Raw genomic sequence first — 66334 nt, 5'->3', positions numbered from 1 at the left:
CCCCCTAGTCATTAATACCCCCAAAGCCCAACCACTACCATTTAATACTTGAAAATATTTTGATCGTTCAACTTCATTGCACCCTCCCCTGTTCTTCCTCCTCTGAGCAACCCTAAGTGACGCACGACTGAAGCACGATCCCTGAAGAATTTAGCTTTTCTTTGCAATTCTAAAGGTTAGTTCTCACTTCTTTAATGATTTGTGGGAATTCTGGTTGAAATATGTTAGGTTTTACATAATGTATACGTGTTTGCGAATTGTGTTTTGCTTTTGTGGAGAATTTGAAATTGTTGTAGGATTGAGGTCTGAATTATGCTCAATTTACATATGATCCTGTTAGATTGCTAAATTTTAAATTTTTTTATATATTAATGGTGTAATTGTGTGCATGTAACAGTAACTTATGGTGTAATTTGCAATTGTGCGCATGTAACAGTGTAACACTTATGAATTATGCTCAGTGATTACTTAAATTTCAGTCTTTTCACATATTTAAATTGGTGTTGAGTGTGTAATTCATGATAAGTTTCTAAATAAAGTGATTTTATACTGAATTTGCAGAATGACTAAGCATGATAGGGTTGTGTTTCGATTTAAGTACAAGATGCATAGAATTGATATTGAGGTTGACCCTAATGAGTGTAACTAAATGGATTTAGTCATAGAATTAGAGGATAGGTTATAAAAAAAAGGAGTCGTTATACTTAACCCTATTTTTGCATATGCTTATAGAGGTAAGCACTGGCCAATAAATGATGATGGTGGTATCCTAAGGTTTTTTAGGACATTTCCCCAAGCTAATGTGTATGAGATTTTAGTTGGGACTGTTGTGAATTCAACTTCCCTCAATGATCTAGTGTCTGAATTTAGGAGGAACAAACTAGCTGCTGAAAGAGCTATGCAAGCAATTGGACATGTACCTGCACCTATCCATGACCCACCTGCTGTCATTGAACCTCAACCTGATAATCAACCAATTGAACATGAACTACCTGTCAATGAACCTCAACCTCACAATCAACCAATTCTTGATGATGCTGCACTTGTTCTTAAACCTCCAGTTGAAAGTGATCATGAAGCCAACCCTCTTGAAGCTACTCCTTCTACTAGGAGCAAATTGAAACCTAGGAGGAGATTGGTGCTTAAATACCAATCAGAACCTCAACCAACAAGTCCTGCCTCTCCTGTTATCCCTTCATTGGAAGACTCGGACCCTAGGATTATATATTATGATCCAGATGCTACTTTCACTGAAATAGAAGACCTGTATGAACAGAATAGTGCTAAGCAGACTGAAAAAGAGTATAGAAGGGGTAGAAAGGAGTTTGAAAAGTACATGGACAAGGAAAAGGGCAAGGATAAGTCTGTAGATATTGCTGAGGGAGAAGAAGTAGGTGGTTCTGCTGGTGGTACAACAAAGGGAAAGGGTGTAGGCAAGGGCAAGGGCAAGGGCAAGGGCAAGGGAAAGGGTAAGGGTAAAGCAAAGTTGTTAGTGTTTGATGGTGAGAAGTTACCCCCATCTCCCATTTCCCCACACATTGTCTTTAAGACACTACCTGTTAGGAGAAGCCCTAGGTTTTCCCCTGTTAAAACTATTACCAAGCAACCCACCATTGTACTGTCTACTAGTCCAAACACAAGAGGTCCAAATCCTACCACTAATCCCAAACTTTTTACTAGAAAAATGCCTAAGAGTACAGCTGTTAGGAAAGGGCTACGGGTTAAGGGTAAGGCTAGAGAGTTGCATAAGCCAAATGAGAGTGGGGAAGGTAGTCAACCAACTGCTAGAAGCTAAGGAAAGTCATTTTTTATGGTGATGGTGATGGTGATGGTGGGGATGATCCTAGTGATTCTAGTGATTCAAGTGAGGATGCTGATGGTGGAGGCTTTGGGGATGAGCTTGATGATTCAGATGGTGAGGTGATCCCAGATGGTGATGTGCCAGCAGATGAGAGGGAAGACATAGGACAACTTCCCCACATTGAAGACAACTGGGAGTAGGGGTTCTGGTCTGGATTCATAGATGATGATGATGATGATGATGATAACTACTTTAAACAGCTTTATGGTAATGGTGAAATGTATGAGGATGTGAAATTTGGGAAGATTGTTCTTAGACGTTGGATGTTGTTCATAGACAAGGCACACTTAAGAGAGACTTTGAAAGATTATGCAGTCCAAGAAGGTTTTGCTCTACATGTTGTAGCTGCAGATAACACTAGATACACAGTGACATGCTATGCTGCATGTTGTGAGTGGAGATTGCATGCCAGTAGGTGAATTGATGGAAAAACTTGGGCTATCAAGAAAATATGGCCAGATGTACACAACTGTAGGGGCTTAGAAACATATAATCCTATATGTACTGTGAAATGGGCTGCTCCAAAAGTAATGGAAAATATTAGGGCTGCCCCTGATATTCCAAAAAAAGCATTGAATGAATTGTTGTTTCAGAGGTATGGGATATACAGAAACAAGCTTCTTTATATAGGCTGAAAAGGTATGTGATTCAAGAGCTGTTTGGTGGACATGATGAGTCCTACTCATTGATGCCAAGGTATGCTGACATGATTTGCCAAATTAATCCTGAGTCAAAGGCATTTGTAGCATGGCAGCTAAGTGAGAGCATTCCTAGAGTGAATTTGTTTACAAGTGTGTTTATCAATTTTGCTGGGCAATGGAAGGGTTTTCTGGCTGGTTGCAGACCCTTGATTGGAGTTGATGAGGCTCATCTAAAGGGAAATTATGGTGAAATCCTTTTGTCTGCAGTTGGATTAGATGGTAACAATGAAATTTACCCAATAGCATTTGCCATTGTGAGTGTTGAAGACAAGGAAAATTGGTCTTACTTCTTCTGGCATCTCTACAACATAGTAAAGCAATCCAACAGGCAACATTGGACAATTATATCTGACAGACAAAAGGTAAACAAGTTGTTCAACACTTTTATTTTACATATAATTCTGTGTACACTTGTAATATATTACTTGCACTAACATTACTTGCATTAATAGGGGGTTGATCTAGCCCTAAAAGATATGTGGCCTGATGCCAAGAGGAGATACTGCTGCAGACACTTGAGCAGGAACTACAAGAAAGAATTGCCGGGCCCTTTGATGTACACTTTATTCTGGAGGGCATGCAATGCCTCAAACAAGTTCACCTTCAAGAAAGCAATGGAAAGATTGTAGAAGGAAGGAGGAGAGGATGTTATGGTGTGGTTTGCAAACTTAGGTGATCAATCAAAATGGAGCAAACACAAATTTGATCCTAATGTATGCAAAGACTCAAACACCTCTAACTTTGTGGAGAGTTTTAACTCCACTTTGGGAGTTGACAGGTGCAGACCTGTTTTGACACTTCTTGAAGGTACAATTTTTTTTTTTTTCCAGTTAATACACAACTCTTATGGTTAGGATTACTTATGAATCTTATATGGTTGATTGGCAGGAATTAGAAGAGTGTGTATGGTTAGGATTGCTTCAAGGCATGAAAGAGCACAAAGCTGGGAGGATGATGACTTATGCCCCAAAATTACAAAGTTGGTCAGGGACATTAGCAAAGCAACCTCCACCTGCAGAGCCTTCCAGTCAAGTCCAGGTGAATATGAGATACATGAGGGGAGGTTTCAGTTCCCTCTAAGCCTAAACCACCAACTCGACCCACTAATCCAACCAACCAGCCCACCCGACCCACCAACCCACCCAACCCGCCAACCCAACCCGTCTAATCCATTTAACGGCTACTTTGTGTAATTGTGCCTTTGTTCAAAAATTCAAAGTTAACTAGTTTTTGAAATCCTAAACTAACGGCTAGCTACTAACAGTAACTTTGCTGGCTAGTTTTTTTTTATTTTTTTATTTATTTAATTGTAAGACCATCCCCTCAATTTTTCCTATAAATACCAATTCCATTTCACTCAAATTTCCACACAACTCAAGCTTTCTTTCTCTCTTACTTAAAATATTTAATTGTTCTCAAAATCTCAAGTGTTATTTAGTGTTATATAGAGTTTATTTTTGTTAAAAAAAATCTCCTTAATATTATTATTAGTATTCTTAAAAATAATTTCTTAAAAAAAAAAGGTCTTAAAAATTCTTCTCTATATTATAGTTAGTAATCATTAAAAAAAAAATGGGTTCAAGAGGAGGAATGAGAAGGAATCAAAGTGGTGGTCGAAGTGGTGGCCAAAGGAGTGGTGGTGCAAACTTTTCGTATGAAATTAATACGGAAAATTTAAACCAATTTGTCAATGAATATGGAGATCGAGATTATGGTTTAGGAGATGGGCAAAATATTCAAACGTCTCCACCACAACATTTCTCCCACCAATTATCAAGTTCAACTATGCCACCTCCATCGCAACCAACATCTCAACCTTCATCTCAAGGTAATTTCTAATTTAATTTTTATTGTTATGAATACTCAAAAAAAAAAAAAAAAAAAAAAAAAAAACTATTATTAATGATTATAAAGTTAATTTAGTTTCCAATTTTCTATAATTTATAATCACCATGAAAAATGCGTTTAAATTATTATAATTAAAATATTTTAAATTTAAAAGTGCATTTTTATAAATAGCGTTAAAAATTAATTTCAATAATTTGATTTAAGAAAGTTGGTGGCGGTGAAAGTAAAGGTCGAGCACAAACTTCTTGGGTGTGGAAACATTTTGAACGAGTTGAAGTTACACCCCCGGGAAGGCAACCCGGTCAACCAAAGAGGTTCACGTGCACATGCCTAGTTTGCAAGGCGCTAGGTGCAAATGTCAAGTCATATAATTGGAAAACGGGAGATATAACCGGAACCTTGACTTGGCATTTGCAAAATAAACACGACTTCGAGGGGGGGTGGAATGCCCATCCAAACGCAATTGGGTGGATACATAAACCATCTACCAGGCGGAGGTACACCTTTCATTTATAATAAAGATAGAATGATTGATGAAATGAGTACTTTAGCTATTGCTAACGAATACCCTTTTAGTTATGGTGAAAATGCAAATGTTGAGCATTTTAATAAAGTTGCATTACAACCTGCATTTACTCGTGTCCCCCGAAATACCCTAAGACGTTATACACAAACTTCTTATTATAAGTATAGAAGTGGTTTGATTGAATTATTTCGTACTTTTGATTGTCGTGTTAGTTTTACTAGTGATACATGGAATTCTAGTATGGGCGAACCTTTTCTTTGCATTACTGCTCATTGGGTGGATGATGATTGGTTTAATCAAAAACTTTTTCTATGTTTTCAAGATATGGAAGAAAGGCATACCGGTTTTAACATCAAAGTTCGTATTTTTGGATTGTTTAAAAGAATTTCACTTGAATAATAAATTTTTTCTTTGTCTCTTGATAATGCAACTGCAAACACCAAGTGTATTGACTATTTGAAAAATGACTCCGAGTTGCATTTGTTGTTGGGTGGTAGTCTCTTGCATGTTAGATGTTGTGCTCATATTTTGAATTTGTCTGTTCAAGAGGGTCTCGCTGAGTTGCAACCATTGCTAAACCCAATTAGAACAGTTATAAAATGGATTAGGATAACTCAGTCGGTTAGAAGAAAGTACATAACTTTGTGTAAAGAAAGAGGTTTTAAGAAAAGACAATGGTCTATTGATACCCCTACCCGTTGGAATTCTACTTTCAATTTGTTGAATGATGCTATAAATATCGTGATATTTTGACCCAACTTTACAATGAGACTCGTGTTGATCCTACTGAGTTATTAACCGTAAGTTAATGGACTAATGCTTCTTTTGTTCGTGATGTTTTAAATGCTTTTGATAGTGCAACTCATATTTTCTCTTATATCTATGAGCCTAACATTCATTTAGTCGTAATTGAGTGTGTTAAAGTTGTTCACACCATCGAAGAGCATATGAAGATTGATGAACTTCGTCCCGTTCTTGATAGCATGAAACGTAAGTGGCATACTTATTTTAGTGAATTTTTAATTATTTGCGGAATTGCTTCTATTCTTGACCCCGGTGACAAAGCTGAAGGTTTGGAAAATCTTTTAGAATTTTATTATATAAGTTTAGTTATCGATTATAATGTTAGTGAATATATTAACAAATGCAAATCTATTTTGGGAGACCTTTATGATCATTATGCATCTATTTATAGTATTGATTTAGCAACACCAAAGTACTTCCAATTCTAGATTTGGTTTTCTTGATAAAGTTATGAAAAAAAAACACAAAGCATCTACATCAGTCTCATCATCATCTTCTTCAACACTTGCTATTAATGATTAATTGTCATATTAACATGAGACCAACAACAGCTTTCAAATTATAAAATGGTGGCAAGAACATCAAAAAAGTTTTCCTATATTAGCGAGAATTTCAAAAGATATACTTGCAGTTCCCACTTCATCTGTTGCTTCTGAGTCTACTTTTAGTGCAGGTAGAAGAGTTTTAGATGATAAAAGATCTCGCTTAACTCCGGAAAGCATTCAAATTTGTGTTTGTAAGAAAGATTGGGATCAAGCTGAAAGAAGAACTCAAGGTTTAAAGCAAGACGAAGACGATGAAGATGATCCTGTGATGATATTGGAGCCGTCAACGGATGATGCAGCTTCCAGGGATGATGATGCAACAAACATGGGTGGCTAGAAAAGTGTTAATCAGGTACGCTAAGAACTACGTGGGCTTTGATTCTTTTAGGATACGTAGGCAACTTATTTTTCGAAAATTAGAATTTAATTGCAAAATTAAATTTTAATTTTCTAAAGATAGGTCCAAGCCCCCCCCCCCCCAAATTCCAAAATAAGTACAATATAAGAACTACTACGTTGGCTTTGATTCCTTATTTTGTGATATAAGGAAACGTAGGCATCTTAATTAAGAGCAAGCCATCAAATTGTTAATTTTGTAAAAATTAAAACACCACACAATCCATTTAGCCATTTAGCCCACCCGACCTTAACACACGAACCCACCCGACCCTAACACACTAACCCAGCTCAACCTAAACCCACCCTAACCCAGCTCGACCCACCCTTTGACCCACCCTAACCCACAAACCCACCTCAACCCACCCTAACCCACTTCGACCCACCCTAACCCACAAACCCACCTCGACCCACCCACGACCCGTCTAACCCACGAACCCAGCTCGACCCACCCACGACCCGTCTAACCCACGAACCTAACCCTGGTGTGTCCAACTTCTTCGACCCTACCCACGACCCGGCCCACCCTACCTAATGTGTGTCGTGTCTTGTGTCATGAAACCCCAACCTGCGACCCACCTAACCCTAACCCAGCTTGCACAACTCGCACGGTGGACACCTCTAGCGCCTAGGTTAATAACTAGTGCTGCCGCAAAAAAAGCCGCGCGCATCTCAATCAGTCGCGCTAGGCTGCCGCGCGCAACTTATTCAGTTGCACACGACACTCAGCGCAACCTCCAGAGTTGCGCTGCGGAAGATTCAGAATCATACGAAAAATATAAAATCGAATCTTACCATAATGCCGCGCGCAAGAAGAATAGTTGCGCTACCCATAGCAGCGCAACCAATTCACTTGCGCTGGAATGCCGCGTGCAATTTATTCAGTTGCGCGCGACCCCTGCTGCGGCAGAATGCTCATAACCCTAAACCTCATCATTCCCTATGAATAAGAGCTTAAACCGAGGCTTAAAGGGACAGAAAATAACCTAAAATTCTGGCAGAATACTTGTGAACTTGTGCAACCTAGCTCCTCTTGTCCTAAACACTTACCCCTTTCATATTTTGTTACTACGGTGGAGGTTCCCCAACAAGAAGGAGTCCATAAGTGTTCTAAACAGAGATCTAGCAAAGAGAAGTGGAAAATTCCCGAGCACTTAGTTAAATCACATTTATTTTCTTGTTTAAAAGAACCCTAATCAATCAATTAGTGTTGTTTGATCACCTTTAAAATAATTAATTAATCAATTCCACATAGTATCTTGCGTTAAATAAAGATTAGAATTGAATTAAATAATTGTTGGTTGATCACTTAAGCCAAGGCGAATATTGTTTATTTTCTTGTCCTTTTCACGAATTTGATTAAATAAAGAATAACGAAATCACGATGTAATTCCTACGTGAATTAGTATGTGTATATAAGATCAACTATAGTTTTATGTATCGCGTTGCATATATTGTTTGGTGATGAAATTGTGAAAAGGGAAGAGCTACTAGAGGCCGCACTAGGGCTAGGATAGCGATTCCCCTCTAAAGGGAACGTTATCTTGGTACCCTCGCTCCCGAACTCATTTCTGGTTTATAGACCAATTTGGGTGTGGGTAAACTTATGATTTGTGCTAATTATTCCATGAACTCCACATGGAAGAAAGGCATGAACGAGGTTTATGAGTTTTCCTAAAACTCATTGGCGACTCCCTACTTGTTTCTTACAAAAAAGAGTGTACGATAGAATCAATTCTAATTCAAGGTCCCCCAAATAGTCAGGAATTCAAATCCTAATACACCCTAACAAGTGTAAAATCCTTGGCTTTTAAAGGGCCATGGGCACTTAAGGAAAAGACCCCTTACGATGGGAACACCCTCCTTACAATTTGGAGCCAAAATGATATTTGAATTTTAGCGCCAAAAGTATTTTGAAATTCAATTATTAATTTGGATAAGATTTATCATCCATTTATCCTATTTAAAAACCGGACTATTTATATATTTCGGATATTTTATTTAAGGCAAAAATTATATTTTATTAATTAATTAAGTTAGTCGAAAATTCCCATTTATTTAGCTAGGAAATTCAGATTTTTCATGTATGGAACATCTGATTTTTTCTTAGTTATTTATTGGTGGATAATTGGCATTTAATTATTTATATATTTATTTATTTATTCTATATTATTTATACAATTATTATATTCCTTAAAATCCGACCAAATCTTCCTAAATATGTTCAGAGGAGTCCGAAAATTCAAGCTATGGTAAGCTCAATATTTTCGACCTTATTGAATTATTTTGTGGGAATTAATTTGGTAAAATTATATTTTTAATTATTTCCCAAAATCTCATATTTTCCTTAATTCTAATTCTCCATCTTTTTAATATCCAATTATTATATTTTCTTGTCATTCATTCTTCTTAATTATTCCCCAAGTAATTCCAATTCCTTATTATTTTTCATGACATACATACCTTCCATATTTAATTATACACAATCACATTAATATCAAAAGTTTCCTTAATTCTTTTACTCACTTCTCCAAGTAATCCCTTAAACCTTAATTGCCATAATTCTTCCCACATTCTCTTTCCATAATTCTTGCATGAGCTAGCCTATAAATACCCCTTCATAGCTTTCACATTCTTCACACCAATTCTCTTCTTTTCTTCTCCTCAATTTTACACAAATCATCCCGTTTATCTTTGAAGCCAATTTTGGGCACTTTTGGTCAGTTTTTGGGGTTTCACATGAAATTGTTCCTCTCAAAAAGTCCTTGAGTTTAGGCTCAAGAATAACCTAATTCCGAGTTATATCGAAGGAGTTACAACCTCAGCAAGTTCTGCCCATTCTTTCCAACGCAAATCCAATTCTTCTCTTTTCCTTGATTTCTTATCTTTTCTTCTTCTCTTCTCTTATTCAGTTATTATTATTATTGTTATTATTATTATTATGGAGGATTTATAAATAATTATTATGAGTAGTTTTAATTATATAAAATCATATCTTAATGATGTTTATGAGAAAATAATTTAAAAGGTTCATGTACATATAGTTGGAGGTTCGTTTCCAATTATTTGTTAACCTTATATTGATTAAGGTTCTATTTATTTGTAGGGTGTGTTAAAGATTCTTGTGGTTCCTTTTGTGTGATTTTGCTAAGTAAGGATCAAGGTGTGTTAGGTGGCTAGATACCTTTGAAAGTGATTGGTTTGAATAACATATTTTATATGATTTGATTGGTGATTGAATTAAATTGATTTGAATAATGATTTTGAAATAAATTATGTTTGAAGGTATTGATTTTAATAAAAGTATTATGAATGATTGATTTTTAAATCATGTTTTGAATGGTTTGAATTACTTATCATGTTTAAATAAAGGATTTGATTTTAAAAGGTTTGTTGAATTAAATAAAAGGTTTTTCAAGGAAGAGTTATTGATTTTGAAAATTTATTAATATGAGATTTTATTCTCAAGTATTTATTAAAAGGTTTGATTTTGAAAGTATGTGGAATTAATTATAAAGGAGTTTGAATTATATTGGAAAGGTTGGATATTAAAAGGATTTATTGAACCATTGAATTCTTATTATTAATGCTTTATAAGCATGTTGGTAATCCCACTACGCGGATTTGGTTTATTGATAAGGCCCTTGGACTTTGTATGACCGGGTCTTTCCTCAAGAATAGCCTTGTAATATAAGGAGACTAGCTTGGGGGTGTGCACACTTGGGTGAGGAATTAGATTAAAGGAAATTGGTTCTTAATACAGGAATTGGGTTTTCAAAGGAAGTGGTTTTATTAACTATTATTTATTGGAATTGGTTTTATAAATCATATTTATTGAATTATTGGAATTTGTTTAAGAATATTGAGAATTGGTTTTGAATCATGAGTTTGGAATTATTGGATTAATTATTGGAATTGATTTTTAAGAGCATGTTTGCGAATAAATTGAATTTACATTATCTTGCATTTATCGTACTTAGCATAATTTGCTAATCCGTATTTCTTTTTTATTTTGGTTCGCCCTGTTTACCGTAATAGTAAGCAGTGCTGACTAGTTTCAGGTGGAATCATGAATGAGCGTATGGGAGCCCCGGGATTTGCTTCACCTAGTTTAGGAATGTTGGTTTTGTCTTTATTTTGAGTACTCATAATAATGTTACTATTTTTATAAGTATTAATAAAAGAAAGTTGAGTATCCTCTGCAAGCTTTGTTATTGAGTTAAGTATTTTGAATAGCCTTGCGTGATAACGCGGCGGTAATACGCCCAAGTCTATCTCTACGGTGTAATTATACTTATTATTCTACTATAATTATACGTATTATACTGGTAATTCTGTAGAGGGAGATTTTGGGGTGTTACAATGCAGACCGCAAATTAGCAAATATAATGTGCAAAGTTAAATTCAAGTAGAACAAAAAATACCATTGTAACCACATAAAAAACACTACTATATATTTGCTCCTTGAAATGATTAGTATAACTTACTTAACTGTTTGGCCTATGTTGTGGAAATGGAACAAGCACCTTCTCCATCGTTGTAAGATGTCCCAAGTTTTCAAGTGTCTGGAACAAGACTTCTCCTTACACTTAAAAAAAGGAATGCAAGGTCAAAATATTTACAATCACTTAAAAAAAAAGTAAATAATAAGTATAAGAGGGGTCACTTGATTGACTTTCATACTAATTGCAAGTGGTTTAGTGGTTAGAGGAGTTAATAATAAACTGCCATCCACTGTCTATAACGTTGTTTCAACAATATATAATTCTGATGTGCAGTCTTCAGTTGTAGAACTTTCTCTAATTACCACAATACATCTCTAATTATAGGCATATGCACTACATTTCCTAAATAGTCCCTTACAATATCCCTATAATTCTTAAGAAAATCAGGCCTAATGGTTCCTTTCAGCCAAGGAACAATTATTTCCCCAAGCAGATCTTTCCTCTACCAACTTAAAGCCCATTTCACTAAAGCCCTTTGATGATCGGGCAATTTGACATCAATGACCAGTCGTCAACAAACAATCTCGCTCAAACAAAACTACTCCAAATGAGTAGACATCGAACTTCTCAGTTAGTTGCCTTGTTGAAACATATTCCAGATTAAGGTTTTCGAAAGTGCCCTATACTTATGTATCAACATGATGAAGATGATCAAGAAAGATCTTAAAGTCTCCAAAATCTACAATCTTGGCATTAAGGTTACCATTGAGTAATATATTAACAGATTTGATATCTCGATGAATGACCTTGTGTCAATAATGCCAGTATGAAGGTAATGAATACTTCTTGCAGCTCCAATTCAGATTTTTCACTAGGATTATAATGAGTCACCATTTTTCTACAGCTATTGTTCAGTGCTGGACATGGGTAGAGCTATGTTCAAGGTGATTGGATAATTGACGACCCGATTAGGTTTTATAAGAAAGTTGTTACAAACATGTAAAAAATAACTTTTTACTAGATTAAATTAAATTATTTAGTATAGAATATGATATCAAAATTAGCACACATATTTATATGTGTATATGTTTGTAATATATAATATATAATATATAATATATGATTTTTTTTTAAAAGATTTTTAAAAATGCCAGTATGAAGGTAATGGATGCTCCAATGCAGATTTCAAGCCTCTATGTCTAAATAAGCTAGGTTTCCCTTCCCCGTAAAGATGACTACTTAAGGAACCATTGTCCATGCATGAACTTATAGACGATGATGAGTTAGTTTTGCTCGGCACAATAATCAACCAAAGGGACCAAATGTTGGTGTCTAAATTATGAACATTGTTCAATTTAAGTAACAAAGTCATCTTGGTCTTGATATTGACCTGAATTGCCTCGTTTAATGGCAACACTTGTGCCATTATCTAACCTATACATGTAGTTAAAACGGTTAAATTATTTTATTTGCAGGTTGATTACAAAATGGGGTATAGGGATATTTTGTTTTCTTAGGTTTTGATAGCTTCTCTAGGCTATTATTTTTCATATAGAGCTATTGGGAATGATAACATTTTGATTGATTGTGGTTCATTATCGAATACTACGGTTGCGGATCGTGTATTCTTAGCCGATATGTATTTTTCCCAATATTTAACAACCTCTCTAGGTATTCTCCTAAATGGTTCTTATGACAAAAATTTATTGTTATATAAGACATCAATAATTTTTAAGGGAAAATCATAATACAATCTTCTAATTAGCCAAACTGGATGATATTTCATTTGCCTATATTTTTACCCTTTTGACCATAAGAGTGTTGATTTAAGAACAACCAAATTTTCGGTTTCTATCAAAGGAATTTATGTCCTTAGTGACTTCAATCCTCCACCATTTGGTGTTATGAAAGAGTATTCCTGTAATGTGACATCAAGTAGCCTCTTGATTATTTTGGAACTTTCACATAGTTTTGCGACGTATTTGAATGCGTTAGAAGTAGACTTGGTTCCTGATACTTTGATTCATGATGAGGACTCAATTCAGCATACAACTCTTAGACTTTGGGCAATTGAAATAATGTTTCGGGTAAATATGGTGGGTTCATTAGTCAACTACAATAGTGATTCTTTATGGAGAACGTGGATTCCAGATGATAATTTATTAGAAAACAAGAATTTTACTAGGGTTGTCCATAAGGAGCACTAAGATTGTTCACTATGTTGATGGTTTTGGTTTGGCAACACCAATTGATGCACCTCCGGCAGTGTACAGTAGTTTAGAGGAATCAAAACCCAATATGATGATCCTAATGTAAATGTATATGTATCATGGAGTTTTATCATTCACCAAGGGTTTCAGTATTTTCTTCGGTTTCATTTTTGTGACATTGTCACGCCATCTTACCCCAAGGAAAATGGAAAGCATTTGTGGTATCCTAGAAGAACTTCACCAGTGCTCAGACCAAGTAGTGGCTCGACTGCAAAGGCAGAAGTGCCAATGCAGCCAAGAAAAGAGGAGTCAAGCTGCATGACTCCCAAAGCGCAGACAACTCCACGTTATCTCAGAAGTAGAGCTCGTATAGTTTCCTAATATCAGGGTTGCCCGAGCCATGGCAATGAACCCTATCGTCAGTAGTGCCGCGTCGTATGCGCTCAGAGATGTGGTGGACAGGTAAGAAGAATAGAGTGTGACCGTTCCACTTGGGAACCTCACCAAGGCTAGTGGAAGTACCCTCGTCTGTGTCAATGGCTTGTCCTCTTGATAAGCCCCACAAGAGCGTGAGACGAAACCACGACGTCGAACTAATTATGTTTAATACATAATAGCAATAAATTAAAGGTTCCATAGTATCTAAAGTTCGCCTAGTTGCATGATACTATGTTCATAAAAAAAATAGAGCATGTTTTTTATTCAAACAATAACTAGATTTTTTAGAAATCAAACAATTTCTTACAATACTATGACAAATATTGTGACAAACTAAGCACAAAGATCAAGCAAAAACATTTAGAACAAGCTACATTGTACTCACAAACCTAGAGTGTTCAACGATGGCAAAATGCTCATTCTTCACCCAATCGAGCCAAACAAGTTTCAAAATACTTACAAAGCAATATAAAAACATAAACAAGCAAATTCATAGCAAGAAATTCGACAAACATGGAGAATTAAGCAAGAACATGCTCGGATTTTCCGAAAATATGCAAATAAACAATGGCAAAATTCTTCAAAAATAAGGCGAATTTAATTAAAACTTACATAGATTGGAATACTAGAGATGAAGAGCTTCATTTTGCAGAAAGTTTGAGCTAATTTGGTCGAGAAATGGCCAAGAACGAACGATTGAAGATTAAAAGAAAACCGGGCAAGAAAATGTAACTCGGCGAAATGAGGAAGAAGAAAGGACTTAAATCCGAAAAAATGTGACTTTATCGAATCGCGATAAAGCTATCGCGATGCGATACGCCACGCTATATCACGTGGAGGCACGCGTTGGCTATCCTTTCTTTAGAGATGCAATTCCTGGGCCCCTTAAGCATCTTATGTGGATCTTGTTCAACATTTGGGTTACTTGGTACGTCATTTAGCCCCTACAAGCAATCGACGTGATTAGTAGTCAACAGATTAGTGATCGGCCTGACGACGATCATATCACTTGACTTAAGCACCTAAACATTGGCTCATTACAAGCATCGAGGCAATGGTTCACAAGCAAGCATAAGCGCCAAAGTACCGGCTCATTACATCTAAAAATGTGCCGGGGTATTGGAACATCAAAACTACACCAAAGCATTAGCATAGCAAACTGAAGATCACAAGGCATCGAGGTCTTCGACAACTTTCACTAGGGTGTGAAAATTTACAATCAAATGATCGAGTCACAACACAGACAAGATTTTGAAGATAGCTATAAGAGCGGTCTTCGACGATGTCTTGAATCATAGAGGAGATTGTCTACAACGGCGAGAAACTACCGCAGCCTAAACTCTAGCCACCCTATTCTCTCATTTTATATCCCTTACCATTTAGAGCTACGTTCGGCCTGATTCCTAACGGATACGTAGGCAACCTCACATTGAGGTGCGGCCACATTCATATTCATATCCATGCATGATCGAGTCAAGAATATCCAATGCTTATCCCTATGACCCTATCCATCTAGAGCTAGACTTGGGGGCTTGAACCCACATCACTTAGCTTACCCAGCCTAACGAGAGTCATCATCTTTGACTCTTCTCACATCTATTTCCATCACCACAACCTTTGCAGCCAAGCTTAGTATCACTTTCACACACTTCACTCACACATACATAGCCATATCATCCTTCTCTTTAAGAACCCTTTATCATGAAATCTTGTTTCAACACTGTGCATGTCATCATCTTTCAAGACAATATTCATTAGAAGAAACATTGTATACTTGCCTAGCGTCCTAACCTGAGCAATATTCATTGTTTCACGCATCGCATAATGTGCTGAGCAACATTTATATATCAAAGATCTGTAATCATGCAAAGCATATCGTGCTTAGCTCCTTGACCTAAGTAACATTCATTATGCAATACACATTGATCACTTCATCTATATACCTGCTTAGCTTCCAGACCTAAGCGACATTCGAGATCATTTCTGTACACCATATATGATGCTTAGCTCCATGACCTAAGTTAATTCATCTATCGTGTCACATGATGTAATTGTCCTTAGCCTCCTGGCCTAAGAACATGTATCATGCATACATTATCTTCAAGACGAGCAGTTCAATCTGACAAGAAGAAAATCCATGCGATTCATTTCTCTTTGCTCAACGAGGAAGTTTTAAACTTCTTTTCCTTTTTCGTATTTTTCTTTTGGGGAAGTTTAAAAACTTTTTCAAAATTTTCTCATCAAGGGAAGTTCGAAAATAAAACTTTTTTTTCATGTCTTTCTTTTTCGGGAGAAAGTCGGTACCCTCCTCTCATGACAAAAATGACGGAAAATTTTTGCTTTTGCATCTTCGTTTGCTTGTGTTTGCTCATACACTCAAATCATACATATACACACATACACAATCACAAGTCATACACATGTCATGTCAAGTCGTGTCAAGTCAAACTTGGTCAAGTCAGTTGGTCAAGTCAATCATAGTCTACACGAGTCCCTTGGCAAATTTTATTTTGCAGGTCTCAATTACAGCCCACGTTCGGGGATAAGCGGACCATCTACAGCCCACGTCCGGGGACAAGCGGATCATCTACAGCCCACGTTCGGGGACAAGAGAACCAATTACATCCCACGTTCGGGGACAAGCGAACCTTTTACAGCCTACGTTCCGGGACAAGCAAACCAACTACAGCCCACGTTCGGGGACAATCGAACCATCATCATTTTAGTGATCAACTCCCAAGCGAAGACGATTCACGGCGCAAGGTTCTCGATACACAGAGACTTGCAATTTCATCATCAGACAAGTTTTTCCTCAAGCATGGAAAATTGTCATCTATCGACTTTCCTCAAGCATGGAAAGTATTTCAATCGGTGGGTTTCTTCAAGCATAGAAAACTGCCAACATCATCTGTCAACTTTCCTCATGCATGGAAAGTATTATCCGGTGGATTCCTTCAAGCATAGGAAGCTACCAAACTCATTTGTCACCGATACACTGGTGTCAGATATGCATTCGATCCCTTTACTCTTTTATCTGCGGAACTAACATTCTTCTGCAGGTATTGGCGTATACAGAGTGATTTAGGATTGCAGAATGTCTTAAATCATTCTCCGTCCCTATCAACTACTTTAACTATCGTTTTCGAAACTGACGTTTCTACAAACTCAGTCAAAGTGGGGGCTTCTGTAGACACCTAAAAATGTCTTCCAAAATCCAAACCCGATGATGAACAACCTTTCACCGCCATTATTGGTCGGGTTGAGTATGTAATATTTAGAGTGCTTAAATCCATGTTCATTTTCCTAACCCATTTCACCAAACCATAAATTATTTTCCTCATTTCGTGCCTTTAAACCCAAAATAATTCATTTCGTGTTCATTAAAATCATTCATTTCGTGTCCTTTTTATAAAAACGTTTAGACCTGTTTATTTTGGTCCATAATCTGGGTCAAATGATTAAATATTTGGATGGGGCTTTAAAAGAGCTTTCCAACGATATATTATAAGCCCAAATTCGAGTTATAACGAATAAGTTATGGCCAAAACACTAAACTAGATCTAAACCGAACCTAAGCCCACCTTACCTACGACCCAATGATCATGTGGAGGGTCCAAAGGATTTAATCTCATTCCTAATCCAATTAGGATTAATTGGAAGCTTCTATGAGTTTCTAAAATATCTTAATTATCCTTTTTGAAAAGATAAGATTAAAGCATTTGAAATTGAATAAAACTTTTCTTTTTGAAAGTCCTAATTCTATTCGAATTAAAAGACGTTCAAAGATTGTTAGATATTATTTTCGTGCTTCATAGTTTTTATCTAATTCTTAAAAACAGCTACTAAATAGGTCCTTTAACTTTCCCCACAGATCAACTCTATCAATACTATCATTGAACCCATACACAAAAGAGCAATTAAAACTTTTTTGTAAAGTCTTATTTGTGATTTTAGTGTGAATAATCTGAGGCAGGCTACAAACTATATCCACACTAAACATCTCATGCAACCAAGCCACCAAAATTCTCCCTCCTTTAACCTTGCTGAAATTAGTAGTGACACACCACCCTTTGAACATGCTAAGATAAATCTCAAGGAAATTATCCACTAAAACTTTATTCTCAATCAAACAAAGACCAATTTTATTCTGAATTAAGCAATTTTTTTATCTCAAGCTGCTTAGCAGGGCGATTTAAGCCCCTGATATTCCAAATAAGAGCTCTATCCATAACCCAAAGTTGCAGAAACACCCTGAGTCTGAACACTTAGAGGAATATCTCCTATTACAAGCTAATTAACTTCCCCTACACCACCTAAACAGAGAAAGCCTTCTATACAGGCACCTCCACCCTCTTAGAAGACTGAATAGGACTCAGCCTCTTTTCTTTCCCAGTAGGGGTGAAAATGGGGTCATTGTTATTCAAATTATCATCTCCTATCTGATCAGAACTATCAGTAGTCTTTGCTTGAATTGGTATTAAGACAAATTCAGTTTGAACTGGAATCACCTTAGGCCTCCATTCCTTTCTAGCTTTCTTATTTGGATAATGATTAAGGTTATGCCCAATACCCTTACATCCTAAACAACATATAGGCTTCCACTCCCAATATACTTCTTGAGCAAACAAATCACCATTTCATCAAGGAATTCTATAGAATCTGGGAAATTCTGCTTCAAATCAACTTCTATCATATATCTCACATATGCAACCCTATCACGAGCTTGAGTAGCATTATCAGGTCTAATTGGAGAGCCAATAAAACCTAGAATCTTCTACAAACACCCTTTCCCCCAATACTTCAGAGGTAGGCCATGCAATTGAACCCAGACAAAAATCTTCTGCATTTTATTAGCATTTAATTCCATCCCATCCTCCCATTGTTTAAGAAAAACTGGTTTCCTATCCATCAATAGGTTTGCACTAGCTAAGGCCTTATCCCTTGATTCAACATTAAGAAACCTAATAAAAAATACCCCCTCTTCAATGGAATTACTTTGTCTATATTTTTTCCCCCAAATTCTCCAACAAAACCCTTCAAAAGTCTTAATATGAGGATTAGCAGCAATAGTGAAAGAAACTACCCCTAATTTCCAATAATTCAATTCATCTACAATGTCCTCCATCGTCAATTTCAAGCTAGGTTTAGCATGCATATCTATATTAGGATCAATTGCAATATTATCAACATCAATCGTATCAATTGCATGAGGCAGAGATGATACCTTCTCATCAGAAATCGATCCTTTGTTTTTCGAACCCATTGACCCAGCTTCACCAGTTTTGAGATGATTCATCCACTCCGAAAGCTTAGATTTCTCCCTTGATTTGGTGATCAATTCATCCAAAGATTGTTCAGAAGAAAGAATACAGCGATCCATATCATCTTCGAGGTCGAACTCTAATGGCGGAATTTTACCCACATCTCCTCGCGATTTTGTTTTTTGTCATCCAGCATTCCCAAGTAAATCCTCAGAAATCCTTGAACTCTTCGTGTTCCTTGTAGCAGTATCTTCCCCTTCCTTCGAGCTCTGTTTCCCCTTCTTCTTCCTCGCCATGGCAGAGGAGCTTCGAGACAGAGTCTAGACAGAGACTGTTTTTTCACTAGAATTTTTTTTTTTGTTATAATGTGATTTTAATTCAAGTGATAGCCAATAATAGATTTATTTGTGCATTAATAATCAACCAACATAGATTAAACAGGTTTAGGGCTAACTTATTGATTGTATGTTAATCGGAAAGCGCACATGAATATGAGAAAAATGAAGTAGAGGCCTATTTAGGGTTGGTTCAATCTCTTTTAGGTTGGATTCGTACCTTCATCCAAGATTATCTAGTCATGGTTCCAGACCACTATAGAGTTAGCGATATCTGTGATCGTGAAGGGGTGTAACCTTCAACCTGTAAACGGTTTACAAGTTCCTAGAACATGTTGGTGACTCTTTTGCTCTAGCTTCCTTCCCTTTGGACGCCACCACGCTTAAATGCATGATCACAATGAGGCCCAATAAAGTTGGGTGTTTGAAATATTCCCTACAGTTTAATAGTTCATATTTGCTGCAACATCCTTAATCCTTTTATTCAAACTTTCACAAGTCGATCTAATTCATTATAAATGGCTTCCTATCTAAAGTGGTCCCAAACTCAAAATTTTGCAACAAAGCAATAACAAATGCAATAAGACAACCATTTATTTGCTTTGATTTAGTTTTCCCTTCCCAGGCCATCTGCCTGCCTCTTCAGAACAAAAGCTTGAAATTCTGGTATTGGTTCACATATACAGTCCATCACATAATCAGCTCAGTTGTAATTCTTTATGAAACAAACATCCTCCAAAGACTTAATAATGTTAAAGTTTGGAGACTTATCACCCATTGGAGCCAAAAAATGGGATACAGCAAAAACAACTTGAATTCATAACCCCCATCTCTAAATTTCTCAAACAACTTTTCATAAGTGTCAAAATTAACATATATCTTTTTCTTAGTATCTCCAGTTTTCCTTTTCTTACTTTCACCTACTTTTTCAGATTCAACAGCATTATCTAAACCCAAAAATTGCCTCCACTTTGACTTCTAAGCATCATCAGGATTAAACCCTTTCTTAATTTTAGATATTTATTTCTTTTATAGGTTTATCATTCTAAGGAATACCCAACACATCAGCAATATCACAACTATCTATATGAATGGAAAGTTCCTTTTTACCAACAATTAGATTTCTAGCCTTAGGATTATAATGAGTAACTACATAGTTGTATAACTTATGGCTAATGTTATCCTTCAAATTAAGATGTAGCAAACCACCAAAACCAATCTCTATAATAACATCCTTCTTTTGCTGCTCACTAAGATCTTCCAGAACTAAACAAAGTTGATTAGTAGTGGATTTAGTACCAACTTGTATGCCTAAAATATCATCTTTAGTAATAGAACTGAAAAATTAAAAAGTAAAAAATCACATTAAAATTATAAACTGACTAAAACACTTTTATTCATGACAATAATTATCTTATCCCTAACAGTAAAAGAATCTAATTCCAGACAAGGAAAATCAAATTTTTGATAGAAATAATATAATATCTGACAAAATTAAGGTAAACCCTGACAAATATAATATATTATCAAGCAAAAACAATGTAATATCACACAATAATAAGCTAATTCCTGACAAAAATATTGTATTGTCAAACAAAAACTATCTTATTCCTGATAAAAGTAATCTGATTTCTGACTAATGAAATAACACATATATCTAATTCCCGATAAAAGTAATATAAACTAATGAAATAACACATATATCTAATTCCCGATAAAAGTAATATAAATTTTGAATGAAACAATCTTATTCCTAACTAATTGTATTTTGAGTCCCGACAAAAATAACTTAAAATCTGACCAAAATAATCTAATTCTTGACAAATATATTCTACTATCAAAATAAAATAATTTAATTCAAGACATAAAATCTAATTTGGAAGTATGATTTATCATAGAATAATAAGCTAATTTCCGATACAAATAATCTAATTCTTGACAAAGTAATTGAAAATCCTGACAAAAATAATCTATTATCAAATGACAACAATATAATATCCAACAACAATAAGCTAATTCTAGACAAGAATTGCATAAACCAGATTTGCTCTATTTCCTAAAAAAAATATTTTATTATCAAACACTAAATACTCTATCCAAACAAGACTTTTTGCGAAATAAATAGAATAGAATTTCAAACCTAACAGCTCGACTTTGTTTAGAACCAGGCTTATGACTAGGCTTCTTCAATGCAACTTCCGAATGATCTCTACAAATTGAAATAATAAGTAATAAAAAAGGATTTCAAAAAAAAAATAAATGGATAACCTAAAAATAATTGAAATATAATAAACCTTTCAGCCATTGGAACTTTCTTCTCCTGTTTTCGTGGTTGTTTACTTCATTTATGATAAACTTTTAGAGGCAAAAAATCTTTAATTGATGAAAAGTTAGACATTAATGTACTCAAGAATGACGAAAGTTAGGGTTTATAATAAGTACGAACGAACTGAAAATTAACTAAAAGCAAATAAATTTAAAGTTGAAAAATGAAGTAGTGATGCGAATTATTCGGAAAAATCAAGTTAATTCGATAGTAATGGAGTGTAACAGATGAAAATGGAGTGCAACTAATGAAAATGGAGAAAATGTGGGTAAGAAGAAGAAGGAGAAAAACGTACGTTGGTTTTGGTGTTGCTGTTTATTTTTAAAAAAAAAAAACAAAAATTTCATGGACATTTAAATGACGGGCCATGCACGGGCCGAATAATATAACAGACTCAAGTGAGGATATTCTACACAATAAATTTCGCATTCCAATATGATCAGACGAGAAATCGTTAAATTAAATCTTTTAATTATCATGTACTTATTGCTAAATATAGTTGATTGTGTACTAAAAAAATTACGAAAATTATATATTTGAAAAGTGCACAATGAGACAAATCTAATAAGATCTAATTTGATGACAATTTTCTTTATAGATTAGTATCTAAATGCGTCTACACTTATACAAAACTTATTTAAATTATATAAATTAAAGGTTACACTTATACAAAACTTATACAAATTTTATAAATTAAAGGTTACACTTATGCAAAACTTTAAAACAAATTATAAATTTAAGTTAAAGACTATACATAATACATATACTAAAAAATACTTGTAATATACTTGTTTAATTTACTTCTGTATAGCTAATCACATAGACTTACTTTTATACATTGCCATAAGCCCATAATCTAACACATGACTACATGAGTACATGACTTACTTTTTTTTTTGACACAAAGTGCATGACTTACTTTGAAGGATATGCACCATATGAAAAATTACAACAAATAATACCTAAGGTTTTTTTATTTCTAGAGAATTGATACAAAGTATAAGTTTTGAGGAAAAATATTTACAAAGTACAAGAGACATTTTGGGCCTGTTCACATTAACTTAATTTCAGTTTAGTTCAGCTCCAATCAATTCAGTTCAGTTCAGCTCCTAATTTCCCTCTCTCATAAAATATTCATTTTCAGCTCAGTTCAGTTCAGTTCAGCTCAGCTCAGCTCTTATCAGTTTAGTTCAGTTCAGCTCAGTTCAGTAAATGTGAACAGACCCTTTTTAACACTTTAGAGCATATATATAAGAGAACTCCAACAGTGTTGCAATTTACAAAACTAATTAATAATTAGCTTAACCGTTGGGATAGCATCACGTAGTTAGCTAAGTAAAGCTATTTTAAAAAAGGACTTTTTGTGAAGAACTACCTTATACAAGTCAATTTTTGTGAAAAACTACCTTATAAAAAAAAGTTGTAACAAACTACCTTTAATAGATATTGTAAGAAACTACCTTTAATAGATATTGTAAGAAACTACCTTATAAAACAATTAATTTCGTAAAAAGCTACCTCTTGCCGAATTATTACATTGAATAAGAGATGTTTATGACCCATTTTCAATCATTTTTCTCCTTCCTTTTGCCGAATAAGAGATGTTTAATGACCCACTTTCAATCATTTTTCTCCTTTTTCACCCAATTTCTCCATAATCCCCTTATAACCCCAAATTCACATTCACTTTCATCGTTAATTAAGTTAAGCACATGGTAGCAACTTACAACATTTAGTTTTTATAAGGTAGTTTCTTACAACAATTTTTATAAGGTAGGTTTTCACAAAAAATCCTTAGACAAAAAGCTAATTTTAAAACCTAAGAGACCGCTTATCTAACAACCGATCTCTTTAAGTAGGGCGCTAGATTAAAGTATTGATTTACTATGGCACGCTTAAGAGGTTTTAATTGTACAACAACAGTTACCGCACGTTAGATTGGAGTACTAATTCACTGCGGCAGTATATAACAGATAGACCTGTTTTCTATAATAAGGGTTTGTTCACATTTATTGAACTGAGTTGAACAGAACTAATTGGAGCTAAACTGGACTGCACTGAACTGAACTAAATTGATTGAAGTTGGACTAAACAGAACTGAACTGAAATGAATATTTCATGAGAGAAGGAAATTATGAGATGAATAGAACTGAATTGATTGGAGTTGAGCTGAACTGAACTGATTGGAGTTGAACTGAACTGAACTGAAATTAAGTAAATGTGAATAGGTGATGAGCGTCATTTATGGTGCTCAAAAGAATAAGATTTAGGTTCTTTTTCTCTATTTTCTTTCATTATTTTCCTATATTTTTCTTAGTTTTATTTGGTTTTCCATTTTAATAACTCATTTTGAGTTTTGTTTAGTTTTTATGTGTTTTTCATTATTTTAGTCCTTAATTCATAGTTTTAGTTTTATTTCCTTTATATTCTATTTTACTTTATTTATTTTTATTTTATTTATTTTTATTTTATTATGTCCCGATCCTTTCCTCGTGTTTTTTTGGTTGTAGGTGTTTTCGGGTCCTTGGTCGATCGAGTTCAACGTCCGAGAATTAAGTCAAGTTGCTGCCTTTGAGCCAACCCCTGCTGCCAGCCTAACCTACACCATCCATTTTCTTAACCTACACCACAACTGCAACAACAACCTCACCATCTCCCCTGCTCCAACTCTCCTTCTTCCCCTACTCCCAGCCACGCACAACTCACGCAGCAACAAACAATTGCAACAACATTGATCAAACCAGCCACCATCATACACTCAACCACCAACAACCTCTGCAGCCCACCTACATCACCAAATCCCCACTCCCAACCTACCACCTTCGCACCACCAATAACCGCAACTGCCACCTGTCAGAACCGCCAGCACAGCCCAGCCACGAACCTCCTTATTTCTCCAATTCCCCCTTCTCTACCGCAACCACCAGTTCAGCCCATCAGTGCCGCAACAACCACCCACATCAATTGCAGCAGCTCCATCACCTCCGCAAAACACAGCCACAAACCAGCCCCGATTTAATTAAGCACCACCCTTCATCAACTCCCAAACTAAGCAACCCCAATCGAACTCAGTCAAATCCCAATTCAATTGAAATTCCCCGAGGATGCGGGTGTGAGAGGAGCGGACGCGGGCTCGATGTCACAAATCAGGCAGTAAGTAGCCGCGGTTGTCCCGAGGTCTTCCCGCGGACGCGGTGGCTCTAGAGAGGGCGCGGTTTAGACCACCGCGGGAGCGGCTTTCCGGGTTCAATTTGAACCCGTATCACAAGCTCCTCACGTGGTTTTAATGAAGATCAACGGCCCTGATAGATGCCCGATGATAAATGATGAGGATGAGCGTTGATGATTGGAGTTGATGATGATTGATGGACGGTGATGGTGGCGTTGCGCTTCAATGGAGATCAAGCAGCTTCAAAAAATATCGAGGCTGATTTCTTTTGTTTTGTTTTTGTTTTCTTTTTCTTTTATCTTTTATTTTTACTTTTCCTTTTCCTTTTATTTTTATTTCTCTTTTCTTAGTTTATTTTCCTTTCTTATTTTTATTTTCCTTTTATTAGTGTATTTATTTTATTTTCCTTCTTTTATTATTTTCTTAGCTTAGTTTAAATACCCATTTTTTGGGGATTATTAGGAACTAACCTATTATTCTATTTTTCTGATTTTAGCTTAGCTTAGTTTTCTCTCTCTTAGGTTGAGAGTTTCTCTCTCTAGATTAGGCTATTTTAGGAGTAGTTTTAGAGAGAGAAAGTGAGAGATTTCAATGGTGATTGAGAGATTGAAGATGCAAGTGTGACAATTGTGTTTGAGATTTTCTCTATTATCAATGAGCATTTCTAAACTCTATCTCATTTAATTGCTTTGTTTAATTTGATGTTTGTTTGGTTTGATTTTGTTATTTGATGTTTGATTAGAGTAAGGCCCCGTTCTTTAGAGCTGCTTTGCTCTGCTGAAATCTGCTTTGCTTTGCTCTGCTCTGCTCTGCTCTGCTGAAATCTGCTCTGCTCTACTCTGCCCTGCTCTGCTCTGCTTAAAATTAATACTTAATTTGAATTATATATTATAATAATAATGTATATTTAATAATAATAATAAATAATTAATACTTAATGATAATAATAATGTATATTTAATAATAATAATAATAAATAAATAATATTTAATAATATATAATTAATATTTAATAATAATAATATTATATAACTAATATTTAATAATAATAATAAATAATTTTTAATAATAATATTAATAATAATATAATTAATATTTAATAATAATAATATTAATAATAATATAATTAATATTTAATAATAATAATATTAATAATAACAATATAATTAATACTTAATAATATTAATATTATTAATTGTAATTAATATTTAATAATAAAATTTAATGATTATAATAATAGTAATAATAATAATAATAGTAATAATAATAATAATATTTAATATTTAATAACAATAATAAATCATTACTATTATGATTATAGTAGTAGTAGTAGTAGTAGTAGTAGTAGTAGTAGTAGTAGTAGTAGTAGTAATAATAATAATAATAATAGTAATAGTAATAGTAATAATAATAATAATAATAATAATAATAATAATAATAATAATAATAATAATAATAATAATAATAATAATATTATTATTATTTAATATTTAATAACAATAATAAATCATTACTATTATTATTATAGTATTAGTAGTAGTAGTAGTAGTAGTAGTAGTAGTAGTAGTAGTAGTAGTAGTAGTAGTAGTAGTAGTAATAATAATAATAATAATAATAATAGTAATAGTAGTAGTAGTAGTAATAATAATAATAATAATAATAATAATAATAATAATAATAATAATAATAATAATAATAATAATAATGAAATCTGCTCTGCTCGGCTCTGCTTTGCTCTGCTTCAATCTGCTCTGCTTTGCTGAAATCTGCTCTGCTCTGCTCTGCTCTGCTCAGAAGCTCAAAAGAACAGGGCCTAATTGTTCTTGATATTTTTGTTGATTCTTGTTCTCTATAGTTGATAGTAGATTTGATCATGTTTCTTGAGTAGTTTACTTGCTAGGGTTTGGGTAAACATGTGTGATTGATGGATTGAGATTGATTTGGGAATTTGAGTAGTTCTTGTGTTGTGATTAAATTGATTCATAGAGGTTTGCATGTTGCATAAGTTTGATTGGAGTAGCTAACCATGATTGCTAGCATTGATTGCATGATTGAATTGATTGACATGACCACTTGATATCGATTTGATCATAATTAGTTGAGTATTTGATTATGTTTCTTCATATTGTTTAGCACCAGAGAAATCTATATTAGAGAGTGTGAGGATGATTAGTTGAATGCCCCTAATTGCTCCTACTATTTGTCTTTGCATTGCTTGGATTGCTCGACTCCCTAATTACCTTGGTTATCATGAATGCATGTTGATCCCAATTCCCTAGTGTTTCATTTGTTTGGTTCTTGATTTAGAAAGTAGAATAGCGTTAACTTTCACCTTGGACTTCGACCTAGCTTAGGCGTTAATTAGAAATACTTGAACATAACCGTTCCTAGTGGTTCGACCCTTGACTTACCTCTATACTTGTATTTAGGTAGTTGAGTGATTATAAATTTGTTTGACCGTAGGGAGGATTAGTTCAACGACATAGTTTTCCCCACGTTAATAGGCCCTAACTATTCTTTTTTTTTTTACGCTACAAAATTTAAAAATGTTTGTGATTCCTAAGAGTATGTTTTATTATGTTGATTTAAACAAAATTACAAGGATAATATATTACATTTGTGAATGAGTTTTATTTATCCCATCCGGTCAAGACATGTACAAGACAAAAACCTTATTCATATACTATATTTCTTTTTTTTACAACGTATTAAACATTTGATAAATAATTCTCCTTCACAATATTTTCTCTGTATTCTCCTTATTCTTTCAGCCAATAGATGGCTCAATCACACGCAATCTCTTACGAGTAGCTTATATCACATGTTGGCACTCACGTCATGGCAGCGGTTCTTGTGCAAGAAGTTGACCCCTAATTGAGCCATAAGCATCGTCGAGCCGAAGTGATGAAAATAGAGGTATAGGCGTTTTAAGAAACGTCTTAAAAACCATAAAAAATAATCAAACAGAATTATATTTAAGGAAAGAGGGAGTAATAGTATTGGATCTTATTTAGGCTCTTGATACCGAGATAAACAATAGTTTTTCTGCATTTGTTATATATATCACAGTACTCGTTTTTTTAGATAAGGAAAGTCTACAGTCTATTACTAGGAATTAGGCTTGAATTATTCTATTCCTAGGAAAGTCTATATTCTGTTACTATGAATAATGCTTGAAGCATGCTACTGTTAAGCTAATATTAGCCGCAATGCATGCTTTTGTATTTATACTTGTATAACCACAATACAAAGATATCCTAACTGAAGGAAATGTGTCCTCGACTCTAGTGCAATTACTAAGTATAATCATGGATCATATTATGGAGATAGTAATTCGTTTAATTGGGTCGTCTATACGTCTTGCTAGAGAATGGTCACACATTAGGATTGGATCAATAAAGAATCCCGAAGCCCAAAGTGGGCCTTAGGGTGACCGGCCAAGAAGGGAAAGGGGAGAGGAAAACCCTAACCTAATTAATGATAATGTGATTATATTAATTAGTGTTTTGGTGAAAATAATGTTGGAATATTTGCTTCAAATTGTTAGTGGTTAGTTAACTCCTAATGTTAGTGGAATCATAATAGTAGTGGGTTAGTTTAGTGGGGGTTAATGTTAGCATGATCAATGATCATGGGATTATGTTCTTTATTTTTAGTTATATTTTGCACTATACATATGTTGCAATGTAGTACAATTTTAAATGGATTGAATACAATTTTTATTATTCTTTCCCTTCTCTCATCTCTATTTTATTATTTCAACATGGTATCAAGAGCTTCAGGTTAGATCCGGGATAAGAGAAAAAAAAAAAAAAGTAAAGGGAAGGAAAGGAGATGAAGAAAAAGAAGAAAAAAGAGAGAGAGGGAGATAGAGAGTATTAAAAAAAAATATCGAGTAAGGAGACAAGCAACGCAGCTTGATCTCATTGTTTGAGAGCAATATTTTTTTTTTCGAGTGAAATATTTTTGTGAGTATTTTTTTGTGTGTTTAACCATGGAAGTAATGGTTAATGTGGTGTGTTGATGGGTTCCCTTTTAGCCCATGAAGGTGTGGAAGTCGTAATCAATACAGAGATGGTTTCCAAGATAATACCAAAGATGTTTGGTATGATGCAAGGTGACATGATCAATTGGAGGACAATGTCAAAGAGAGTTAATGGAGAGAAGTGCTCCATTGAATGTAAGTTGATGATAATGTGCATCAACAAGATCAAGTAATTGATGAGAAGTGCATCAATAAAAAAATGTCGAGGATTAGTTGTGCGGAGAGAAGTGCTCCGAGAATATCAGGTTGGTGATAATGTGCACCATCAAAATTGTGTGGGTGATGAGATGTGCATCACAAAATGCTGTAAAAGCAAAAGAAAATTTCGTCGAGATCAAGCATGAAAATCGAATAGTCATTGTAATCCAATTTGAAGCAAGGGGGTGTGTTGGAATATTTGCTTCAAATTGTTAGTGGTTAGTTAACTCCTAATGTTAGTGGAATCATAATAGTAGTGGGTTAGTTTAGTGGGGGTTAATGTTAGCATGATCAATGATCATGGGATTATATTCCTTATTTTTAGTTATATTTTGCACTATATATATGTTGCAATGTAGTACAATTATAAAAAATGGATTGAATACAACTTTTATTATTCTTTCCATTCTCTCATCTCTATTTTATTATTTCAACAAATAAAAAATACAGTGTTCAGTTTTTTGAAAACAACGTAAGTTTTTCCTCTCCATATTTTCTCTCTAAAACTGGTTCTCTACTCCAAGAAAGGTGAAAGGTTTTCCCGTCCATCTAGCATTGGTGGAGTGTTGATTCAAACCGGTGGACCGAATAAAGGAGTTGCATTTGATGCTCTTTATCTCCGCTAGAGAAGAAGATTGCTAAGAGGATTCAGGCTACAAAGGTTAATTCTAAACTATTATGTGATCTTTATTTGTATATGCATGAGATCCTGTTTTAGGTGCGTATGAATTAGATTCATGAAATTCCGCTTAGAGTATCTAAAATCCTACATTGATATCAGTTAGCCCCTTGCATATAATTTAGAAAAAATTGATTTTAATAATCCCACCTTTGGTCGATTAGCTATTAATAATCCCACCTTTTGAATAATATCTAATAATCCCACCTTAAATTTTTTTATTTTAAAATTAAGTGACATATGTAATTATGTAATTGGTAAAAATAAAAATGTAAAAAAAAAAAAAAATACCAGCTACTCCAAACCCACACCACCGCATACCAACTTCCGGTGGCCAAATTCCACCACGAAACCCTGAGCCCAACCCCTCTTTTCTCGAATTTTAACTTCTTTCTCTCTCCTCACGCAGGCGGCAATTTCGCTGCAACAATCTCCAAGTATAATTTTTTTTTTCTTCTTATTTATCTGTGTTAATTGTATATGATCCTAAATTATTCAATTTCTTCATATCAATTTATAAGTATTCATTTTTTGTAATTTTTCTAAGTTGGTCTGCGTACTTATTTGATGATAAAAAGGATTGAATATTTGATTTTGGAGAAGGAAGGGATAGAAGTGGTTTTCAATTGGCCTAGGTCCGTATTATCAAGGAAGGGGATAGGAGTGGTTTTCAAGGTCGGAGGGGACGAGGAGATTTTTGGGGCTGGGTTTAGAGTTTCGTGGTTGATTTGGGGCTGGGCATTGTCATCAGGTGGGTCGTGGAAAGGGGAAAATTCTGGTGGTGATGGGCGTGGGAAAGGGGGCTGCCGGAGGGTGGAGGGGGTGTGAAGGGACGGCTGTCGGAAGTTAGAATAGGGTGGTGTGGGGGTTGGGGTGGCTGAGTTATTATTTTAATTTATTTTTAATTTTCAACCAATCACAAAGTGACACGTAGCATATTTACCTATTAAAACCGGTTACCAACAAGTTAGGGACTAATAGAAGAAAATCATCTATAAAGGTGGGATTATTAGATAATAATCAAAAGGTAGGATTATTTACAGCAAACCGACCAAAGGTGGGATTATTAGAATCAATTTTTCCTTTAATTTATTGGTAACAATTATATGATTATTTTGATGTGTGATTTAGGCTAATTTTAATTCGATTTAGGGGAGGAATTGAATTATGGATTGAATAACCTTTTTAAAATATGATTTTAATTGATTGAAATTGATTAAATTGTGAATTTAATTGCTCAAATAGCCTCTAACCCTAATTTTTTTTTTAAGAACCCTAAAAGCCCTAATTTTCGAATTTTGATGGTTATGAACCCTAATTTTCGATTTTAATTGTTAAATTCATATAATATAATCTATTTTTATTATTTAAAATTGGTTTGGATATGATTAATTAATTCTGTAAAATTAGTTCTATATGATTTGGGGATTATTTTATATGAAAAGCCCTAAATTAATTAAAATGGAGATTTTAGATTAATTTTCTGAAATTATACATAAAGGAGTTTATGTTTAATGAAATCAGATCACCAAATAAATTTTGCAAGAGTTGTAAGATTAATTTAACTCAAAAAAAAAAAAAAAAAAAATTGATAGGTTGAGTGTGAGCAGCCACGGCTAGGTGGCAAAACCACCCAATGGTGGCCACGGTGGCTGCTTCGGTGGTCGTCAGGGGTGGAGGGCAGCAGGTGCGGGGTTCAGGGGAGGGGCATTGGCTGAAACGTGCAATAGTTGCACGGTTCCAGCCACTGCACCTACTGGTTGGTGTGCTGGGCTGCTGCCTGGTGCGCCAGCCAGCGCTGCTGTGGCTGGGCGACTGCCTGGCTGCGGCGGCTAGCTGCTGCGGTGGCTGGGCTCCGGCCTGGTTGCTGCGGCGGCTGTGACGTGGCTGGGCAGAGTGTTCAGTCACGGTAGCCTCTGTTTCTGTTTTTTTTAAAACAATAAAAAAAATGTTTTAATTAATTAACTTTGATTTTTATTTTGGATAATATTTAAAAACTGATTTTAGGAGGATTTTGAGCAATTCCAATTAAGGTTGTTTGACTTGATTATAAGATAATTACATAATTTGATTTTTTAATCTAATTAAAATTAGTTGGTTAGCTTAATTTTAGGATAAAATCTTTTTTGGTGGTTAGGATTCCAATTTATTAAATATGATTTATATTGTAGGATTTCCTAATTAGTTGATTTATCCACTTGACATAATTAAGAATATTTGATATTTTGATTATTGACAAGTATGATATATGATATTATTATGTGGCAATTTTTATATGTATGATATATTATTGCTATAAATGTCTAGTATGACCCTTTATTTAAATTATAATACGATCTGCGTATCGTTATGTATTTTAGTAATTTAAATACGATCTGCGTATCGTTAAGTATTTTTGTAATTAATTTTAATAAGGAATTAGTTTAATTATTAAATACTTAATTAATCCAAAGAAGAGCCCAAATGAGAAGGCCCATGACGAAGGTGGATGGAGATCCATGAAGAGTCTAAGAAGGTGCCCAATCAACTTAGTTCTTAGGATTAGGGGTCATATTAGCTCATATTTAATTTTGCATTTTATTATTATTCTTAAAATGCTTATAAGTTCATTGTATGTTTGTTATCAATGCGCTAGAGTTCACTAATTAATAACGACATAATAAACTTAGGTCCCGCTAATATTGAGGTTTGATTTTCCAAATATAAAGTACTTATTAAACCTTAATTAATAGTAATAGGTCATGCCTTCGCAGGGTATTGTTATTAATTTTGGGAGGTGAGGTAAAATTGCGAATTTTGCACACTTAATTTGGTTAGCCTTAACAAAATCATCAAAAGCGTTTTGGATTTTGAAGCAGAGGGACAATTAAGCATGAGATGTTTTTCTGTCTAACCAAGAATTATAAATGTTATAATTTATAAAGAGTTTACTTACCTTGAAAATGTAATTTTAAGAAAAGGCCTCCGTCTGCTTAACGTTGCATGTTGATAGGATCTTGGAATCACTTATTCAAATTGGGACTTTAAAATTGAATAGAGTGTTAAGCAACCTAGAAACCATTGCATGTTTTAGGTGCTTTTATAAAAATAAATTGAACTTTGCCTTTTTTTGTCTGTAGATATCATATCTAACAACAACAACAACTCTACTATTCTAAGGAAGTTGGACATAAAATTGAACTTAGCAAATTTTCTTGATTGGGAAAGGAACCTAAGAACTGTTCTGAGGTATTGCAATATGGAATATCCTTTGGATCGTCCTTACCCTTGTGAACATAACAAAGGCATGACTGCTGAGTTGTATTCGAAATATGTTTCGGACGCTAAGATTGTACTTAAGCTCATGCTAAACTCGATTCCAAGTAGTTGGAGTGCGAGATTTGTAAGTTATGAACCCTACATGTTACTTAAGCACCTTTGTGACATTTGTAGAGGAAAGGTTCGAACTTACAAAAATGGTAGCCAAGATGAAAATGTTGTTGATATCGTTAATTCGATTGCGAGGATCAACAACCCACGGAGAATAGGCTTGAGAGTTGAGGCTTATAATACTCGCGCTCATCTACTTAATGCTAAACTTGCTCCAGGTGGATCACTGAGAGTCCATTTGCGAACAATGATGCGATTATTTGAACGCATGGACTTGTTGGGAGCTCCACTTGGTGAGGCTATCTCCCATGATGTCATGTTACACTCTCTCCACGATGGTTTCAATAAGGACAGACTTGTGCTGGACAGTAATGATTCCTTGAGTAAGTTGTTTGAGTTACTTGAATTGGATGAACAGAATGGAGATTATATCAAGAAAGATATTATGGCTAACATAGAGAGCGCTGAAGAGTTACCAGGTATTTATGTTATAGAAATCAATTTGACTTCTACTTCTTTATGGGTATTCGATACCGGCTGTGGTTCTCACATAGTTAATGATGTGCAGGGACTAAAAAGAAGTAGAAAACTAGCAAAGGGCGAGGTGGAGCTTCGCGTCGGAAATGGAGGAAGAGTTGCTACACTTGCCGTCGAAAGTTATAGTCTACATTTATCGTCTGGATTAATTTTAGAACTTAATAATTGTTATTTCGTTCCGTCAATTACTAAGAACATTATTTCTGTTTTTGTTTTGGATAATGAAGGTTTTTGTTTTGAGATTAAGAACAAATGTTGTTCCATTTCTTACAATAACATGTTCTTTGCTAGTGCGAAATTGATTAATGATTTATATGTTCTTGATAGGACAGTACAAGTCTATAACATAGATAGCAAGAAACAAAAGTCGAATGATTTAAACCCAACATATCTATGGCATTGCCGGATGGGTCATATGAACCAAAAGCGCATCCAAAAGTTACAAAAGGATGGGATCCTTACATCATTAGATTTTGAATCATTTGATGTATGTGAATCATGCTAGTGGGGAAATGACAAAATTGCCTTTTACTGGAAAGGGTGAAAGAGCCAATGACCTCTTAGCACTCATACATACAGATGTTTGTGGGCCTATGAGTTCAATGGCAAGGGGTGGGTTTAGTTACTTCATTACTTTCACCGATGATTTAAGTCGATATGGGTATGTCTACTTAATGAAGCATAAGTCGGAATCGTTTGAAAAGTTCAAAGAGTTCCAAAATGAAGTACAAAATTAACTTGGTAAGACAATAAAAGCATTACGATCCGATCGTGTTGGCGAATATTTGACCCAAGAATTCGATAATCATCTAAAGGATTGTGGAATAGTTTCACAATTGACTCCGCCGGGAACACCACAATCAAACGGTGTATCTTAAAGGAGGAATCGAACTTTACTAGATATGGTTCGATCAATGATGAGTCTTGCTGATCTTCCAATTTCTTTTTGGGGATATGCCCTAGAAACAACTGCACACACACTAAACAGAAGCCCGTCAAAGGTTGTAGAAAAGACTCCACATGAGATATGGAATGGAAAAGTTCCAAACTTATCTTTTCTTAAGATCTGGGGTTGTGAGGTCTATGTAAAACGTTTACTGTCAGACAAACTTGCACCCAAATCAGATAAATGTCTCTTTGTGGGATACCCAAAAGAGACAAGGGGTTACTACTTCTATAATCGTCAAGAGAACAAAGTGTTTGTTGCTCGTGATGGTGTCTTTCTCGAAAAAGAGTTTATTTCCAGAAAGACAAGTGGGAGTAAAATAGTTCTCGAAGAAATTCGAGATGAGCAACAAATGGATGTGGATCAAACCACGTCAGAGGCGAGGGCGCATAACTCTGCTATGACAGGTCAGGTGTCGGAGCAAGCTAATTCATTAAGCGAAACTCTTATGGTCCCACTTGAATCTAATTCATGCGAAAATCTTCAAGATGTTGAAGAGAATATTTCTATTGATGCTCAAGCCCCACGTAGGTCGAGTAGAAAAAGGATTCCAAACAAGCAGTTGGTTGATTTCCTGTTAACAGAAGACTCTGAAATATTGATTTTGGAAAATTCTGAACCTACTACCTACAAGCAAGCTTTGACGAGCCTTGACTCTGAGAAATGGCTTGAGGCCATGAAATCCGAAATAGACTCCATGTTTGAGAATAAAATTTGGACCCTAGTCGACTTGCCTGATGGGGTTAAACCTATTGGATGCAAGTGGGTGTTCAAAATAAAAACAAACAAAAATGGAAACGTCTACATCTATAAAGCAAGACTGGTTGCAAAAGGATTCAAGCAAATACATGGTATAGACTATGATGAAACCTTTTCTCCAGTGGCAAAGCTTAAATCAATTCGGATACTTTTGGCGATTGCTGGATACTTTTGGCGATTGCTGCACATTACGACTATGAAATTTGGCAGATGGATGTCAAAACCGCCTTCTTGAATGGGTTCTTGATGGAGGATGTGTACATAATACAACCTGAAGGTTTTGAGAATCCAGAAAATCACAAAAGAGTTTGCAAGCTTCAGAGATCCATTTATGGACTGAAGCAAGCGTCTCGGAGCAAGAATCTTTGATTTAATGAGGCAATCAAAACAGTTTGGTTTTCTCAAGAGTGAAGAAGAATCTTGTGTCTACAAGAAATTTAGTGGGAGTAGCTTAGTCTTCTTGGTTTTGTATGTAGACGACATAATACTCATAGGAAATGACATACCAATGCTTGAGTCAGTCAAGGAATGGTTGAGAAGTTCTTTTTCCATGAAAGACCTTGGAGAAGCTGAGTATATTTTGGGAATCAAAATCCATAGAGATAGGTCTCGAAGGATGATTGGACTGAGCCAAGAGACTTATATTGATAAGGTTCTTGCAAGGTTTAGTATGTAAAACTCTAAGAGAGGGTTCATTCCCATGTCACATGGCATTTTGCTTAGCAAGAGTTAGTGCCCAACGGAGCCTGATGAGTTGAAGAGGATGAGTAGCATACCTTACGCCTGGGCTATAGGCTCTATCATGTATGCCATGATATGCACTCGACTAGATGTTGCATTTGCTCTAAGCTTATATAGCAGATTCCAAGCAAATCCAGGTGAAGCACACTGGACTGCGGCTAAAAACATCCTCAAGTACTTGAGAAGGACTAAAGGAATGTTTTTGGTTTATGGAGGAGTAGATGAGTTGGTTGTTAATGGTTATACTGATGCAAGTTTCCAGACCGACAGAGATGATTACCGCTCACAATCAGGGTACATCTTTTGTCTGAATGGAGGAGCAGTGAGCTGGAAGAGTTCAAAGCAAGGCACTGTAGCAGACTCTACGACAGAATCAGAATATTTAGCGGCGGTAGAAGCAGCTAAAGAAGCTGTTTGGATAAAGTTCCTAACAGAGTTAGGCATCGTACTTAGTGTTCTAAAAAGGAATTGAGTTGTTTTGTGATAATAATGGAGCTATTGCACAAGCAAAAGAACCAAGATCAAACGACAAATCCAGGCATGTAATGAGGAAATATTATCTCACTCGTGAGATTGTAGACAGGAATGATGTCAAGATCTACAAAGTTCACACGGATGAGAATGTTGCTAATCCACTCACTAAACCTTTACCTCAACCCAAGCATGAACGTCACGCTAGGGCTGTAGGGTTGAAGCAGTGGAGGAGTTGGGGGGCCACGCGGAGGGGATCTCTCCGGAGCCGTCTGGTGTTCAGAGCCAGACGTCTCTCCCTCAGGCGTTTGGCCGCTTGAGCCTTCACTTCTATAATTTGGGTCTTGTGCCGTCTGCATTGTCCGAGCCATTGTGTCCTGCACAGACGCGCAAATGGTCGGAATCCAAGCATGAGGGTGGTCCCAACACCCTGAGACGGCACTACCAGTCCTAGACTCAGCCGTCCCTGGTGAACGGCTGGATTCTACCCTAGGTTGTGCCGTGTGTGTTGGTGATGAATCCATTTATTGCAAGAAATATGTACAAGCGGTAAAATGAAAAAGAGCTGAGAAAGTCAGAGACGGTACCTTTAGATTTGAGATCTGAAGGTAGATGGGTCCGCCTGTGTATTTGAGGCTGAGTTTTCTTAAACTTGCGCTTGACTCAGACGGGTGACTTCTGCTCTCTCTTTCAAGATTCTCTCTAAGTTTTCTCTGAAGATTTTTGTGAAACGTACAAAAATATGAGGGTAAACGGCTATATAAAGAGGGTAAATGAAGGGGTATTCCTGTAATTTACTCATATGGTGAACAGTAAATTTTGGCGGTAAAATTACCACCAATCAAAGAGTGACACGTGTCACAGATGCCACGTGGCGTGCCACGTCACATCTGTGAGGGGCAAATGTTTAGGGTAATTTTACCCCGCCATGTGGACCAACCAGAGGGTGACACGTGTCAGCCCAAGGATGGTCCAAATTGGACCTACCCCTGCTTGACACGTGTCATCCCAGATATTTGGTGAAATGACGGCCTTCAGGCCCAAATCTCGAGAAAGCCGCAATGCGGCGCAGCCCACCACTGATTAGGGTTCTGTGACCTAATCAGGGGCACCATTCCCAAGGACCCTATAAATAGGGAGATTCCCCTCTTTTGGAGGGCACGTTTTTCCATTTATTACAAACTGTCCCTTTGATAGAGACAACTGAGCTAGAAATCCTAGCAGATCCCCACCTAAATTTCCGCACCTTTTTCTCTCCTTTCAAGTTACTAACTTGATCGTCGGAGGCGGAGCACCTACCAACTGGTGTCTCCGTTTGTCTTGCAGGTACAGGCCGCACCGGACCAGTCTTCGAGCTGTAACTCTCCCGAGGGACAAAAACACCCAAAACAAATGCGAATCTTGAGTAATTGCTTCCCCAAAAATCGTTTAAGTAATTTTGTCTAATTTCACATTTTCTTTCCCTTCAACGATGTCCCAAAATTCTCATTCCTTTGTTTTTTTTTTAAAAAAAAAAACCTCCCTCACCTAGTTTTTCAGTTTGAAAATTTAATTCTGAAATATTTTTTCCCTTGTTCCTCATTTTTTCCTGTTTCATTTGCTCATAATCCGTGTGATTGTAAAAGAAAGCAAATGATTGGTCCTATTTTGTCCCATGCATTGAATGTGATTGGTCCTTTTCTTTTGCTAAAGATTGCTGACATGTGCAGCTTATTTATGAGCAGTTTATTTATTTTAATTTCTCTTTGTCACTTAGGGCATGTTCTCTTCAGTTCAGTTCAATTCCTAATTTCCTTCTCTCATAAACAATTCAGTTTAGCGTTTAGTTCAATTCAGTTCCTTATTTCCTTCTCTCATAAACAAATCAGTTCAGTTTAGTTCAGTTCAGCTCAGTTCCCTTCAATTTAGTTCAGCTCAATTCAATAAATCAGAACAAACCCTTATTGTACTTTGGTACTTCCAAGGTATAAGGAATTTACAAAAACCTTTAATTCCCGTGAAAAATGAGAAATATGTTCTTAATAAAAGGACGGAGGGTGTAAAAACTTAATTTTAGTACCATGTGTCCCTTCTTGATAATTCCTTTTTCCAGTTAAATACTACCGTTTATCATCAATTTAACATTTAATTATATAAAACAAAATATTTCTCTGTTTTTAATACTTGCAACACGTACTTTCTACGATATTTTTAAAAAGTGTAATTCAAATGATTTAATATACCTTAAAAAAGAGTGAAAGGTTGTTAGGAATTTAATTTAGTGGGTCACGATTCATGAGCTTTAAATAAGGAAAATACTACAACTTTCCCCTAAATTAACTTTCTAATAATAGTTTGTTGTAAGTATTAATTAGGAAAGTGTTGTAAGTATATTAAAAACGGAAGAAGTATAAAATTGTTTAAAAAATATTGTGAACAAAATTATGAAAATAAAAATATATATTATTCTTTTTTTCACTATTTACTAAAATGAATTATGGATTATCATGATAAACCAATTACAAATCATGCATTTGACCAAAAGATATCTTTAAAAATTTCAGCCAAAAGTAGTATCATTTTTTTTTTTTTTTTACTAACTGAGTATTTTAAAACTATGTACTTGCTCCATTCTTTTTTGCTCAACTCGCTTATATTTTGTGTAATCTTTAACGCATATGTTTGATCCATTATAACTTTAATCAATACTATTATACTGAAGTAATCCCCACCCTTATCCCCAAAGTACACGTGTCGCGTTTCTATTAAAAAATTTCCCACCAAAAACCTTGTTTTTTTTTTCTCTTTTTTGTTCATAAAAATTATTAACATAGCTGATAAAAAAAAAAAAATATGCAACCTAAAAAATAGAGCAATAATAACAACTTAAATAAATAAAATATTCTTTTGTATATTCCCTTGAATCTTTAATCGTTAATTTATAATGTATTGTTCACCCTTGAAAAGGATTTTAAATCAGTTTTAAATTCATAAGATGTTAGAATACTAAAATTAGAGATAAGTACTCTACATTACCGTATCTAATCTATAATAATTTGATAACAACATAAATAGATACTTCTCAAACTTATAGTAAATTATAAAAACAAATTTTTTTTCTTGTGCATATCCGAACATTGCTCGGACAAAGAACTAGTTACATACTAATGAAAATTTATGAAAAACTGGTATTTAGATACTACACTTTGAATTTTTGAAATGATTCTAACAAGATCACAAGTTATAATTTCTTAATTACTTGTAAGTAACAATAAACAGTCAATGTTTATTCAGTTTGACCCAACCCCATGAAAAATCAGTGAGTATAACATTAATGAATAGAAATAACATAAAATACCAGTTAATCAATTTAACATTGTGAAAAAAAAAAAGAAAAAAAAAACTTTTTTTCACACTATTACAGCCACTTTCTCGTATTTTACCCCAAATCAACTTACTTAAAATATCTATAAATAAACTAAAACAACAACCACTGACATCATTACTTTTTAAAATTGTACACATGTCAAGCTGTTGTTAAAAATTTTCCCGCCTAAATAAATTGCTGACATCATATTCTTATTTAATTTTTTACCTTAAATTATAACAATATTTTTATAACATAATTATTTTATTATTATATTATATTATATTAAACTCCATATTTTATATTATGAATTTATGAGTGACTATGGCTTTAAAATATAATTACTCTCGGTTATAAGGTACCCCGTAATGCATAGTTTGCTTAAGTTTTTACTCTTCTGCAAAATTAATAACATCCATTTATCATTGCAAATGACAATTAATGGTTATGATTCTATAATTTATCTCATATGAGGGACATATATAAAATATATATTTATTTTAATGAATTTTTTTATGCCGTGCATCGCACGGGACTTATCTAGTTATTCTACATATTACGATTGTACCCCTTTCATCAATGTACATATGGCAAAACAATGATCACTTAAGATCGAGTATTAATTTGCCAGGACAAACACCTGTAACACTTCGTATTATACATCTATTCTTTCCAGTGTACAACAAAAAACCACTTTCGATATACATATAAATCTCCAGTCTGAAATTGCATCATACAAGAAAACTGTGAAAAATGGTAAGCTATCATGATCTGTAAATTCCTAAACTCTGAAAATGAGCAAATTAAATGATCAGTGATGTAATCATTTATATACACTAAAATATGTGATTTTTGTCATGATTCCCGTCCGATACGCACAAGGATGTGCTTACTTAACAAACTAGATCCATGTTTAGAGAGCGTGTGGCAGAATGGTTTCTGTAACCTTTTCTTCAGCGCCATGACTGCAATAGGGGATTGGAAGAAATATAATTAGTAAAAACCAATATGCAGAGTGATGAAAAAGATTGGTTAAACCAGAGTACCTTAAATGACTCAGAGCAGACATCCTGTATAGACAAGTAAAAACTAGGATATGTAACCCAATTGTGTAGAAGAATGCAAAAGTCCGAGCATATCTGCAACCAGTAAGTTTTGTTTAGTTCAATAACGTTATAACGTTGATTTTAATGTTGATGAAAAAGCAAAAGAGAAATTTTAATGTTGGGATTCCCACAAAAATACACGAGAAATATAACCGAGTATTTCCAGCCAAGAGCATTATATTGTTTGGTATGGCAAAATTTGTTCAACATACTGCAGATAAGATTAAGTGGGAAAAAGAAAGGCACATAACCAGAATGCATTTTCAATAGTTGCATACACATGTTTGAAAAAAGAATGCGAATGACCAAAGGTATCAAGCAAAATATGTGTTCAATCAATGAATAAAAGGAGCTACTTCGGCAAATATGACCTTAGGAGGTAAAAAGGTTAAGTGACACAGCATTGCAGCCAGTTAGCATGTATCTGATGAGGCATGTGCATGGCAGAAAACACAGCAGTTACAATTTGAAGGGTACTCTGGAGCTAAAAAAATAAAAAAAGTGAAAAAAATCTTAATCTCTCTTGATTCATAAATCTAGATTTTATTTTAATCCCTGAATCCTCCAAAATTGCATTCATCGCTCCAAAAGATCTATTTCAATCAGAATTTGATTATTTATCATCTCATCATGCTGGGGAATCCTTACTCAGCATCCATAGCATTTAGACACACAACCTAATAGAGATGTAATTATCACATTACATATAATACATAAACCTAGGCATAAAAAAGCATACTTGTTGCCAAGAAGGAAACGCCCACTGGTAAGGGTTATTTTGTCTCTGAGACCCAACTCTTTATACCTTTGATCCCGCTCCTGTAGATTAAATTACAGCATAAAACATGCAGTTTAAGATTGATAAATCAACAAACAGCAAGAGAAAAGTATGAAAGAATCAATGGTCCAACTCTCTCTATCCCTTCCCTCTCTTAGTTTCTCACCTTCCCGATTTGCAACACTTAAAGCTACATTCCCTTAGGATGATTATTATGAGAAAACATTGACCTCAAGGAACATATTTTAGGATGCATAGACAAATTAACCAAATGGGTATAATTCACATACCCTAAAATGTATAGAACAGACTTTAAAATCTTAAACAAAAACTTTATAGTAACTTCAAATTATAAGGAAATAATAAATTTTGCAGCCATCTAGCACAAGGACATTCCTTCGAACACTCCTTCAACTAATTATATATCGTCAAATATGTCTCTTTCCTAATACTATTTTTTTAATCAATTTCAAGTTTCCATAACTAATTAATACTTCCTCCGTTCCCCTAATATATTGCAACAATTACCATTTTTAGAAGTTTTACAAATAGTGCAACATTTCCGTATGCTTTGACCTCTATCTCTCATCACATGGGTCTCTATTTCTATTTTTCTCTCTCCTCATCTTAAAATCCATGCAATACCTCCATGGTGCAACAATAAGGGAACAGAGGAAGTATCTCAATTAAATATACTCCCTCCATCCCAAATTACTCGCAACATTTTGATTTTTTGCACTATTCACATATCTCACTTTGACCATCTTTTTTAGCTATTATATGAAAGCCAATGTAATTATGTAATATGTTGTTAGGTCTACTTTTATGTATAACTTCTTAATATAAACTTTTTATAGCTTATATAAACCTATAATAAAAGAGATCAATGGTCAAACATGTGCATTGGCAAGCGTGTCCAGTCAAAATGTTGCAAGTAAATTGGGACAGAGGGAGTAATTCTTATTTATAGCTTTCACTGGTTTCTGAAAAAAAAAAAAAAAGAACAAAAAAAAAGGGAGTAAGATTTACCTTTTTGGAGAAAGCAGCAAAAGGATTGATATCCTCTTCATAAATCTTCTTATACTTGGACTCGACATCAGAGCTCATGCCACTTTCTAGATCATCAGAGCCCTAGATTTATGATACAAAAGGATTTAATCTGGTGACCTGAGAAAAAGGAAACACATATTAATACCTGGTATATAACACACCTTCTTTGACCCTCTAGATATCACTTTCTCATGATTGTAGTCTTGGACATATCGGATCTTCCCATAAAGTTTTACATTGTCTGCTTTTGTTTTCTCCAGTTCTTCTGTCAGTTTCCGATTCTTGTCCTTTAACTGCCTTACTTCCTGTAAGATAGCAAGTTGGAGCATTATTCTAGCAAGAAATACTTTGCAAGATGTTCTCATGAGCAATCAAAATTTGAACAAATAGAAAACTGCTTAAACTTTATCAACTTACGACTACCACCAAAAAATATTAAAGGTGAGAGGCAAAGGCTAATAAAGAAGAAACCAGAGGAAATAGTACAATGGTGAAGCAACTTACTTCTTCAGTCTCACGGAGTCTGGCTCGGAATCTATCCCTCTGATTACAAATCACCTTAAGCATTGAACTTTGGTCTTGATCAGCAGAAGTCTGCTTCTGTTCTGCACTCTGATCAATTCACGGTCATGCACTAATGAGATATAACATAGGAATCTAGAAAAGCAACATACTCTAAAATAGGCATCTATAATTGAAGGAAAAATTGTCAAGAATAAAATGACCTTTTAGCGGTCTTCCAAAAGTAAAACGACCTTTTGATTATCCCATAATAAAACGACCTTTGATAGTCATATGCTAAAGATAGAACGGTACCGGTTGACGACTTGTTAAACAGGTTAATGTGCCACGTGTTGTAATGCGATAGGTTGGTTTTTTTATTTCCTTTTTCTTTTATTAAGAAATGATTTTAATTAAAAAAAAATTTAATAAAAAAAAATACGAAGTACCAACCACTGCCGTGAACAACCCCCTGCAAGGAATCAGTATTTGAGGGAGGGGCACATTAGTCATAGGCTATTAGTAGTGTCTTGAGGAATAAGTTAGAGTTAGTTATGAGACTTTTTCTATAAATAGACCTCATTAGGAGGAGTAATTATCATGTTGAATATTGTGAGGATTCTTATTGGGAGAGAGTGAGCCTCTCGAAAACTCATGTTAGGAGAGCATCCACCTCTCGAAAGTGGAATTATCGTTTGATTAGTGTAATTCACATATTATCAATTCAATCATCATTTCCCTAAAATCTGCCATTGTTAAGCTGTAATCATGCCAGAAACCATGCTAATTCCTAGCAAATGGTATCAGAGCAGTTCGGTCTCCGATGACCTTGCTGGAAGTCTGGCAAACGTGCCTGTGAACAGTGAGTTCGCTGACATGTTCTCACAGCCAGAAATTGAGGCAAATATTGATGAAATAACAGATCGATTGTGCCATAACATAGAGAAGATTTTTGAGGATGCAATTTCTCGAATCAAATTAGGGTCAGAAGTACTTCACGAAGACTTCGAGGAAGATGAACCTCAGGTCAGTGAGTCGGCTACCTCCGAGTTGTATTGTGGTGAGGAGGAACTTCCATCACAGGAGGACAAGATGGTGGAGGAACTGAAAATTTTCAGATCTGACCGGTACTTCTACTCCGTCGTGAGCGGCCTCTCTAGTGGCGCAATGGTGGAGAAGGCCGATTTGGAGATAAGCTCGACCGCCGACGACCTAACCGGTGGTTTTCGCAGTGGCGCGGGTGTGGAGATTGCAGGTGGAGGACTTGTGAGATCAGAAGCTTGTAATGGTAAGACAAGTAGATCTGGAAGTATTTTGAGTGTTTTCCCAAGAGGTTTTAGCGGAGGTGGAGAAGAATTTTCCGCCGGTAGATACGGTGGCTAGAAAAGTAGGGGTCAGGGAGGTGTTGCCGGCGAAAAACAGAGTAATGGATGTATTAGTCTCGCACGAAAATCGCCAAGAGGAATGTTCGATCGTGTTGGTGCCGGAGGGAGCGGGGCTGGTGGTGGTCTAGGTTGTGGGTACGGCGAGTGTGGTCAAGGGGCTGCTAGTGGGCTAGATATTATGAACGTTGAGTTGTGTAGTAGGGTTTGGTCGGTGGCTGTACAGGGCCCTTTGTAAGCGGCAGAATCAATGGTGGACATCTTGAACTGCTGCTGCTTGGTGTTTTCCAGAAGTACCTAGAAAGAGAAGTTAACGGGAGATGCCTCGATGATTCTTGTGTTAGCTGGGAGAGGAAGATAGTAGAAGGTGCTAGAAAGGGTATTATAGTAATAATACACCTTCAAGAAATTGCAAGTGATTTCAGCAAGAGCTCACGTGCTTCAAACAGCACAGACTGCTATAGTAGATACCTGAGACTGAATGGGCTTTCTCATTTTCAGCCCAACCTATCATATTTTGTGGTGACTTGCAAATTAAACTCTTCAGGTTTTGGGCTTGTTAGTTTTAGGCCCATCTATCTAACATCAGTTTTAAAATCCAAAGTCATCACCCAGACTGTTCATCGCAATTTCCCCTGCCCACAACCAACTCATCCCAAGTCAACGAAGATCAACTTTACCCAAAATTCATACCATGCTGGGGCATTATTCAGATTTTTCTGCCTCCAGTGACCATTATTGCCAAGGCCGGGAATCCAATTCCGATTATGAACCACCTTGAGGACAAGGTGAATAATTGGGCGGCGGGTATTGCAAGGAATCAGTATTTGAGGGAGGGGCACATTAGTCATAGCCTATTAGTAGTGTCTTGAGGAATAAGTTAGAGTTAGTTATGAGACTTTTTCTATAAATAGACCTCATTAGGAGGAGTAATTATCATGTTGAATATTGTGAGGATTCTTGTTGGGAGAGAGTGAGCCTCTCGAAAGCTCATGTTAGGAGAGCATCCACCTCTCGAAAGTGGAATTATCGTTTGATTAGTGTAATTCACATATTATCAATATAATCAGCATTATTCTTCCCTAATTTCTGCCATAATTAGAGCTGTAATCTTGTCAGAAAACATGCTAATTCCTAGCACCCCCACAGCCATGATCGTAGAACCCAACCCCACCCACGCCATCGCAACCCCAACCCAGCCAACCCCTGTCCCAGCCCCACCTACGCCATCGCAAACCAAACCCAGCCAGCCCAGCCCCCCACCCCTGCCTTTGTCGGCGGAAACCTAGCCTCACCCTTGTATACATCGGCGAACCGACCCAACCCCCAACCCTTTTCCATGGGATTCAACGACTGTGGTTTGGGTTGTTTAGTGCCTTAATGGGGTTGTTGACTACTTGTTTCGGGGTGTGTGGGATGAGTGAGGGAGGTTTTGAGGTGTGTGGAATTGGTGTAATAATCAAATCGCGGCGGCAGAGTAGTACAGCAGTTGCGGCGGCATCGGAATCTTCGTTATCGAGCAATGGCGGTGGTATAATCGAAATTAAGGTTTGTTGGGGAAAGATGATGGTGGAGATTTTAGTGGGAATTCTCGGGATTTTGGGTGACAACTAGGGGTTTTTGAGTTTTGGTTGATTTAGAAGCCTTATTGATTGAGATATTGGAGGTTTTACGAGTTCAATTAGAATTTGAGTTGGGGAAAACTTTCATCTCAATGGAGAACGTTGACTGCGCTTCAATGGAAGGTGGTGAACTGGTGATGTGGGTGGTAGGTACAACTAGGAGGAAGAGGGGAAGGAGAAAGAATTATTTACAAAAAACATAGTTTTTTTTTTGGTAATTAAAAATTAGTTTATAAAAAAGAAAATAAAAAAAAATCCTAGCCAATCGCTGAACGCCACGTGTTTGGGTTTAACCTTTTAAACCGGTTACCGATTCTTTGTTCTATTTTGAGCAGATGTATGTTAAAGGTCATTTTATTTTGGAATAATCAAAATGTCATTTTATTTTGAAGGACGTGTCAAAGGTCGTTTTATTTTTGACAACTTTTCCATAATTTAAACGAAATGAAAAATAAAAAATTGCATATAAAGCTCTCAAGGACATTTGTTCCATTGTGTCCTCACTAAAGTCTGTTTTATAACCCCCATTACAGTTCATAATAAAAATAATTACCAGAATGTCTCATAGAGTTTAGAGGGACAGACAAAGTGAAAAGAAAATGCATTGAGATTGGGAACTCACACATTATTCAGTTTTGCATAAATACAAGTTAATATCTCAAAAGGCATCACAAATGCACTGGCACAAGAAAAAAAAAATCACAAACATATGAATCAAACAGTATTAAATATTCTCAAATAGTAAAGATAACCTCAATGACAAGAAATTTTCTAAATAAGAGAAGAGAGATGAGCATTTACCAAAAAACAATTCTACAAAATTAAACTACTATATTGATGTTTTGAGGAATTAAAATCTAGGGAAAGGATAGGTATCAGATATATCAATTTTTTTTTTTTTTTTTTTTTTTTTTTTTTTAATTTCTACATACAATGTTACAATTCACTTTCAATGAACAGAAGGCTGGGAAGAGCCATGTTGATGCCAGGTTCATCAACCAAAAACAATCATGATGGGTCATTGAAAACACAGCAGCAGAAATTAGGCTCTGAATGTCGGCAGGGAACCCCACAAATTCCAATCCCGCTACCACCCCCCCCCCCCCCCCCCTCAAAAAAAAAAAAAAAAAAAAAAACAAACAAACAAACAACTTATGGCAGTTATCATACATTTAAAATTGGGAGTAATTGAAAATTTGAAACATCTAGATGAGACTTGTAAGCACTTCCTAGCAAATGTTTAATGGCACAATGAGTTTCTTATCCATGGATATGAAAGAATCAAGAAATCATACCTCAGATGGCTCAGTAGAAACAGACTCTGACAGATCCCAATCATCAAACAAGGAGCCTCTCCTCTCTTTAGAGTTATATCCCTGCATTGCATATTTACAAATATAATTATAAAACTACTTATGTTCAATCTTAAGAGGCCTGTAAGAAAATATATAGATCATACGAAGTTATACTGAACAATTGTCAATCATGAAGGTTGAACATGTAAACATACCAGCTAGCACTAAGTTAAAAGCTAGGTTGAGAAAATTTTAAAGAGCTGATTGATAAAATATCTAAAAACAAAGAACATTCTTGAAAAAGTAATTATCAGTTTCCCCAAAGAAAAACTTGTTGCAGCACATTAGCTATCGCTATTCTCACATAGCACTTCTGATTAACCAAAAGCCAATATTGAACATGTACCTTCAATATATCATCTTCAAGCTTCTGAATTAGTTTTTGCTGTTCATCAACCTTAGCATTAAGTTCTGATACCTTTGCTTCAGCAGCTTCAAGGAGTGATGTTTTCTCAGACAGTTTTACCTAAGAAGGAAAAAAAAAAAATCAAACAACAATCAATAAAATAAGCAAATCTTTAAATGCTCCTCTGACTGATCAGAGTGAAATAAAAGGCAAATAAAGAATGATCTTATCAAATGAAGTTACGAATTACCCATACCTTCAACTGAGTGAGTTCGTGCTCCATTTTTCTGTTTTTGTCGAGCAACAAAGATTCCAATTTGCTCATCTCTTCCCCACTTGTGGCTATTTCCCAATCTTCAGCCTCGATAGAATTGTAACCCACTGCCTATATAATAATCAAAGAACAGTTCAGACACACAAAAACAAGCCAATAACATGGCTCTCAGACAGAAAAATGAAATTAAGATATGTTAAGAGAAAAAATAAAGAGATATTAGAGGTAGAAGGCTTTTCATTCATTGTGGACTCTTCTAGGAAATAATATTTAAATAAGAAATATACACTAACAATTGCATAGATCATCTCTTGGAGAACTTGTTACAATAATGTACAGTATTTGTCATGCAGCTGAAGCAATAAAATGAAAATCTACAGTTCCACAAGAAAAAGAGTATATGATAAGGTGACAGCTGTAAGTTTCTTCAAAAGAGAGCTTCACATTTCAAATTTCTCTCTTCAGGTTAAGATCATTGTTTGCTATTTGATTTAAGAGAACCAGAAATTTGCATACCAATTACCAAGATGATAACACGTCATCAATTCAAAACTCGAGTAAGAGAAACCACATGGTCCTCATGCGGTTAGTTGTGGTCTATGTTACTTGGACTCGGGTACCCATGTCCGACACGGGTATGTGTCTAAGTGTCCGACTCGGCTTTTTTTTGAAAAATTTCCATGATTTTGAACTAAAAGTGAAGTGTCCGGTGTCATACCCATGTCCGAGTGTCGAGGGTCCGACACGGGTACGTGAGGTGAAATGAAGAGTCCGAGTAACATAGGTTGTGGTGATACGAGGTTGACCAAATTTCTATGCTCAACCTTTCTGACCACTTGTTTTTTCAGATCAAAGGGAGGTGAAAAACAGATTCTTCATGCCAATTGTTTTGGGTACTTTCAAGCTTCAACAATGAGTTTCAGGAAAGCAATACAAGGAGATCCCTAGGCAAACAGCTTCTTCAGCCATCTTGTTGCCATTGAGGTCGTAGCTAAGAACTCCTATAATGGGGTGCCTTGGCATATTTTCTTGAGCGAAAGACTTTGTTCCAGCCTCCCTATGCGCTCATTGTTTCTAACGGCCCATATGGTATGCTTAATGGTAATGAATTTAAATATGATTCTGGAACAAAAGTCTTGTATAAATGTCTATGTAATGGAACTCCATCCTCATTTATGGTTTTCCTTGAGCCATTCTAGTCGCCTCTATAGTCTAGTAACAGTAATTTATGAAGAGAACACATATTTGGGGATGGACAAGAATTTCCATGGGCATTGTCATGCAAATTTCCCTTGTTCTATAAATATTGCAAATGTAAACTTTTACGATTCCCAACACACAACTTTAACTATTATCATCCCTAGTTATCTTTAAGTAAAAATTATAAGACTTGAATCAACTAAAAGTATCAAGACCAATCTAACAGGATCCACATGACTGAGTTTACACGTATAAAAAAGAAAAGATGGTCAAATGGGAGTACGTGAATGTATAAATGGCCAAACCTTGCAATGTTTATGGAACAGAGGAAGTGTAAATAATTATCACTACCACCAACAAAGCAAGCTATCAGGACATCACCTAGATTCTGTTTGCCTGATGTAAAATGATTGAAGCTCCATATATTCTTGTGTAAGAAGTGTTCTACCCTCCTATGGGCTCATAAGTCTAGGGTCATCCCCTCAAATGTAACTCTCAGATACTCAGATGCAAAAAGATTAAGGTTATTAGTTTTTCTCCTTAATTGGAAGACTCTTGGTCCTATCACTTCAAAACATTTCTTTTCCAATGTTTTTACCTTAGCTAAATTTGTATATAGCAGCTAAGGTGCATAGAGACAGCAATAGAATTTATTTCTTATAAACTTTTTCAGCAAAGGTTGTTTGACTTTTTATTAAAAAAAAAAAGAGGTTGCATGGGGCTGTAATAAAATATAATGCACTAGTGCATAGATTAGCATATATATTATATCAGTCATCAACATAAAGTAGAGATGAAATAACCTGCAAAATTTTGACTTTTTTGCGCAAATCTTCAACCAATTTAGAAGTTGGTCGTGCCTGCAGCTCTTTCTTTAGCTCCTCAAGGGCAGTCTCCTGTGAATCCAAGAGTGTTAAAATCCAGGAAACAGCCAAAAAGGTCCACATGTGATATTAAGGGAGGAACAAAAACTTGTTGATTAACAATGATTTTAAGAAAATATGATTTGCTATATATGGAAAATGAAAAAAATCAACACTGAAAGATTTTATGCCCCAAGTCGATCTAAGACAATAAAATTTAAAACTGAGGCCTAAACTAAATTACACTAAACTTATAGAATTCAAAAAAAAAAAAAAAAAAAAAAAAAAAAAAAAGGTACACTAAACTTATCATTCATTATAATTTTTTTCTTCCTATCCACAAAAACAAATACTTGGGGATAGAACTTTAAGCCTCAGAGAACCTTTAAACATTATGACCATTCCACTAAGGCTGATTCGTCAGCCAATAAGAATTTAAAGTATGTTGAATATAGACCACTTAATCAGAAGCATTGAGCCTATTCCACTTCATGAATTGAATGAGGCACATGTATCAAATTCTTTCACCTAAAGAGTAAGTTTGGTTCTTGAAAAAATTTAATCAAAAGCATTGAGACTATGTACTTACAGAAATTGTCCTAAAAGGAAGGAGTAAGGCTCTATTTAGTTCACCTAAATTATCCTAATATGATCTATTCTGATCTGAACTTATTTCTCTTGATTTGATCTGAAATATGTAATAAGTCCAAAAATAAGGTGAACTAAATAGGCCTAAGTTTGGTTTTCCTTCTTAAAACTCTTACTTCTACCCAATGTTTTTGGCAATATAGGAATTTGGATCTTCTTTTTCTACTGCCTACACGTAATCTTAACTTCACTTCCAAAGTTCACTCAGAATTCAATTTAAGGCAATCGAATATATGGGTTACAATCCTACTTCCTGATGCCAAATGGTAGGAAAGTGTAAAATTATTTATTGTTCAAAATTTCATAATTTTGACCGCCTCCGTTACAGTATAGAATTTCATCAATCTCTTCGTTTATTTTGTATATCAATGAAACCAAAAAAAAAGGCAAAAGAAACAAATCAAATGGCCGTTTTCACCTACATTCTCTTGCTTCTCCTTTATTTCAGTTGACACTCTCTTACTACCCCACTTCTATATAAATATTCTGCAGTCCTTTCACCAGTCTCCAGAAATAGCCACCAGCTACAGAAGAAAACAAGCAACCCCCTATCGGTTGCAATCCTGGAGCAACCAAATGCCTGAAGGCTCGCCTCCTAATTTCTATCCAGCAAAGCCTTGATTAAAATCCAGGGTTTTCCATGTGAACCCTATATCTAAAGAGATAGACTAAGTTGTTCCAGGATGCCAGTTGCTTGGGTAATGCAAGCAAGAGTAAAGATGAAGGTAATGGTTAGTAAATCTTGAGAAAATAATGCACAAATCAATTCCTTTAACATAAATTTATAATTAATCTCCAATGACTCCAACCAGCTTTCGTTACTAACATGTTCCTCCTGTTCAAGAGCATAATGATGGATTCCACATTTCCACGCCACAGAATGGAATTGTTATTTTTTTTTTCGAACCTAAAACCAATTATGAGATGCTATAACCCAAACATTTATACCCTACGTTGGCCATAAACAATATTCATTATCAAACCAAAAATATCACTTAATTTCAAAATTCATAATATTCGAAAACAGTTCGTCAGTTCATGAAAATGAGAATTTGTTGATTAATCATGTATAAACTAAATTTCCAGAACATTTAGATAATATAATGCAAATCTGAAACCATGACACAATTACCTTTTCATGAAGGAGAGCATTTAATTTCTTAGTTTCGGAAATATGATGTTCCCTCTCATTTGATAAAGTGGTCTCAACTCTATGAAGTTCCATATTCAATTCGGATATAATCTTCTCCTTTGCACTCAAAGAGTTCTCAAGAGCACTATTTGGATCCTCAGTGTCACTGCAGACAAGAAAGGTAGAATAATTTGGAAAATATGAAATTAAAATGACCTTAAAATAAAATTGCATTATTATAAAAGCATTTCATTACTGAGCATATTTAAAAGCCTCTTTCCAAATTCCAAATTCCAAAAAAAAAAAAAAAGAAAGAAAGAAAAAAAGAAGGGAAGAAGAATGAAATCCATCACTAAAAAAACAAGGGCAGGTAAGGCAAATTTGCCCAGAAAGCCTTATAAAAGTACACCTTACCCTTCCAAATTATCAGGTAGTAAAACATCAGGGGTCAATTCCAAAGTCCCAAAACGAAATGAAAAGATCCAAAATAATTAATAACTGATTCTTATTTCACTTCCTCTCGTTTCAAATCAACTTGGTAGAAATAAAAAGGGAACGTCGGAAGTAGGGTAAAAATACTTCCTCTGATTTTTTTTGTAGTTCCACATAGAGGCTTGCACTTTTTAAAACCAAAACCACTTTCCAAAAATTCATATTATTCCACTCCAACCATGAAATTCTAATCATCATCAAGCAGGGCGGGTAACAGAAGAGCTTTACCGCCCTTATTTCTCCCACAACAAACAGACAAATACGATACAAAAAACAGATAATGCCCTTCCAAAAATGGAACATAAATCTCAACCCAGACAATTTGACCTTTCTGCAGTAAATCATGTTTATGATATCCAAGTTTCTTTCAAACCAACTAAACAAGTCAAATACTTCCCTAGATAAAATGACAATTTCGTGGTAACATGATTTATTTTATTTGAAATAATGCATTGTAGAAGTTCACAATAATACAGATTAAAGCCTATTGCTCACCTTTTCTTGTTTTCACTATCTTCATTTGCAGACTGTAATTGAGATCGTAGATGTCCCTGAAATGAAAATATGGGACAGAAAGTTAACATGGAGATATCCTTAATAGAATCGATGAATTATTATTCTGGTTTAAACCAGGTACATAATTAAAAGAAGCACGCACCACAGCTCAAAACTTATAAAATAACAAATGAGATTCTAGAGTGGTCAAAATACTCCAGATTTCTCCACTAGCACATGAGATGATTTACCTTCTCTCTCTCAAGACTTAGAAGTCGGCTTTGAGCACGTTCAACTTCATCCATCAAAAGACTAAGTTCTGACTGCTTTGTTGCTGTCTCCTCCTCTGCAATTCAAGTGGAGTTTGAGGAACAAATTTCCAAACAAAATCATGCTGATAAACAGTATTCATCATAAACCCAGAGAAAACATAAAAACAACAGAACAACAAGTGTAAAATATTATGTAAATCAACACATACTTATGAAATACATGGCTTACACTATAAAAATACATGGAGCCTGAGCAGGCATAAATTAAGGTTAGATGCTTAGAGCTATCTAATTATTTACTTTAGAACCATTAAAAAGAAAAAACCTCAAATGCAAACTTCATAGGCTAAAGAAAATTTGCACACAATGACCCACAATTTTTGAAGTTTTTTGCTCACTTGATGTAATTATTGATTGTCCATCTCTTTCAGCATCATCATATAATTTTGTTTCATACTATTTTTATATTAGATAAGGTTTTTTAAAATGATACTCCCTCCGTTCCTTATTAGTTTGTCCCACTAACCTTTTTGCATTATTTCTAATGCACATATTTGAGCTTGAACATACTCAACTGCGTATTATATAATATATATATATATATATATATGATTTGAAATTACCCCATCTGGACTAATCTCACAGGATCCCACGAGAATATGCTTATCTAATAGTTCCTCCGTTTCTCTTTACTTAACTAACATTTCTAAAATGGAAATGTCATATTACTACCCACACTATATTTGGTAAGCTTTTGGTAGACACATTATTTAAATTACCCTAGGGGGTAATAAAGTAAGCCATGTGCAACAAGGGACACAAACTACAATTTCATTCTCTTCTCCTTAAATATTGTACCAAAGGCTATGAGTCTAGTAAATAAAAATTGAGGAAGTATTTATAAAAACTTTCATAGTTAAAGTTTCTCTCCTTAAATTGAAGATTCCAAATGGGACAAACAAAAAAGAACAAAAGAAAATTTTGATGTTTAGCGTGTTTTGAGTTACTTGTATGCCAAAAACTTAGAGCGAACGGAACATGTATTGGTTTGATGAGTGATCATGGTTTCAAATCTACGCTGATAATGTAATGTACATATCAACTTCCCAACTTAACAAAATAATATTTCTTAGAGAAATTCTCTTTGGTACTCTTGTATTTTTTAATTTTCTCTTTGCTGAAATGCAAAAAGCTTAATTATCTTTGGTAATCATTAATTATTAAAATATATTAACCATAACTTTAATGATATATTTTAATTAAATCTTTAACTAGGGTTAGTTTATTTTTAATAATTAAATTAATTTACAAATAATCTATACTAAAATATTAAAAGATGTGCTTAACAAAGTAAATGTGCCACGTGGAACCCTCCTCTTGCACTAGGATTGTGCCACTTGTGCAGTTAACCAATTAGTATTCCACGTCATCTAATCAAATTTTTTTTGCCTGAGGTTAGGTTTGAACCCATGAATTCTGCAATTCAACATAGTGCACTTACCATCTTAGCCAACTTAATTTCATGCTTTAAGTTTCCACATAATATAATATGTACTCTTAAATGTTGCGTGAATGAGTGCTAAGTTGCTAACGGTAGTCTTCCTTCAACATTAACGGTTAAATCTTTATTTTTTAAAAAAACGATTTAACACATATATTGAAACACGGATCAACTATGCAAAACAAATTATATGTAACACCCGAGGCAAAGCACAGCCGAAAATACTAGTTTTTTTTTTTTAAAAAAAAAAAAGACCCGCCACTCCTTTCCCCACCTACCCAGCCACCCCCCTTGCCTCCTTGGCCCCGGACCCCAGTCGCACACCCAGAGTCCCAGACCTCCCCTCTAAGGCGGCGGCGCCAGCATCGCGGCCAATCCCCCTCCCCCCCGTTGCGTCCTGCTTCACCCTAAACACCTAACCCCCTTACCCGAACACCCTTCCCTCTCCCACCGAAACCCCCTAAAACCATCCATTAGGATGTTTAATTCAGTCTTGTTCAATTCTACAGCTTAAACCTTTTAGAGTGAAAGAGAGAGAAGGAAAGATTCAGCTCATCGAAAATGGTTCAGGGTTGGTAATCATCACCACTTCTCTCCTTCATTTCAATCTTTCAATTATATGTTATGAGTTAAATTTTGTTTAAATTTCACAAATTTTCTGGTTTTTCCCCCCTTTTTTTGGGTTTTTTGGTGAAGCGGGACGTGACAGGGGGAGGATGATTCAGCGGACGACACAACCTCTGTCCGCCGTTTTGGATTTTCGAGGATGGGGGGATATTTAAGGGGGTTTCGTGGGAGAGGGATGGGGATCGGTGGTTCAAGGGGAGCAGAGATGCGACAAGGAGAAGGGGGCCAGCACCGACACTAGAGGGTGGTCTGGCGGTGGCGGTGGCGGGGCAGGGTGGTTGGGTTGGCAAGGGAGGGGAGTGGCTGGGGGGCTGGTGGGATGGTTTTCTTTTTAAAAAAAAATTAATTAATTTTTAAATAATTTAATTATTAAAAAAACAAATAAAAAATTAATAAAAAATAAAAACTAACCTTAGTTAAAGATTTTAATCAAAATATATCATTAATATAATGGTTGATATATTTTAATAATTAACGATTACCAAAGATAATTAAGTTTTTTGCATTTCACCAAAGATAAGACTAAAAATCACAAGAGTACCAAAGAGAATTTCCCTATTTCTTAAGTCATAACTCACAAAGGACCATTACATATAGATTTATATAGAACTGAGAGAAAAAAATCGAAAGCCAATATAGGTCAATAAGGTTAACACTACCGACTCTTTCTACATGAACACATAAAGCACCACTTCTTACAAGTGCAACCATGAGTCCATTACTGCAACAACAATCATTACCACAATTCAAACCCTGGATTGTTGGATATGAGATGTGCAAACTTCATTTAGAATCGACTACATATATAGGTTTTAGAAAATATAAATATGGCCTAATCCCCAAAAAGATAAAAGTGTTGGAAGTACAGTAGTTCAGAGAAAGAAAAATAATTCAGAAAAAAAAAAAGGAAGAAAGAAAAAGTTGATAGAAAGAGACGATGAGAGAGAAAACACAAAAGATTATCTCCCGGGAGAAAGAGAGAGAGAAGCAAAAAATGACTTTGCCAAAAATCACTTTTACTTTAGCGTAGTCATGAACGAGGATTTCTAATGGTTCAAATCAATGCGATTAATGTAATTAACTGATAGCTTTTAATTTAGGGTTCTAATAAATGTAATTTCAAGTAATTAATTGATGGCTTTCACTAATTTGATCTTCAAAACCAAGCTTTAATGTGAAGAAATTTCCGTCTTTTTTTAGTTCTAAACTTTGTCTCTTCTCACTCTAATATGGACAACAACAGACATTGAACAACTGTGAGAGGTGCCTATTGAACACCAAGGACACCAAGTGTACCAGATGCACACTTAAAAACTTAAGGAAAAAAAATATAAGCTCTTCTTTAGAAAGTACGAAGCGAAATTGTCACCTTAGTGTCACACTGTCACTTAATGCTGTAAATAATGTCTACCAAAGAAATACTTCAAGGATTATAAAAAAATGAGACTATATCATTATTTTTACCATTTCATTTTCCCATTAACACCCCCGTCAAAAAAAAAAAAAAAAAAAAAAATTTCCCATTAACACCAACATTGGTAGTGCATTATCTTCCCAAAGAACAAGGGAGGATGGAGCAGGGGAGTGGAGCCTAACGTGAAAAAATTATGCTGCGTTAAATCATCTAGATCATGCGCAAATTCAATTTGCAAGGTAACGTCCAAGCAGTGCAATGAATATTTTTCTTGACAAGTAAAATAACTTTTATGATCTTGAGGAAAAAAGAGCACCTGATTGAGCACGGAGCTCAAACAACTGACTCTGGGCAAGTTCATGCAACTTTTGCATTGTTGTGACACTTTCTTTAGCTTGCCGTAATTGGTCCTGTAGAGACTGCTCTCTGCAACAAATAGGAGATAACAAGTCTCAATGATGGTACAAAGTTAAAAAGCTTGCTTGCATCATGTTTGCAACATAAATCTAATCAGAAGCAGAAATTTCCAACCTATTTCTGCTATCTAAATATTTTTGGCATTAAAAGCTTGCTTGGGGAAATCAACACGGACCTCAGCTCACAAACTTAGGTGGTCGAATCCTGCTATCTAACAAGGACCGTAATTGGTCGAATCCTGCTAGCTACAGAAGCTAATAGGTGGCAAAGCCCTTACCTTGGATGGTAGGGCCCTGGCTGCTCTGGCCTGTTCATTACCTTTTAGATTTCCTTTTGGAGCTTATTCCCTTAATCCCAGACAACAGTCATATATCATGCTTAATTAACAACAGCAATATAAAAACATATAAAATCCAGATATAGGAAAAATCTCTTTTTCCACAATGTGTCTATTTGCTGTTTTGTTTTACCCCTTCTATAGATGTGCATGTACTTATAGCTCTCTACCGGTCATCCATTAACAAATAAGGCCATATGTATTCTTCCCTGCCCAAACCATTTGCACCAGGTGGTGTTACACTGTTACAACTTCTATTAACCTAATTTTAAGAAGTTAGTTCAGCCTAGATGTTTCATAAGGCTCTGATTATATGTATGTAAGAAAGAAAATAGAGAACAAGCGTGGTAAAGCTATTACATAGTTCAATCAATTTCTTGAGTTAAAGGAGAGCTTTTTTATTTGTTTTATTAAGCCTACCAAAGGGCTACGAAACGGGTGACAGAAATTATTGAGAAAATGAGCCTTGTTGCATTTCAGTTCATTATTTCCTTCAATAAACAAGGAAAGATCTGATTACTAAGGTTGAACTTCATAAACACATTCTAATTTTGAGTGCTCTAATCGCTCTACAAGAGATGATACATAGAAGACCAACGGCATCAAGAATACACACAAATTAGAGCATTAAGATACAACTGAAGAAATTATACAAAAAATGATAACTAAGTCACAGAAATGGAGGATTACTTCAAACACATTTATGAGACAAGCATATCAAGTTGCCACATGCTGCATGATATTTTATGCTAGAATACTGAATAAATGATAACTAAGTCACAAAAATGGAGGATTACTTCAAACACATTTATGAAACAACTAAACAAGCATATCAAGTTGCCATATGCTGCATGATATTTCATGCTAGAATACTGAATAAATACAAGTGATTTGCAACCCAATAAGGTGATTTTGTCAGAGATACTAGTGACCTAACAAATAAGTTGAGTAAATTAATCTTAATAGGAAGAGGAAAATAATAGAAGTACTGTTAGATAGAAGACACTACAAAGGAAGAAAAAGACACAAGAAAAGTACGGGGTAATGTGAACAATCAGAATTGAACGATGACCTCGTGCCAAATATGTCCTACAATGGCCCTTAATAAACTACAAGGCACCCTAGCATCCGCATCCAGTATTTAAGGGTGGTTTACATGCCTCCTGTACAAGTCAGAGCCTTAGCACGTAATCCAAAAAAAGAAACCCAAAATTGCCAATGCCTTCTTTTTATCTCTTGCTCTTGTGTACTCATCAACTCTCTATTTAGCATAATGCCAAACTTGTGATATACTCCATATTAAGTTGTAAGGATACAATTTTTTTTTAGAATTTTCCTTTTTTATGTAACCCGCTGAAGTTAGGTATAATACAAGTTTGTTAAATATGTTAGAGAGCATTTCTCCTTCTGAATCTTTGGATCATAGACTTAGGCTATGGGAAAGGAATTCTTTTAATACTTACGGTGTAGTTCCATTTACAAACACCCAAGCAACTGCTACTGTTATTTTTCCATTGTCACAATGTTTAAGTTGTGAGTTCAGCTCCAAGTGGAATTGGGCAGCAACAGCCTCTAAGAACATCTCTCTTAAAAAGATTATAATAAAAAAAAAAAAAAAAAAAAAAAAAATAATAATAATAATAATTAAATTATGTAATTATCTTTTCAATAACAGGACACTTTGTCCACTGGATGGTAGCACTTAGTCACTTACCAGATCTTTTACATAAAAGTTATTCCACAACACAATAAAAAGTTATGGTGCAAAAAAGATTTACTTTCAACACTTCTACAGAGATTTACTTCTCAAGTAATTTTGATCAAAGAGAAGCCTAAAAGAATTCATTGTCAAACTTCTGAGCACTCATTATATTACAAGAGGATATGCACAACTGTTATCCCACCTCTCAGTCTCGCAAAAGAAAGTTCAACAGTCGTATAGATCTAGTTGACAGGCACTAAAAACCAAATTTTAAAATGTAATAAAGATATTAGATTATCAAAATACCGTTCTTTAAGGACTTCCATCGTCTTCTGGTTCTCTTCTGCCAAACTTCGCTGCTTCATTTCCACTATTTCCTTTACTTTTTCTTCCATCTGAAGGTTAACCAAACAAAAGATAAATATTGGGAAAAAAAAAAGGGATACTAGAGGCAACAAATGTAAGAAAAAGGCCACAATTTTTTATTTAAATTTTTCGATAATTAGAAGTGAATGTTTCACCTGCTATTCTACCTTTCATATACAAACACATACCCAGGCTTCTTCAAAATTTTATAAACTATCCATTAACAACAACATAAGGATATCCATTTTTCCTACTTTACTTTGTAAATATAGCCTTATTTCCAGTGGAATATTGATTCTGACGTTAGCGTACAAACACAAGGGATAAGGCTTGTTAGATCTGGCATGTGGCATTAAATTTGGCAAGAGAAAAAAAACTGGATATAGATAACAAATATACTGCAACAGAGAAAGCATCCTAGAAAATCCACCTGCTGCTCTAACTGACGATTGCGCTCTTCGAGCCTTCTTATTGTTGCCTGTTGATTTTTTAAATGTGCCGATTCAGCCCTAAATTCCTCAAGCTCAACTTTCATTTTTCTGTTCTCAGACTCCAGCTCAGAAATTTTAATATCTTGGTCCTGCATGGAGCTAGATATTAGTAAACAGATACTCTACAAACATAAGCGTGAGACCAAATAAACATCAACAACTCCGAATAAGATACTGATCATGGTCTCATGGATAGAAAACCACTTTCCATGCCATAATTCCAATAGTACTTGGTATAACATAATAAATCCTGAAGATCAATTTTTAGTTCTTACGAAGTGATGTTGACCACTCAGAGTACTTACCAATGCAATTTCTAATCAGAGAATATTCTTCTGATATACAAAGGATAGAGACCCGCAAACTAGATAGGCATATGACACAAAGAAAGTGACCGAGTCTGGAACAAAGCACATGATTTGCATATATAGACTACAGAAAAGTACAGTTATAGCAGAAGATTGCCTCAACTGATATAGAAAGAACGATGTAACAACTGTATAAAAATGAGAATATTCACACTCATTGTGTTGTGGAATAAGGCATGCATGTTAAGGAATGAATTCACAAATTAAACTCTACAATATGAAGAAGATGAAAGGAATTTGGACTCGAACATATAGAGAAAGACAAAGGAGCTAAGAAAATTAAATTAAATGCACTACGACGACTAACTTTCCCACACACTAGTCCGTTACATGACACATTCAGTGAGGAGACTAAATTCCAACAGACAGATCTTAACAAAGATCAAATAAGCACTCACAGCAATTGATGCAAGAGCAGGAAAGGGATCTGGAGCCTCATAGAGCTTCTGGTAGATATTAAGAAACGCATTTTCTCCGAATTTCGCACGCTTAGTTAGGTTATCAACTTCTTCCTGATATCCCTTAAGCAATGAATTAAATAAATTTAATTTTTCCTCGGCCGAAGCTTTCTTGAAGCCTGTCCAAGTACAGTACAAACAACCATAAACATACATGTTTCTACGAATTCGAATACAAATACTACAATTTTGACAAGTAATGAGATAAAGTACAACCTCGAGTGCTCTCGGCAAGTTTACGCCGATTCTTCTGGCTATTCTCCTGGTTTTCAGCAATCCGAAGCCCTTGTTCATCCAACAAACTCTTTTCCTTCTCTAAATCAAACTCTGCATTGCACATTCATCCAGTAAACCCTAATTAAACAATCAAACTAACATTTTCCTCTACAATAACCCTAAAATCAATCAACAAATCGTAAATTATCAAATTAAATCGAAATGCAGCATTAAAATCAAAAAAAAGATTTGCAAATCAAGAAAAATACCTTTCCAGAAATTGGCGACAACAGAAACAGGAGAAGCAGAAGATGAAGTCGAAATTTCTCTCTCCAATCCACTCGGTGGAACCTCCATTGATGATTTCGGATCTGCAACAAATGGAGGAATCCAAGGGTTTTGTGATCACGATTGAATCTGACTTCGATCGATTAATCTCAAACAATGTAAGAATTTCTAGATTTGTGAGTGAACTTCGAACGAGAATTAGCGCGGGAAGTTAGAATTGAGATCTGATTGAAGAATTAGGAAGATGTTTGGGCTGTTTTTGCAACAAAAAAGTGTCTGGTGCTGCACTTCATCACCATTTTTTGCTGCAAAACGATCCTACTGATACAAAGTGTTACTGTACTCCGTAATTAAATTTAGCGTACCAAGTCGGGTTAGTCATGTGTCGAGAATTGATAACACTTAATATTGAGTATTGACTATGAGTAGAGAGGTCAGTGGGGCGGGTGAAATAGTCCAAATAGATCCAGGTTTGGCGGGTAGTGGGGCGGGATGTGAATAGAAACCATACTTATCCGCCCCATCCTCAGATTCCTCACCCCGCCCCGCCCCACTCCATACCCAATCCTTATATGGGTAGTATTTTTTTAAAATAAAATTGTATATTTTTTAAAAATAAAATTATATACTTCATAGTCCTTACTATTTCTACACTCTTTAAAAAGAGAGAAGTTCACGGTACTGTTCCTTATGAACAGTAGGCCAGTGCGCGGACAATACTACCCTCCAACTGGGTTTTTTTTTACGGTTCTGCCATCAATACCTTTTGCTGCTTTCCCTCACCATCACTCATTTCGCTCGCTCTCTTCCAACTCTCTTTCTGTCTCCCCCTTCACAGGACCGGATATATGGCGGCATGGCCTCCACTTCCTTTGTCAAGCTTTATCTTTCACCTTTCTTTTCTGAGAATTAAAGCAAGTTGAAGGTGAAGATCTCGACCCTCGTTTGGTTATGGTGGTTCACGCTTATCTGCAGGTATAATTGAAGTTACGGCGCGGGTTAATGTAAGGAAAAATGATGGCAGTCGAATATAATTTGTATAATATGCAGGTACTTAACCCTAATTTTTTGTTTAGTATTTGAATTGGAAGGAAGAGTTAATTTTGATGCGATTGTTTTAGGGTTTATTGCTTTTTGGGAGAAGGGTTTTATTTTTTGCTTATTTTGTTGTGAATTTCCTCTTTTTTATTTTTTCTGTGGTATTCGATTGTAATGAGTATGGAATTTTCTTTGTTTTTGTTGTGAAATTAATCTTGGTGCTGATAGAATCTTAATTTTTTGTCTACGGGGTGAAGAAGGCAGCAGAAAATTGATCCTCCACTAGGTTGAAGCTCTATTATATTGAAGCAGCTTCTGAGGTATGTTAATACTTTTCTCAAAACCATAGAATATCAATTTCTCTTTTGGGTTTATCGTTAAGTTAATTGTGAGGTAAGTCAACTTTTGGTTGTTCTATGCCAGATTATTGAGTTGCAATTAGTGAAGCTATTAGAAATTGTAAAGGTCAATTTTGGTTCTATAATTTTGATATGTATAATTTACTTTGATATTCTGAGGCGACAAGAATTTAGTGTGGTTTTGAGGTCTCCTTAGATTTTGTGGTTTTTAGGTCTCCTTTGATGATTTTGTACTTTTATTTGAAATTTGGTGTGTTTAATTGGGGTTCTGACTTTATTTTGGGATGTAGATGGGACTACATCAATTTAAGGTGAGTAATAATGGGGATTACATCTATGTGGAGAAGCTCAAGTATTTAAACTTTGCCATAGGTTATAGTCATCATGGGGCACTGGTATGGTGGTGTTCATATTGTGTAGTTTGAGTTATGGTTCCTGGTATCTTAAATCAATCCCATACTCAAACTGAATGACAGAGGGAGTATGAGTTAGAAACGTTTGAAGCCTAAACAATTCCGTAAAGCTAAGAAGGGTCCTGCATATGTTTATGTTCTAGGCTTTCATAAACTTTAATTTGAGCATTCTGGTTCTAGTCTGTGCTCCGCAACACAGGGAAGTAAACAGCTTAAAGCGTTTGAGGGGCAGAGAGAGAAAGTGTGTTTGTGTTTTGACTTTTTGAGGCAACAAAGTGATTAATATGGGCGATAAAGAGTGGAGAGTGGATGGACGGCAATATCTTGGTGAAATTTCTTCTTTGTGCTTTCTTCACGTCCCTTCTCATTTCTCCTCTTCTTGCTGGTACCTCCCCTTCTTCCCTTCTTTGACCTTTTTTTTACCTTTTTTTTAAAAAAATAAAATAAAATTTATCAGTTGATGCTTATATTACTATGTTGTATGTACTTGCATAGGTTTTTTCAATTAGGTTTTCCCATAATGTACTTGTTCTTCTGCTCTAATCATCAATTAACTTATGATCACTGATTAACTGCAAGTAAATGATATCTACGTTCAAACTTATCTTGAAGATGATCTTGATATAGGAGCTAGACTTCTCTTTTTTTATTTTTTTTTTATTTTTTTGAAATTAGTTTAATTTATTTGTTTGATCATCATGTAACCAAACGTGTCGTATGAAATGCAATTTTACTTCTATAATTTTCCCCTGTCTACACGTTTCACTGTCAACAAGCTTATTTACCAAGCTATTCTGAAGAAATTTACCCAATTAAACAGTTTTATTTAATTGGCTCGTGTTTGACTCACTGTAAATAATTTGGATAGCCATGACTTAAGAGGAATTGCTCTGTCCTTATCCATCTCCTCCTAATTATTTTTGTCCATATAGTTTATCTTATACTCATACATTAGATTCTTTATCGCATTGTGTAGGATGGTTTATCTTTTGCTGAAGAGGGATGTCATTTTCTTCCAGTTGGCTGTAATGATAATTCTACTCTTAAATGGGATGTCTTGACACCAAAATTCATCTTTGAAGTTATATGTCCAGGTGAGTAACAATCTATATACCGTCCTTTGACTACATTTTTATGAAAAGCAAGAACCCCACTATCATTATTTGACATTGCAGTATGTCAGAAGTTCCATTGTCTCTCTTAATCAGTTTTTATTTGTTGTCTTTTCCTGTTAACGACCCTATATTTGTCTTGTTTGAAACAACAACAACAAAAAAAAAAAAAAGGAAAGAGATGTACTGATCCAAGTGTAAAACAGTTGTTTTTTTTTTCTTAAACCTTACATGAAAGATATGTAGTAATCTCTAATTGTGGTTGTAAATCACAGCATTGTTTCATAAATCTAATTTCAATTTGATGTTATTGACAACTTGTTTTCGGTCTGTAGAGAGGTGTCGTGTACTCTATGAAATCTGGGGTCATAATTTTATAGCTCTCCTTATTGCCTCTGGTACTGTTTTTAATGACGTAACCCTTGCTTGTCATTAATTGTTGATGTGTGTGTGTGTGTCTTGTTTTCTTCTATAATGCGCTTATCAAATTAAGTGGCTGGTCAAACGCAGGCAATTTCATCAACACTCAACCTTTGATTTGGCTCTGTTATTAATCTATTTGTTGGTTTGGTATGTCAGATTGTTGTATGAATATTGGTCACAACCTTCAACAAATGCTGGTCCAGACCTTATTGTGATGACTGATGAGATTTTCTGAAACTAATTTTCCTATCGATTGTTTCTACTGTAAAGTTGAGATTATTTCCAAACTTGCTGGTCACCAGGGTTCTAGCTATACATAAACTGTCATGATTAGGCTTTTTATCTTGTTTTTTTTTCCTTCTCTCAATCATTAATTTGATATATAAAAGCTGAATGACATCATTATTGAAATATTTGGCATATTTATTTTAACAAGCGAATTTGTTGCTTATCTTCTATGTGCAATAATGATGATTTTATATATCCAATTAAGGGGTCTTCTTTGGCAAAGTATTGAAATATCAGTCATATTTAATAAATTAAGAGGTATTAACGAGCAAATTTGTTGCTAAAAATAATCTGTGTGCAACTTATGCTGATATAAAAATCAAGCATGAAGAAATTATGTGATTTTTTGAACTAATATAACACATAGTTCAGTCATTTTGGTTACTTATCTGTTGCCTTTTTGAGCTGAATCAAGCCCTCAAACCAATTTGATAAATTTTGTGGCTATTGGAGTCAACCTCGATACATATGCATGATATCTTCTGAAAAACTTTGCATTTAACTACATCAAAGAAATCAGTTGATAAAATGTTTTTTCTTTTTTAAATAGATTTTTGTGTTAATTATGACGTACATTTTATTTAAAACAAACAATGATTAAGTTCCCGAATTTTTAATTGTGCAGGTAAAGTGTAAAGAACTATTTTGTAGAGAGCTGCCACCGCTTGATGGTTACTGTGTTGTGAAACTTCTGCCTAGATGTTTAACTTTGGAGGAGATTAAGTTGTTTAGATGACTGTAGCTTGTTGTGGCTATAGAAAGAAAATTAATATGTTATTAACTTGTGTTACGACATTTTTTGCAGGTCAAAAAGTATTGTTGCAGGGATGTCGAGAGCTGGAAAACCAGCCAAGGAACAAGCAACAGATAACTCTATTCTAGATCAAATTCGTAAGGTGTTGTTTTCTTTTGACCCCTTTGCCGGCTTCTCTAGAATATCATTATGAGTCATTGAAGAACTCAACAAATTAGCGTTGATCATACATTAGGGTGTCATAGCTTCTAAATCTATTTCTTTTGCTTTTCAATGATGGTCAAAGCTAAT

The 66334-nt window shown here is 35.1% G+C and overlaps 1 protein-coding gene and 1 pseudogene across 1 annotated transcript; one reads left to right on the top strand and one right to left on the bottom strand.

The window, feature by feature from the left end:
• The first annotated feature begins 36199 nt into the window (after positions 1-36199).
• Positions 36200-36610, top strand: LOC145596961 (secreted RxLR effector protein 161 pseudogene; annotated as a pseudogene).
• Positions 36611-40633: 4023 nt separating this feature from the next.
• On the bottom strand, positions 40634-62011 carry LOC145597581 (protein CASP-like). Its single transcript, XM_081653781.1, has 19 exons — positions 61638-62011; positions 61369-61479; positions 61093-61271; positions 60266-60415; positions 59776-59864; positions 57330-57439; positions 53451-53545; positions 53200-53255; positions 52213-52378; positions 50373-50465; positions 48352-48480; positions 48096-48215; positions 47690-47770; positions 43394-43501; positions 43051-43194; positions 42869-42970; positions 41801-41880; positions 41002-41094; positions 40634-40920 (listed from the first exon to the last, which is right to left on the bottom strand). The coding sequence occupies exons 1-19, from the start codon at positions 61723-61725 to the stop codon at positions 40869-40871; spliced, it is 2046 nt and encodes a 681-aa protein (XP_081509907.1). The 5' UTR covers positions 61726-62011; the 3' UTR covers positions 40634-40868.
• Between the last annotated feature and the right edge of the window lie 4323 nt (positions 62012-66334).

The sequence above is a fragment of the Chenopodium album genome, chromosome 20 (assembly GCF_948465745.1).
Source record: "Chenopodium album chromosome 20, dcCheAlbu1.1, whole genome shotgun sequence".
Taxonomy (NCBI): Eukaryota; Viridiplantae; Streptophyta; class Magnoliopsida; order Caryophyllales; family Amaranthaceae; genus Chenopodium; species Chenopodium album.
This window is presented reverse-complemented; position numbering and strand designations above follow the sequence as displayed.

Excerpts from the sequence above, each read along its gene's own strand:
- LOC145597581 (XM_081653781.1), bottom strand. The coding sequence starts at position 61,725 with ATGGAGGTTCCACCGAGTGGATTGGAGAGAGAAATTTCGACTTCATCT. Across the intron at positions 53,546-57,329 it reads TGAGCTCCGTGCTCAATCAG|AGGAGGAGACAGCAACAAAG; the intron begins GTGCTCTTTTTT and ends CTTGAATTGCAG. Across the intron at positions 48,481-50,372 it reads AAAAAGTCAAAATTTTGCAG|GCAGTGGGTTACAATTCTAT; the intron begins GTTATTTCATCT and ends ATTATTATATAG.